The 72,089-nt window shown below is 36.8% G+C and overlaps 4 protein-coding genes across 4 annotated transcripts; all 4 read left to right on the top strand.

Moving 5' to 3' along the window:
- The first annotated feature begins 4,398 nt into the window (after positions 1-4,398).
- Positions 4,399-7,492, top strand: LOC108711093 (interleukin-8). Its single transcript, XM_041591027.1, has 4 exons — positions 4,399-4,524; positions 4,735-4,861; positions 5,270-5,358; positions 6,046-7,492. Exons 1-4 carry the CDS (start codon positions 4,461-4,463, stop codon positions 6,060-6,062), a joined length of 297 nt encoding a protein of 98 aa, XP_041446961.1. The 5' UTR covers positions 4,399-4,460; the 3' UTR covers positions 6,063-7,492.
- Positions 7,493-34,551: 27,059 nt separating this feature from the next.
- XB5945946.L (provisional ortholog of C-X-C motif chemokine ligand 8 L homeolog) lies at positions 34,552-39,592 on the top strand (the record flags this gene model as incomplete). The annotated part of the gene is given in 4 exon segments (NM_001097754.1): positions 34,552-34,665; positions 35,536-35,671; positions 36,951-37,034; positions 38,185-39,592. Coding segments are annotated over 4 exon segments (324 nt in total). The 3' UTR covers positions 38,225-39,592.
- Positions 39,593-44,702: 5,110 nt separating this feature from the next.
- LOC108711090 (alveolar macrophage chemotactic factor) lies at positions 44,703-48,052 on the top strand. Its single transcript, XM_018252450.2, has 4 exons — positions 44,703-45,542; positions 45,828-45,960; positions 46,586-46,669; positions 47,304-48,052. Exons 1-4 carry the CDS (start codon positions 45,476-45,478, stop codon positions 47,335-47,337), a joined length of 318 nt encoding a protein of 105 aa, XP_018107939.1. The 5' UTR covers positions 44,703-45,475; the 3' UTR covers positions 47,338-48,052.
- Positions 48,053-65,484: 17,432 nt separating this feature from the next.
- On the top strand, positions 65,485-68,680 carry cxcl8.L (chemokine (C-X-C motif) ligand 8 L homeolog). The gene is made up of 4 exons (NM_001097106.1): positions 65,485-65,568; positions 65,866-65,998; positions 66,247-66,330; positions 68,008-68,680. The coding sequence occupies exons 1-4, from the start codon at positions 65,502-65,504 to the stop codon at positions 68,033-68,035; spliced, it is 312 nt and encodes a 103-aa protein (NP_001090575.1). The 5' UTR covers positions 65,485-65,501; the 3' UTR covers positions 68,036-68,680.
- The last annotated feature ends 3,409 nt before the right edge of the window (positions 68,681-72,089 follow it).

Genomic DNA, 72,089 nt, shown 5'->3' with positions numbered 1-72,089 from the left:
TTACGTAATCCGTATCCACCGCTGTAGTAGTGTATACGTTGACCTTGTAGGCATTATTTGCACACTGTTTTCTTCAACCCGCCATCTAGCTGTGTGAGCTTGTTCACATTCTGTCTAAATATCCATAATATTACCGTCTCCAGAAAAAACACCGGAGTGACTTTTTTCAAGCAGCCATAATATATTTTACGTAATCCGTATCCACCGCTGTAGTAGTGTATACGTTGACCTTGTAGGCATTGTTTGCCCAGTTTTTTTGGCCGCAGCCACTGAAGCACAGAGGCCAGAAAAAATATGCCATATAAATGCTGAAAATAGTAATTTTTTGCCATACGTTGACTCAACGTATATGGCAAAAAATGACTATTTTCAGCATTTATATGGCATATTTTTTCTGGCAACTGTGCTTCAGTGGCTGCGACCAAAAAAACTGGGCAAACAATGCCTACAAGGTCAACGTATGGCAAAAAATGCATATTTTCAGCATTTATATGGCATATTTTTTCTGGCAACTGTGCTTCAGTGGCTGCAACCAAAAAAACTGGGCAAACAATGTCTACAAGGTCAACGTATGGCGAAAAATGACTATTTTCAGCATTTATATGGCATATTTTTAATGGCAACTGTGCTTCAGTGGCTGCGTCCAAAAAAACTGGGCAAACAATGCCTACAAGGTCAACGTATGGCAGTTGTTTAAAGAGAACAGTAGATTACTAGCCAGCAAAGCTACCTAAGCTAAAATGTCCCTCAAATCCCTGCAGACTTCTGTCCCTCCAATACAGAGCAGTATCAAGCAGATTACTAGCCAGCAAACTTACTATCATCTGTCCCTGAAATCACTAACAGCTCTCCCCCTACACTATCTCTTCCAAGCACACACAGGCAGATTTTTCAGATACATTTTTGCCCTTGATCCCCCTCTGGCATGCCACTGTCCAGGTCGTTGCACCCTTTAAACAACTTTAAAATCATTTTTCTGGCCAGAAATGTCTTTCTAGTGATGAGACAAACGGACCTGCTTCCTCTCTACTTCACTGCTGAATGCCAACTGACTCTCCCTTTGGCGCTCAAACCTTACTCCTCCCACATCTACCCCCCTTTGCTCATGGCCTTGGCAACTCACTGACCTATCCCCGCTCAGTGTACTGGCCTGCTCATGCCGCCCTTCCCCTTAAGCTCTGCTTGTCTCCAGGGCACCCTTTAAATTAACTTTTAGTATGATGTAGAGAGAGACAATTTGCAATTGGTTTTAATTTTTTTATTTGTAGTTTTTGAGTTACATAGTTACATTTAAGTTGGTTTGAAAAAAAGACCATTAAGTCCAACCCCTCCAAATGAAGGTGAACCACTGTGAAGAACCACCTACAATGTCTAGTCTAAAGGGATGGCCTCTGGTCCGATAATACATTTTATGGAAAAATAGATCTCCCGGTAGCGGTCTATAATGCACTCTATTGTACTTATAAAGTGTAATCATGTCCCGTCTCAAGCGTCTTTTCTCCAGTGAAAACAATGCGAACTGTGACAATCTGCTTTCATAGTTTAAATCTTCCATCCCCTTAACCAGTTTAGTTGCACATCTCTGCACTTGATCCAGCATATTTATATCCTGAAGCCCAAAACGTCACTGCATACTCCAGGTGTGGCCTTAGTAGGCAACTTTTTATCTACAAAAACCCTAGATCCTTCTCAATTAAGGAAACCCCCAATACATTTTAGAGTATAACTTGCATTTATATTATTTCTGTCAAAGTGCATAACCTTGAACCTCATTTTGCAGTTTGCTGCCCAGTTTTCTGATCTAGTGGCAACATCCTGCATGGAACTTATAGTTCTGCACAATTTAGTATCAAAAGCAAAAATACAAATTGTACTTTCAATGACCACCTCCAGGTCCTCCACTAACAACACTGGTTCAATTAGAAAATGTTCCATTTACCACTATTCTTTGTAATTTTTACTTCAGGCTAGTTCTCTATCCAAGTACAAATACTATGGTCCAGGCCAAAATTCCTTAATTTAACCAGTAACCTTTTGTGTGGTACTATATTAAATGCTTTAGCAAAGTCCAAGTAGATCACATCCACTGCCATTGCAAAGTCAAGGTTCCTGCTCACCTACTCATAAAAAGCAATTAAATTTGTTTTTAATTTGTATCAATTATGCATAAAACCATGATGGCACAAACTCATAGTATTTGATTTGCAATAAAGTCAACTATCTTGTCCCTTAATACCCCTTCGAAAAGCTTTTCTACCACTGACACCAGACTCACTGGCTTATAGTTTTGAAGTTGAGAACGGGATCCCTTTTTGAATAGCTGCACCACATTAGCAATTTTCCAGTCTCTCTGCACCATACCAGAGCTCAATGAATTCTGAAAAATTAAGTACAGAGATTGGTCAATCACAGAGCTAAGCTCATTAAGTACCCTGGATGAACACCATCTGGTCCTGGACATTCATTAATCTCTGCTTTATTTCTGTTCTCATCAATCAACTGACCCCCTCTGACAGCAATGGTCCCATCCCATCCTGCTTCTTTTACTATTTACATATCTAGAAAAAAATTTGGGTTCATTTTTTTCCTGCAATACCTTTTCCCATATCGATTTTAGCTTGTATGAAAAATGTTTCAGCTGTCCCTGCTAACTTGAACGCCTTAAAAGCACGTCTTTTCTTACCAACCTCGATAACAATAATTCTGTCAAAGGTTTTGCTTTGTAACGCGACGTTCCTTGCTTTCAAGGGGAATATACTGACATGTATATTTATAAAAGTGATAACGACACGTTCCTATAAAAATAGGAATGTGTCGGTATCAGTGAATAGAAGCTGCACGGGAAATATAAGTAGGGATGCACCGAATCCAGGGTTCGGGATTCACCCAGGATTCGGCTGAATCGTATATGCCCGGCCGAACTGAATCCTATTTTGCATATGCAATTTAGGGGTGGGGAGGGAAATCGCGTGACTTTTTGTCACAAAAAAGAAAGTAAAAATGTTTCCCCTTCGCACCCCTAATTATGTTTTCCCCTTCGCACCCCATATGTAAATTGAGATTTAGGTTCGGTTCGGTATTTGGCCAAATCTTTCGCGAAGGATTCGGGGGTTCGTCAAATCCAAAATAGTGGATTTGGTGCATCCCTAAATATAAGAAGCTAAAAGCTCCCTGTGATCCTTAGTAAAGGCTACCCTCCGACACCATTAAATCAATCATCTTCCTGAGTTGTTTCAGTCATACTGGACTGGGGGTGGGGCGATCCCTCCATAGGCTGGAGTCCTGTTTTCATTTTTAATTAGCCTATGGAGGGATCGGGCCTCCTCCTGAAACAACTCAGGAAGATGATTTAATGGTGTTGGAGGGTCGCCATTACTAAGGTTTGCTGGGCTGGGGGCGGCTTTGGGGGGCTTTTAGCTGCTTATATTTCACGTGCAGCTTTTTTCACTGATACCAACACATTCCTATTTTTATAGGAACGTGTCAGTATCGCATTATCTAAAGACATCCCATTTTTCTTCTGTGTTTAACCCTGTGAAAAGCATTTCCCAGTAGATACGCCCTTATAATGACAAAGTTTGCACGTCTAAAGTTTAGTGTTTTTATTTACTCCCTTATAGAATTGCTTCTGCAACAGAATCTCAAAGGAGACCATGTTATGATCACTATTCCCTAAATGATCACCCACACAAATGCTAGAGATGAGTTCAATATTATTAGGTATTACCAGCTTCAAAAGAGAGTCATTCCTAGTAGGTTCTTGAATTAACTGAAATAAAAAGGTGTTATTAAGCAAATTTACAAACCATTATTTAGCATTGTAGTCAGCAGCTCTGCAGTTTGCAGTTTTAGAAATCCGATTGCTATGGTCCAAATAACCCTAGTAACCATGCATTGATTTGAATAAGAGACTGGAAAATGATTAGGAGAGGGTCTGAATATAAATGAGTTACAAAAAGTAGCAATAACAATACATTTGTAAAGAGCATATGTTTTTTCAGATGAACCCCATTTGAAAGCTGAAAAATGTCAGAAGAAAAAGGCAAATAATTAAAATACTAGAAAAAAAGAAAACAACGAACGGCAATTGAAAAGTTGCTTAGAATAAGCCATTCTATAGCATACTAATGGTTAACTTAAATATGAACCAACCATTAAAGGTTAGTTGAAGACCTATAATAATTGTGACATATACTGCTAATATAATGACATATGGCTGACCCCAAAATACAGTAGCCCTCTGCATATAATATGAAGCAAACTGAGTTGATGTTGCAAGATTAATTTCACAAGAAACTGTTACTAAATTTCTAAGGAACATTAAAACTGCATGACCAGATTTGTATATAAATATACTCCCTTTTATAACTGAATATCAGAAGTCACTACAGTGGGGCAGCAAAGCACTGAGGGTGGCTGTATGCTGAATATTTGCTGAAGGAAGGTTTTCATATTTTAAAATGGGTTCTAAAATCATTGCTGCTAGTGTTGCTTTGTGCCTGCTTTACGCTGCTCTTACTCAAGGTAGGTTATGTTAAATTGTAGTTGATCTTAAGTAATCCTCCAGAATAATACATTTAGGTTTAATTTTTGTACCTTTGGAGCAGCTCTGCAGTATTTTGCTTTTACTAAATATTAGGAGCGGTTTAGACAGACTGATTTCTGTATCTGAAGATGAATAATTACAAACCCTTGTGGTTCATGGATTTTCACATGAAATGATTTTTGTTCTAGCTATGACACTGTCAGGAACAGGGCTGAAGCCAAACTGTCGGTGTCTGGAGACTTTCTCTAAATTCATCCATCCTCAATTCCGCTTAAATGAGGAGCTCAACAATGAATGTGATAATATAGAAGTTATGTAAGTATTGCACTTTAACTATGCATGCCAATTACAAAGAATAATAAAACATATTGAGGGGAACTCATCCCCACTGAGAATACCCAGAATGGATTTATGATGCACACAATATGAAATGCTGCATGTACCGCTATTAATCAGAACTGATATAACATCTTTTTATCTGGCTGTTTGATAAAAACAGCCAGATAAAAGCGCATCCTGTATCCTACAGGTATCATAATAGCAATAGTGTTATACTAGCAAGATAGGATCAATCTCTAGTACAGTATGTATTTATTGTTAATGATTGTTGCAATTATACCCATTTCTGCTCCATGGTGTTTCCTTTTATTTATACAGTGAATTTATTACAGGTTAATGGTGGTCATGTTATTGGATTTAAAACCCTTTTTCTTTTATCTTTAGAATCACTGTTACAACAGGAATAAGTGTGTGTGTGGATCCCTCAGCACCATGGGTTCAAGGGATTATCAAGAAAAATTCTCTACAAGCAGGTTTGTCATATATAAGACTAATGCAAATAACAGAAAACATTATCATATATTTCTTGTACCTGTTGTTCATCAGAGCAAGACAGAAAAATAGAGAAAATAAAAAATTTAAATCATCATTGTTTTTCTACAAAACAATTAAAAAATGAGGGCAGCAACATGCAGACACCTATCCATATTTTGCGAGATGGTGCTCACTGTATGGCACTTCTATATGTCAATAAGCAGTGGTAGTGGGCAATTGTGAACCAACTGAAAAGCACCCACACTACACTACACTACTACAATTCCATCCATCAATATGTGATGGACATGTAACAGAAAATCGAATTTAAACTTACGGCAAGGATATAAATTATTGGCTCACAGTTATGACATGACCATGGTCTATGAACCAAAATAGATGGTGCCCCCTTTACATGATTTTAAAATGTTCTGGAAGCCCAACCCCTAGTGATGATCCAGCTTGGTAACCTTAAACCCTGACATGGCCACCTATCCCCATAGTAATTGGCACCTTCTTTATCTATTTTAGAAATAATCATTTATTTGAAACCAACAATGCCTTTGGGTTACTAACCAAAGTTGCTCAGGTTTTGAGCTTCAAGATTCTAAACTATATACATAATGAACTTTTTCTTTAAAATAACTAGTGAAATTTAGCTGTGAATGTTTTTTTTTCTATTGTAGGCAACAGAGATAAGTAAGACAAAGAAGAAGAGCAAGTCTTCGAAAGAAGAAGATACAAATGCTGAGAATATTTGCTATTTACACAAGAATACAAGTACAAGAAAACATGCCACTGTTTTTTCTTTTCTTACCTCTGCCTATTTAACTTTCTTATCCTACTTTTACTTTATTTGATCATTATCTCTCGATGCTGTAGCAAAGATAACAACAAGAAATGTCAATTCAGTTGTAACAATATTTTTTTACTGCAAATACATTTTGTTCAACCACTTGTAAATTAATTAACTATTCAATAAAATTACAGCTGCAATATATACTTTTGTGTTCTAATTGTAGTTTTAATGGCACTACAAGATTTGCCTTAATGCAGAGTTGGTTGATGGTCATTGTCCCGGGTGGGAGGAGCATTTTCATTTTACCTGACCACAACTCTAGTTAATTGAAGGGATGTGGGGATCACAGGTAGGGCTCATTTTTAAATGACCCCAACACTATCTAGGTAAAGGGTATTAGGGCATAGCAAGGTCTTGATGTTATCTATACTGCACATATTTTCATAACACATTTATACCATATAAATAGACAGACCAATAGATAGATAGATAGATAGATAGATAGATAGATAGATAGATAGTGTCAGACTGGGGGGTCCGGGCACACCAGGACACGTGATGTTTTGAGCATCATTGTACTTAGACATAAAAAAGTGGCAAGCAGTGATTCCACTTTATTTTTTTGGCGAGGAATATTTACAATTTATGCCCTGTCCATGTTTATACATCGCTTTTTTCCAGCTATTGCAGGTTTTTTGCCAAAGTTGCTTAGTGTATCAAAAATTGGAAAATGAACATGTTTTCTTATGTGCACATAGATATTGTTCATGCTGAGAGTAAGTATCATGGCCCAGTGCAATTAACATTTATTTTGTGGATCAAACATTTTCTAATTATAGTCATAAAAATGGAATTCATTTGTTTGAATCTGGATTAGAGATGCCGTGTAAACCAAACCAGATGTTTTCAGGGGGAGAGCGCATCCAAAGTTGTGTCTTTCATTAAAATGTTTTTGCCCTGTGACAAAATTGTGGGCTCAAGTCAGAGTGAACCTAGTAATTTGCTATACTCCAAACAATTTGCAAATGTGGCACGACCTTGAGAGAAATAAAAACATTTTAACTTTCTATAATGAATGAAAATTCCAGGCATTAATAATATGTTCTTCACAGAACTTCATCTACATAAATAAACTGTTGACCTCGACAAAGTAACTATTTATTGTGTAAACTCTTTTTAGCTGAAAATGCAAAGAACTTACTCTCTGCCAGACATATATATGTAAGCAAAAACATGTAATACATTCAAATTAGGTTTGGGTCAGATCACTTTGACTACTTTTAACACTGTGGCTAGAAAAGTTCCTAAAACAGATTCTCAACCAATGGGCCAGGCCCAAAAAATAGGTCTTTGTACTTTTAAGGGTGGGCCTAGGAGTTAGCATTTAATATACTAAAATATTAGATCTGAAGCAATATCTGAAATATATTTTGTTTTTTATGAACCCAGCCATATACTGGTGGTCATTCTATCTTATTTCAGCAGTCTGGATCAGCAAAACTAGTACTGATAGTCATCTATAGCAAAAAGACATAGTCCACAAATAGAGTACTATATTAGGAATCAGTGTCGGACTGGCCCGGCAGGATACCGGGAAAAAACCCGGTGGGCACCGACCCTTAATGGGCCAGTCCCCTCTCCTGACGACAGTCCCCTCTCCTGATTGACAAAAAATATCGCCACATGCGCATGTGCGCGGCACCAGTTCATTCAGGCACCTTCATGCATGCGTGCTCGGCGCATCATAGGAGAAGGGCGGGGGGTCGGAAGGGGCCCTGGACATTAGTCCTGGTGGGTCCGGGGCCCCCCAGTCTGACCATGTTAGGAATTATAATGCAAGTCTCCATCTTTAAATAAGTATTCTCCACTTTTCTATATTCCTTCTAAGAATTCTGGTCCCCTGTCATTAATGGGGGGTGTAATTTGGAGGGTCCCAGTCTCCTGCAACGTGAACCAGGCCTGCATTTTTATAATATTATAATGTATAACTGTATTATAATATGTTTTATATATTTTTATCCTAATAAATTTGATGTTATTAATTCTTCTTTTGTTTATCAGGGTTTCTGTACTTCTCTATATCTATAAAAAGCAGTGTTTGAAAGCCAGTGATAAATTCTTCACAACAATTTATTGTGGTTTGTTGAACCAAGAGACACTTTTAAATGTTGAGTTTACACAAAGATTATAGGGTCGCTTGTTCAAACTAGTTGTAGTTACACTGACTCAAGAATAGATAATATGCAAATGGTTACAAAATGGTAAAATGATTTATACTACACATAGTAGGGTCAACAGAAATGATACCAAAGGTTCATTTGTATATAAATTGTTAGATCTAGTTTCAGTGATCGTTTTGTATGCTATGTTATATTAAAGAATATGGAAAAATTATATTGTTCAGTGAAGGCCAACTACTGACTACTGATGGTTGATATCCTATATTACTATATCATATATCACTTTATCACGATATATATATATATATATATATATATATATATATATATATATATATATATATATATATATATATATATATATATATATATATATAGTAATATAGAGGGGGAATCGCAGCCAGTACGCAGTACACCGTCTTAGAGAAAAGTCAATTTATTTAGAAACTGAACTAAACAGTAGCTTTTCCTCAGCAGAAAGTAAATGAAAATATAACACACAGCTTACTTCAGCTAGTGAAAGTCCTTTGGTTTTCTCCAAAGTCCAAAGCAGGCCTGGTCAGTCCACTTGAGGCCAAACAACAAAACCCCCACTGTCCAATATTAGCCGGCTTTCTTTCACAGTCCTTTGTACACAAGGGCTTTTGTTTTAGCCCTTTTTAACACAATGTAGAAATATTTGTATATTATTTACAGAAGTGCAATAGCGTGTGACTACCCAGGCTCTAGCTGTAATCTGCAACTTGTGAGCTCTGTCCTCACCACCTGCCATACATCTGTGATTTTCATATGTAGCAGTAAAGCAGTTTCAGTAAGGAAGATCTTTTGGTAATCCCAATTTGATATCAGTAATATAAAGAACTCTAATTAGCCCATGTCTTTGTATCTCTCCAATAACACTACATAAAATCACATAGGTATAACATCAATCTCTTAGAAAAGGGAATGTATAAAAATGTACAATAAATAACATGACATGACGTGCCAGCAGCCTGATGGTACATGATACTACAAAGGTCCTTAAGTTTATGTTTTTTAAGACCTAGCCGAAATTATGATTACTACAGAGTGCCGTAACATCTAGAGAACTATCAACTGGTGTAAAACAATTCAAAGTTCCTCCTCTTCAGTAGCCCTTCCTCTCTCAGTTCCCTTTTACTCTAGGGTATTATATAGATAGCATTCTAGGCTCCAGCCAGAGTGTTCATTTCCATAGTCACGCTATACAAACAAGCCACAATATCAGTGGGATAAGTAGACTCAGCTGGGCTACCCTGTAAATTTTCAGGACCTTATTATGCTGCCAACTCACCTGTGTGTGCATGGAGGGAGAGAGTGGCCAAATGGAACAGCCTTAGGCAGGAAGAAGGCTGCAGAAAGGCTGTGGGTAAAGAGCCCCTTACCAAGATTTGTAGCTGTATTTAACCTTTTATTTACCCTATCAAGGGATCACAGTTGTGTAATAAAGTGTGCCTCTCTGTAAGTCTTTAATAATATGCATGAAAATAACAAAAATTAATTTTTAAATGACCCCAACACTATCTAGGTAAAGGGTATTATGAGCATAGCAAGGTCTTGTGTTATATATACTGCACATACATTCATAACACCTTTATAACAGATAGATAGATGATAGATAGATAGACAGACAGACAGATAGATGTAGATGGATAGACGATAGATAGATAGACAGACAGACATAGTTTAGTAGGTGCACCTTCTTGATAAATGAGTCACTATTATTAATCAGGACCCAATTAACCTGCCTGTATATTTATGAACAGCAACCAATCCAGACATAAGCAGAACACACAAATATCTCACAAATGCCAGGATCAAACTCAGGACCACAGTGCTACAAGGAAAAAGTGATACCCACTGAGCTACTGTACCACCCGTTACCTTTTTAAAAGGCTGTATTAGTGCTATAAAATGTGTGGTTCTGGTTGCAGAATTGGTCACAGGGGCACAAATTAGTAATTTACAGCTATCTTTCTATGATTCCGTGAGTGAGAGTTAAAACTCCTATGTCATGTGTTTGTAGCATGAGGCTATTTTTTTTTCCCCCACTGCTAATATGTATAAATTTACTTTTTGGAAGTCTTTTAGTGACACCTAGTGGATGAAAACTGTCGTGTCTTTGCAAACTATTATAATCTGTAGGTATTAAATACAAATCTGTGGTTGAATTTCCATTTTGCATATTGATCTGTACATCATGGAAATGAAAACGTATGGGTTAGAAATATACTAGAAAATCATCAAACAGTTGTGGCCACCCTGTCCAAACCATGAACATTTCATCCACATTTTTTCCAATATTCTAATATGTTGACGTGTTAATATGTTGTTGGATAAATTCATGTTTAAAGCTGTGTATGAATATGTTTCCATAAACAACTGCCACATAAGCACTCATATGTGTGTCTTAAGCATGAGAGTAAAACTCAGATACAAATCTAAAATGCATTTCAAAGTTAAACTCTATACCAAGCTATGGGGCATTCCCTCATTAGGGGCGCTTGCAGCCAAGAGGAGGGGGCTACAAAAACTACACATTTAGTATACTGATAAGAGAGAAATGTGCCCGTTGCAGCAGTGCCATAGCTTCTAATAATTCATTCACATCAAGGCAGCTGACCCTCTCTATTCCTAAAAATTAGGAATAGACAGGGCACAAATACACACAAAATATATATGCTTGCATACACACAAATACAGTACATTGTTTTTTTGCTTATGTTAACAATATCGTGGTCTAGTGGGACTTGATTAAATGCAAAGTGTCTTAACCAAACAATTGCTGTAAACAATTACATATGATAGGGGGTAACCAATTTTCTGTAAAGGAGTCTCTTAAACACTCAATCCCTTTATCAGATGGGATTGATTTATAGAAGTCTTTCACTTCAATAGAACAGAGAATAAAGTCATTACCCATATGAATAGCATAAATGGTTTGTAAAAAAAAATGTATTTTTAAGAATGTGCCTATTGTAGGTAAAATCTGTTTTAACTATGGATTAATATACTGTAAATGGCAAGAGGCTGCAATGACTCTCACTGAAACACAATCAGTCTAGCAGAGGGATTCACCAGGGTTTTATGCATGTTAAGAAGAAGATACAACTAGGGATGTCGCGGACTGTTCGCCCGCGAACTAATTCGTGCGAACATCGGCTGTTCGCGTCCGCCGAATGTTCGTGAACGTCGCGCAACGTTCGCCAATTTGGGTTCGCCTTAGCTGGCGCTTATTTTTGACCTCTCACCCCAGACCAGCAGATACATGGCAGCCAATCAGGAAGCTCTCCCTCCTGGACCACCCCCACACCCCCTGGACCACTCCCCTTCCATATATAAACTGAAGCCCTGCAGCGTTTTTCATTCTGCCTGTGTGTGCTTGGAAGAGCTAGTGTAGGGAGAGAGCTGTTTAGTGATTTGAGGGACAGTTGATAGTAACTTTGCTGGCTAGTAATCTACTTGATACTGCTCTGTATTGTAGGGACAGAACTCTGCAGGGATTTGAGGGACATTTTAGGTTAGGTAGCTTTGCTGGCTAGTAATCTACCTTCTACTGCAGTGCTCTGTATGTAGCTGCTGTGGGCAGCTGTCCTGCTGATGATCTCTCATCTGCTGACTGCTGCCTGTAACCCAATAGTCCTTGTAAGGACTGCTTTTATTTTCTTTTTTGTTTTTTTTACTTTGCTACTGTAAGAGCCCAGTGCTATTAGTCTAGCTGTGTTGGGGAGTGGGACTGGTGTGCTGCTCCTCCTAGTAGTTCACCACCACCAGCACCAACCAGAGTCAAAATTGTTACAAAGTATCTTATTTGCACCTGTTAGCTGTTCTGAGCTCTCTGCCAAAAGCTAATTAAGTTAGAAACTGTTTTTTTTCTGGCTGTTCAGTGCAGAGAAAAGAGGGACTTTCCAGTACAAAAGAGGGACAGGGGGTTGAGTGGTCAAAAGAGGGACAGTTGGGAGGTATGCAAGTGCCACCTAGCTGTGTGAGCTTTTTCACATTCTATCTAAATAACAATAATAATTCCGTGTCCGTAAACATCACCTGAGTGATGTTTTTACAGCAGCAATAATATATTCCGTATCCACTACTGTATACGTTGCCCTTGCAGGCATTGTTTGCCCAGTCTTTAACCAAGTGCCACCTAGCTGTGTGAGCTTTTTCACATTCCGTGTCCAGAAACATCACCTGAGTGACGTAGTGTGATTTCTGCCCTTTACAGCACAAAACGCAGCGCTGTGTCAACAATGTATTTTTCAGATACATTTTTGCCCTTGATCCCCCTCTGGCATGCCACTGTCCAGGTCGTTGCACCCTTTAAACAACTTTAAAATCATTTTTATGGCCAGAAATGTCTTTTCTAGCTTTTAAAATTCGCCTTCCCATTGAAGTCTATGGGGTTCGCGACGTTCGCGAACCGTTCGCATTTTTGACGCAAGTTCGCGAATATGTTCGCGAACATTTTTTCCGCCGTTCGCTACATCCCTAGATACAACAACTCTTTTTAATGAGTTCTTGTAAAACAGGCATACTGTAATAACACTTGTCAGATAGACTTTCAGTAGGATCAGTAGGATACATTTTTTTATTATAGCTGTACTTGTGCTTCTTTTTTTTTTTATAAAATTACTTATTTTTCAAGTCACAATGGTCCCACCTTTATCAGATTTTCAAATAATGACTTTACTGTATTCTTCCAAGTGGCATATTGCCTCTCTTTTCATTACAGGGTGATAGCTGTGATGGGCAGAGCCCTGTCATCCTTGCCTTTTCTGCTGTGACCACATTTAATCTTATACATTCCTCCTGCATTTATTCTAATATTAGTTAAGAACTGACTTTTCAGCCCATAAGTAAGGCAAGATTACACAAAGGAAGGTTGGTTCTTACTCATGGTATGGTTGTGATCACACAGTATTATGAGGGGTAGTATGTATTCATGCTAGTAAAAATATTACCCCAGAAAGGGTCCTGCGAGGCCCGAAACGTTGCCACATGTCTGCTCATATTTGAGCCAATAAAGTACACTTTTGAATATTATACAAATTGCAGTGTGCTCCAGTATATTGGATTTCAGTAAAAATATTACTATGACATTGAAGAATGTTCCTGCAGGTGTAGCATGTTTTATGCTAGGAAGTTAGGAAGTGTACTAGATGGCTCAGCCTACTTAGAGCCCTTCTCCCTTTGAAACAACTCACCTATATTGCAAGTGGGTTCCCCTATAAAATACAAGATATGGAGAGAATGGGCTGAGCCTATATACTAACACTATATGGGTATCCCTCTGAGACTATAGCCCCTCCCTCCACTGAGAACCCTAAAGCCCCCCTTTTTCTCTAGCAGATGACTGAACATCATCTCGAGTAGGTTGTCACTGACTGATCAATATAGGCGAACTGGGTATACAGTATTTAAGACTCAGAAACAAAATACATTTGTAGACCCAATGTTGTATTGTTAATTGTTGTCTCAATGTTACAAATGCTTCAATAAAAACCTTTAAAAAAATGCAGCCCTCCTAAAACATTAATGCACTGGTTGATCCTTTTACTTTATTGTTTGTGAACAAGTTGACATTAGTCTCATGTCTAAGGCTTTAGACCAGCACCACTGCAATATGTTAATTATTGTATGACTATATGTCTTCAAAACCAAACTTTCATATATTAATAATAAAACTAAAATAAAATGAATATTTCCTCTTTTCTATTTATGTAGAAAAACAGTTCCTTTCTTCTTATTAGTGATATTTTTTCTCTAGTAAACAAAAACAAAATGTCATCTTCTCTGGAAATTCCAATCTGCTTTCTAGGATCATAGTTCAGCAAGTTCAAGCTATTGTCATTGGAATAAATGATTAGCAATTCTAAACATTTTGTCACCTGCTAAACCAGAGACAGTGACAAAATTCCTGAAATCCCCAAGTGCCACTGCATAAAGGTTGCTTCTCTTAAGTCTAAGGGGTCCGTTTACTAAAGTGCGTTAAAAATATTCGCACAATATATAGACAGAATTTTCGCCAAATATGTTATCGGCAGTTTACTAACATGCGGTAAATATAAATTTGCGAATATTCTTGCGCTAGAATAATTGTTCGCCAGTTATCGCATTCGCTGAAAATAACGATACGTACACATTAACGCATGGTTTACTAAACAGCGAAATGTGCTAAAGACAAAATTAACGCCAGAATATTCGCAAACTTTTACCGCCACCTATGTAGTGGCGTAAAAGTATTTTTTTCGCCAGAAAATTCTCAAGGGGCAGGAAATATCCCATAATACTGTTTTTTTTTTACCCATCATTCTTTGCTGACAGGAGAGAGATCTGTAGCTATTGCTGACAGGATGTTTTGGCTTCTGCTTCTATCTGTTGCAACAGCAGCAGTTTCAGCTCAGAGGTGTATTATTGACAGCGGCATCACAGTCCAAGGATTCGTCAGCCTCTACACTTTTTTGGTTTCATTGTGATTGGCTACATTAAACTGTGCATTTCTATGAAGCAAAGAGATTGACTGGTATCATTTCTTGTTCCTATGATTCTATTGGCAGAAGGGTTTATATGATGCAGACATGTTTGATTGGTGTTACTCTGGTGATGTTGTTGGATGGTATAATCATCAGTCAATAAAGTTTATGAGTTTTGAAGATGCATTTCTGGCCATAAATGTCACAGTAAAAATTGCCATAATAACCGCCATAAAACAAGACTATTTTATAGCATAAATATTCGCAAAAACTTAATTTTTCGCCAGAAAATTCGCAACTCGCTAAAATTACCGCTAACGTAAGCTGGTTCCTTAACGTAGTTACCGCAAGTGATCGCAATGACTTCTGAGCGCATCGCTGTTTAGTAAACTTAGTCGCTGCGAATATTCTGTCGTAAAAATATTCTCGGCGATAACATGCGGAAACTTAAAGTCAGATTTACCGCACTTTAGTAAACGGACCCCTTAGCCTTAGTGCCAAGCAGGGATTTTATTACCTATTAAACTGTCATAATATGTTATTATAAGATTTTATACTCTACTGTTCAAGTATACAATGCCTTTTGAATATTTGATCCCTTTACTGAGTTTATCGCCATTTGAATTATTATATATTCAATTGTTCTACAATTACTGCTTCAACTATACTGGGGTTTTCACTGATTCTTGATAGAGCTGGGTCTGCCTTTTTTCATCATGCAGCAATATTTATATTATTAATAAAGGGACCTTTACATCTGATGATCTACAGGCATGCACATATATTTCTTTTCAGTTATTACGAGGATGGAAGGAGAGACCCTTAGCTAAAGCTGCACAGCAAGCATCCAAATGAGGGCTTCTCCAATCAAAACATGTTTTTGATAATGTAATTGCTATTAAAAGCAGTATTAGCCTGAATGTTTACATTCTCTGCACTTGTCCAGTTTTGAATCAGACAGTCTAGTTTTTACAGGGGTTGTCCAGTTCAAAACTACCTTCCCAGGTTTCAGAATCTCAAAACCAGAAAGGTCTTTTCCCTGATTGACACAAAATTTGGCCAACCGAGCATCATAATCCGGCCCATTGATTTCACAGACCCCTTAATGTTATTGTTCAATCCCCAATCTAACAATCTCCGCCCCCTGTCTGGGCCATTAGCAACTGAATGGGTGTAACCATATCTGAACTACTAGCTCTAACTCCTGAAACAATATTGCAAGACAGGAGACCAGACATGGATTACAATTACAAATAACATTCAAACTATAGGAAAGTTGTAATGAATGGATAATGGAATGTTGCTTAGAATTATAGTATTAGAAAAAAAACTATTTTTAAAGTGGACCTGTCACCCAGACATAAAAAACTGTAAAATAAATGTCCTTTTCAAATTAAACATGAAACCCAAATTATTATTTTTTTGTTTAAGCAATCATAGCTGTAATAAACTCATTTAAAAATCTGAGCTGTCAATCAAATATTGCCTGCCCCTCCTCTATGCCTTAGGCATAGAGGGCAGGCAATTACTTTCACTTTCCATTCAGCACTTACTAGATGTCATTGCACTCCCCACATTCCCCCTGTTCTCTTCACCATTTAATTGTGTAGCCAGGGCATGGGAATGGACACCATAATGGGGGACAGAGTAATTTGCAAAACTGGTGGAAAATTTGTGAAACAGAGAAATTTAGCAAAAAGTGGTTGAAGTATTGGGCTTCTTTTCTGTGCAAAATATCAATATGTTTTTTTTCTCTGTTTTTTCATGCAAAATACAGTACCTTGGGGTAATTTTTTCAGTTTTTTGTGGCAAAAATGTTCATGGCAAAATTGTGCTGCGGTTTAACAAAAATATTCACTAAAATGTGAACCTCCGAAAAATTTGCTCATCACTATTATCGAAAAATTGATTCAAACACATTATTAAGCATATTTTTCATGTTCCTTCCCACTACAGCCACCTCTTTTACAATTACCAACATTATATGAACATTATATGAATGCCATCCTTAAAAATTCTAGTGAGATTTGCATATCAAATTTTCCTTTAAAGAACAAGAAAAGATAAACTGATTGTTGGGGTGCCAATATATTTGACATCCCTAGTAAATTCAATATTGGATTATAGTCTACTTCCCATGGGGAAGTCTAAAGGACAGATTTATCAAAACGTTAAATTAGAACTCACCACAGGAAAACTCACCCACTTTCTATTTATTCCCATAGGATTTTCAGAAATGGTGTATTTATGAAATGGGTGAATTATTCTGTGGTGGTCTTTAATTTAATGGTCTAAAGTTTTGATGCATGGGAAAAAGAAAGATAGTGGCACATTATTAACAAGTTCCTTGGGGCAGTTTAATTTTTTGGAGCACAGAACTCGGGGGGAAAAAAACAGACTTTGTGCTATGGCATATGTAGCATTTTGATAACTGCTATTTTTTGTACCTTTTCACTTGAAAGGTAAATCCTATACATACATTGTATGGACAGTTAATGATTTGTGTATCAGTCTACATTTTCAAATGGTAATTGCTTGTACAATACAAAGGGATTTCACATTTGACTGAACTAATATATATAAACTGAGAGTAACAGAGTTTTGACAGCTTCCCCAAAAAGTATCTGAACTCTACATGCACCTTAGCTATAAGGGAACTCAGCAGAAAAATATCTAGCGATTCCTTTAGCTGGAATCAAAATGTATTAAGCAACATTTCTAATCAAGTCAAACGTATTTCAGATATTTCAGTCCTGTGACATAGCATTCTTTTTGAAATGTAAAAATTAATCCTGAGACATTACCGGGCAGCATTTAACTTGGTAAGTTCAAACGCTAATACTGCTTATAGTGATCACTTCCTTTAAATTTTTACCAAGTTAAAATGTGAATAATATCAATTGATGTGGGGCAATATTTTATTGTTTGCACAGCCTGGAATTTTTCTTAAAGGTACAAAAAGCAATAATACAATAAGCATCCAGTCCAATGTTTTCTTATGATAAGCAGACAAGTTAAAATTAACCGCCAACTCACAGGTGACTTGCAAAAAAGTTTCATAATAAACTCTAATATCTATTTTTTAAACCCAAAAGATATACTCCATATATAGGGTGCTCCTGCCTATGGTTAGGGTTGCCAACTTACTGGTCTGAGTCCTGGCTGGTAAAAATTATAATTCAAGTCAATGCCCTGCATGAAATGAAGGTGCTATATAAATAATAATAATAATGGTGCTATATAAATTATAATAAAATATTATTAATACAGGAAAATACATAAAGGTACAAGGGAGTAGAGCTCTTTGGAATATGGATGGTTCAATGTGAAACTGGTGAATGGGATTATTCCTATGAGAGTTAGATTTGGAATGGAATGTTATGTATGTTGTGTGTTGTGTGAAAACCCTACCTAAAGTTACTGTATTCACTGGTTACAGTGAATGCTCGGGACCTGGGGTTTGCTTCATAACTTAAGTCTACTAGAAAACCATTTAAACATTAAATAAACCCAATTGTAGCCTACAAGAAGCAAGTGCTGTCCTGTGATGCTCACTTGCTCATGTCTGGCAAACCTAAGTTTCTATTTTCTTAGGAGATACTATGACATGGCTGCCTGATGTTGTTTTGACTGTGGTTTAGGGAATACCAAATATAATACTGATTGTAAATATTGTATTAATGTTATTGTTATAGCTTTTATTAATACATGGATTCCCTATCCGGTGCAGAAAGAATAATCTTCTCCACCCAAGAATAATACCCTTCTGTAAATTTTCCATCTGTTTGTTTAAGTTTGGCCTCAAAGTTCATTTCTCTACTAGGCAGGGAAACAACTAAAGGCTACTACTAGGCTTTATAGCAAAATAAAATGTTGCCGCCACAATTAATACTAGAGGTTATTTAAAATCCCACAGGCATAAAATACAAACCCAACTAAGGACAGTTTACAAAACAACACTATCCATTGATGTAAATTTGCAAGGGTTCACCTGGGTCCTGTATATTTTATGGCCTTGCAGCAGCTGCATTGCTATTTCTTTTATTCTTTTGTTGCTAGGAAATCCTTGTCATCTTCATTGTTGTCATCCTTTAATCTGCTAGCAATGTTATGATCCATGCTCTTGAACTGTCTTGGCACGTTCATCATTTGCGTCAGGTCTGGTTTTGGAATTATTTAATGGGATACTGTCATGGGAAAACATATTATAGTATAATAGTACTGCTCCAGCAGACTTCTGCACTGAAATCCAATTCTCAAAAGAGCAAACAAGATTTATTTTATATTCAAATCTGCCATGGGGCTAGACATATTGTCAGTTTCCCAGCTGCCTCAGTCATGTGACTTGTGCCTGCACTTTAGGCTGGAACTACTTTCTGGCTGGCTGTTATTTCTCCTACTTAATGTAACGTAAATGCAACTTGGCTTTTACTATTGAGTACTGTTCTTAGACCTACCAGGGAGCTGCTATCTCGTTATCACTTGCAGTCCAGCGGTAAAGAGTAACTAAAGTTTATCAGAGCACAAGTCACGTGACTGGGGGCAGCTGGGAAACTGACAATATGTTTAGCCCCATGTCAGATTTCAAAATTAAATATAAAAAAATCTGTTTGTTCTTTTGAAAAATGGATTTCAGTGCAGAATTCTGCTGGAGCAGCACTATTAACTGATGTGTTTTGAAAAAAACATTTTTTCCCATGACGGTATCACTTTAACATACTAGTAAACATGTTACATTCAGGCCCAAAAAGGAAGAAAACAAAACATCAAGGAATATAGTTGTTGGTGTCATAATAATAGAATGGAGAATGTAGTAGAATGCTAGAATTCAGAAGTTTTGAAATGTCAATTAATTAAATGTCTTTTGATATTCTGAGTTTTTTTCTGAGTTACCCACCATTTAAAGTTCTGGTATCAGCAAACTATACTGTTGTTGAAAAAAGCTCCTATAACACATACTACAAAGAAAGCTTTGTATTATTTAGACTGGAAGTTGTCAGTCATCATAACTTGCAACATGGAGATTCTAAATACGTATGCAATTATGTGTCAGATCATCAACATGCCATGTATCCTCAAACCATATTTGACAAGTGATAAGCTAAATGAAATAGCATACATCCTGTTTTTTTTAATTCCTCAACCACAAGGAAATGTGTTAATCAGTGGAAACAGTGTGGCAATGGCACAAGTCCTAAAACTAAAGAAGAATCTGCATGTGCACAATAGGAGTCCTTTAGGTATGTTTAGGTAGGTATGTAACATAGGGGTAGGTATGCTTAGGTAGGTATGTAACATATGGGTAGGTGGCATTTAGGTTAATCATATAATATTCTTCATAAGAATACAAACCAAACACAAATGTTATCCTATGGCCTGGGATGTGGTCCCTTTTCTACTATTGAACTGTGCACAGTGCTTGACATCTGTGCTATCTGAATTCTACCCAATGACTGACAGACTAATAACAGATATGTAGAGGTATCATATGCCATTTTGTGACACAGGGAGCTTTACACATTTCCAGACTCCCTTAACCCTGGCTCTTCATCCATATCACAGAAAACCTTATCAGGGGAATGTAATAAAAGTCGCAAAGTGCAAAATAATTCGCACCAATAAGACTAAAAATCCACAACTCGCAATGTAATATTGTTCCTTAAACTGTTATTGCATTGCGAATTTTAATTGCGCATTGCGAATTTTAATTGCGCACTCATAAGAAGTGCTTGAAGGTGTCGTAATCTTTTGGAGCAAACATAACGACATTTTCAGTAAGAAATTTTATTACATTGACTGCACATTGGCGCAAACTATAAAATTCGCAAACGGTCTTTCACTGTCGGAAGTGGTCGCTAAACAGTTTCCGGGCTCGCAAAAGCTATATTAAATTCGCACAAAGCAAAATTTGTTCGCGCAAAGGCATAACTTTTCGCATTGCGAATAGTTTTTCCGTTAGCGATTTTTATTACATTCCCCCGTATGTAGTGTAAGAGGAACAAACAGCCTTTTCCTTATAACCCCCAAATACCAGTGTTCACACTACAGTTTTCTTGATCTTAACCTCTCTATCTCTTATCCTATAGTTTGTGTAAGGTGGATTGTCATTTGGCCCCTTCAAACTACTGTTTTGTAATAATATTATTATTTGTCCAAGGTGCTGATGATCATGTTGAGCAGGTCCAGGACTAAAAGCCCCAGTTTCTGACAGGGGGTGGGTAAAACTTCAAGAAGGGAGACTCTCCATTGATAACGTAATAGTGCTTACATCACCCATGTGGTGGCTGATTATAAAGTAGAAGAGGGCTTCATTGGGTGCATGAGGTTGCATCCATACAAATGTCATGGCAGGTGGTATAGGTGGTATTAGTGGTTTCAGGTGTTTCTGAAACTGGCAGGAGTGACATTAGTCAAAGTAGAAATTAACAAAAGACTGCTTTCCTACCCACTAGTGCAATATGTCTATTCCCAAAATGAAGGGCAGAAAAGTGGAGCTGGCCTTGTGTTCCTTAACAAGATTTTCTAACCTAGACAAGTATCTTAACACTACCTAGTAATAATAATAATATAATAAGGAAAAATAAAAGACTAAACTTTGCCTTTAAACATACATGCTGAACTAGAAAAGTAACTTTCTATGGAAATTATTATCATTAGCATATCGTTTTCCTGTTAGGAAATACCTGCATTAGAGAATCATATTTACTGTAAATCATACCTTACTGGAAAGCAGTGACATATTTCCAAAACTTGTGACAGCTTGCTCTTGCAGAATTTAGGTGAAATGTGTAAAATCAGGACTACATTCAAACTAGCAGAGATCATTTTCTGTGTTTCTCATGTGAATTATCAACTATGATTTATTATTTTAGAATATATTGAAGACCATAGAGGAAGCAGAACATTCAAATACTGGAAGGGGGACCACTGAGACACTCAGGGGCCTATTTACTAGTATTCAAATTTCTAATTTTGTCACTTATCAAATGTTTCCTCTAAAAATTTGTGTTTTTTTTATTTCTCTAAAACTCTAATGTATAAAAAAACCACAAAAAACTCTAAAACTGTACAAAACTTCAGCAAGTAAAAGTAGATTGTTCAGCGCTTTTATTCACTCTTGTTTTTTATATTTACGCTCTTTTGCAGCCTATCACTCTGAAATAAGGAAAAGACACCAGCGTTTTTTGGGACTTAGAAAATTTTTCAACTAAATTTTGAGGAAGTCCTATCTATTGCACTTCGCCTGGTCTGAGGTGGCGCAGGCAAGTCTGGTGCAAGAGGTAACCTTCAGTAAAATCTGCATCTTAGTGAATTTTATTTCTCTAAAACTCTAATGTATAAAAAAACCACAAAAAACTCTAAAACTGTACAAAACTTCAGCAAGTAAAAGTAGATTGTTCAGCGCTTTTATTCACTCTTGTTTTTTATATTTACGCTCTTTTGCAGCCTATCACTCTGAAATAAGGAAAAGACACCAGCGTTTTTTGGGACTTAGAAAATTTTTCAACTAAATTTTGAGGAAGTCCTATCTATTGCACTTCGCCTGGTCTGAGGTGGCGCAGGCAAGTCTGGTGCAAGAGGTAACCTTCAGTAAAATCTGCATCTTAGTGAATTTTTATGTAGTTACGTCCATTCGACAGAGCGCAAATTCGCCTGGTGTTATGGAGCGAAGTACCACTAGAGTCTATCTCCTTCGCTATTACGTCAGCGACCGGTATAAAAATGACGTCACACTGGCAAATTTTCGCCAACGTTCACTTCGCCCTTTAGTAATTTGCCCCTAGGGGTTTTGTCTCTTTGGGGCTACAGTAGCACTGAAGACTACTATTTCTGCCAAAGGCAGGTGCTTATCTGGCAGCTGTTATATGTTGACAATGAATTTATATCATGTGCCATATCTCAAAGGAAACCCATTTATCAAGGTGCGGATAAATGTTATGAAAAGTAAACTCAGTGGTGTACTTTTTAAGAAGATGAGGCCAGTAAAAAAAAATTTTACTTATACCTTTTATAACTTGCTTAGGCTGTATTGCATGCCATATCTGAACCTGGTTCAGTGGTTTAATTATATATTTTGTTACTGGTAGGGTTAAGCCTTCAGCAGCTTGGGTAAGACTTGTGGTATCTTGAATAAGTAGAGGAGTTTTGGAAGTAGATACATCTTACTTGCATGGTGACCTTCCACAACAGTGAGGTAGACTACATAAAGTGGTTCCCACTTAAAAAAATATAATGAAGGATACTAATGTGATTTACTTGATCATATCCCTGGCATTCTATACAAGTAACAATAACATGATATGAAGTGAGCCAGACCTTAAAGCTCTGGTGACTGTACCACCAAAAATGCAACTTCATCCACAGGACATCAGGCTATGGTGATGGCAGGGGTATAATTAGTAGTTAAGTCATATCAGTATCCCTTTAATGCAACACCCTATCAAGTTTTCAGAATGAGGAAGGATGAGATTCACTGATCCTAGAAATGTGATGCTAGAACTGTGCCGTTTGTATGGTTTTAAAGATTCATCCCCATTTCCTTGTTCTGTTATTACATTACATGTTCTGTTATTACATCCGAAAAGAGGAATAAATAAATGTGAATTAGCTAGGGTTGCAACCTGGCTGATAAAAATGTTGCTTGATGACAAAGTTATTAATTGGAAAACAACATAAAAATATAGGAAGGCTGGTATTTTTTTCTAAAATACATGGCAACCGTAGTATTAGCTTACAAGCCTGTATAAACATGCAGTTAGTTTAACTTATTTTGTAGCTTTACTGCATACAAATACACCTACAGAATGCATTTAAAGTAAAACAAAAGCATCTTACTCCCAGGACTCCTCGTTACTAGCATATTAACAGGAAATACATTTCTCAAAATGATGACCTGCCACAGGGCAGCAGAGGATTGTGTTTCCAGTTTCCATAATACAGATAATAGATGAGGCAACAATTGCCTGTTCAAAACAAATGAGTGATAAAAAGAACCTTGCCCTGTTTTATTTTTCCTTTAAAGTTAACAAATCCCTATAAAAATTGTGTCACTAAGGGGGTTATTTACTAAAACTAAAATTTATCTCATCTTTTTATTAAACCAAGTTCAACCAAATCCCCTTCCACGATTTTATTTTATATATCAATAAAATAACTCGAAAAAGTCAGGAAAAGACTCGATAGAATCAAGTGAAAACTGGAATCAAATTATGTGAAAACCGATGGGACAAAATCCAGCGCAGATCACAATATATTCAAATTGTAAAAGGGACATCTGCCATTGACTTCTTCATGACCTCGGCAGGTTTGAGATGCCAGATTTTCAGATTCGGACTTTTAGCTGCTTTGGGGTATAGTATACTAATTCTTGAAAAATCCTAGCTTTTTTTTCCTCTAGAAATTCGAGTTCTTGCCCAAAAAAACTCCGAACAGAAAAAATAGAGGTTTAGTAAATAACCCCCAAATATAGCCCAATCTGTATCTCTGCTATACTATTTGGCCTATTGCACTAATGTTTTCAGCCATCTTCTGTAGCATGATCAGCTTTATAAATTCACGGAAAAGACTACTGATTTTTTTTTTTATAAATCTAGTGCAAAGTGATTGCTAAATTTTGATAACATTTTCTATAGTATCGAGTAGAATAGTTAAATAAATACAAAAATATTGGCTTAGTGACGTTTTTTTGGCTTAGTGACATTAAATTTGTTATATTTCTGTCAGAAAAAGCAACCCAGAGAGACCGTTGAGAATAGATTGTAAGCTCTATTGAGTAGGGGCCTCTTTATCGTTCCATTAATGTATCTGTTATTGGTCTTAAAGGAAAACTATACCCCCAAAATGAACACTTAAGCAACAGGTAGTTCATATCATATTAAGTGGCATATTAAAGAATCTCACCAAACTGGAATATATATTTAAGTAAATATTGCCCTTTTACATCTCTTGCCTTGAGCCACCATTTTGTGATGGTCTCTGTGCTGTCTCAGAGATCACCTGACCAGAAATACTTCAACTCTAACTGTAACAGGAAGAAGTGTGGAAGCAAAAGACACAACTCTGTCTGTTAATTGGCTCATGTGACCTAACATATATAGTTTGTTGGTATGTTTGAGAGTACAGTGAATCCTACGATCTCAGGGGGCGGCCCTTATTTTTTAAAACGGCAATTTTCTATTTATGATTACCCAATGGCACATACTACTAAAAAAGTATATTATTATGAAAATGGTTTATTTACATGAAGCAGGGTTTTACATATGAGCTGTTTTATGCAATATCTTTTTATAGAGACCTACATTGTTTGGGGGGTATAGTTTTCCTTTAATCTGTATGATATGTGCATATAACCATCTACTTTACAGTGTTGTCCCGTTATAAAGGCCAATAACAACCACAGGTGCAGTTTGCAAAGTGCAATATCAGAAGAAAATTGCCATTTTTTTAAAAACAATAATGCTAATTTTTTCCATAATTACGACTGCCCGAGGATTTGCGGTACTTTAAAATAACATTTGGTGCATGCCTGCTACTCATATTTATGCAATCCTGTATGGAAACTCACCTCAACGTTCAGGTGATTCAACAGAAAAGGTGGCACAGATGCCATGCTGCTTGGGACAAAAATAAGGAGCATGTTTGGACACAAGTACCTTTAACGAATTATGTCAATATGTGCAAAATTTGCCTCCTAGCCTTACCACCATATTTGCGGCTGTAAATGATGAAAATGATCCCTTATAAATACATGTATATATTAATAATAATAATAATAATAATAAGGTTACAAATAATAATAATAATACTATACTTTGCACTTTTCTGTCTATGTCATGCTGCTATGCCCTTTGGTATGACAGGTTGGCATGCAAGGTATTGTAGATAATCAAATTCCATTTTTTTATGAGTTATACTTAAACTTTTTTTAAAGATTCTCTGTCTATGGATATGACTCATATCCATAGACAGAGAATCTTAAAAAAAGTTTAAGTATAACTATGAGCAACAAGTAGCATTTAGAGTCTCAATAACTATTGTACTGGAAATCCTTCACTCTATATGTGTACCTTCTAGTTCTTCCAAACCCTGCACCCTGTGTTTTGCCACATGTTCTGTAAGCAACTCACCTCTGTGCACAAATCTGTATTGACAATATACTGTTGGGGATGCATAACAGAAAGAGAAACTCATGTCACAAAGGGTGCTTCAGCCTTAGTAAGTGATATGTGTTTCCGCAAAAGTATTATTATCATGTTGATCCCTATTTATTTTGGTATTTATAACTATACTCTTCTTATTCCACTATTTTTTGTGTGTCAGAAACCAGAGTTCTTACGAATATTATATTTTCTTCCTTTTATGTCTTCGATTTGACAGTTTTACATCCATTTCACTGAAATCAAATGATTACATACTGGACCATACTGAATGCTGGGATGTTAAGCCTATTCTCCAGATGAATGACCATAACCTAATTTTATGTCTGAATTAAACAAATTCAACTATATGTGAAATTAACAGTACATGCATTGCTACTTTGTGTGCAGATAGAATGACAGTGGGTTGAGATTGCTTGTCAATCATCTAGATCAGTGCTGTCTGTTTCCATAAATCATAAGTTAAGCCTTGATGCTGAATCCAAACTTTGACAATACTACTTAATTAATATATGCAATATGTTGGGGTATATCAACATTCCACAAACCAATATGTCCGTATAGCTCATTTATTACTGCCAGAGGTACAATCACTGGAGTGTGAAGGGTTGCAGAATTTTGTCTCTTAGGGCCTATACACAATGCACATGTGCCTATACCCTTGGTCAGTCCAAGCTGCACTGTGCACTATGCACCACAGCTCATACAGCCATGTAGCTAATGTGATTTACTTGATCATATCCCTGGCATTCTATACAAGTAAGCAATAACATGATATGAAGTGAGCCAGACCTTAAAGCTCTGGAGACTGTACCACCAAAAATGCAACTTCACCCACAGGACATCAGGCTATGGTGATGGCAGGGGTATAATTAGTAGTTGTCATATCAGTATCACTTTAATGCAACACCCTATCAAGTTTTCAGAATGAGGAAGGATGAGATTCACTGATCCTAGAAATGTGATGCTAGAACTGTGCTGTTTGTTTGGTTTTAAAAATTCATCCCCATTTCCTGCTTGTTCTGTTATTACATTACATGTTCTGTTATTACATCCGAAAAGAGGAATAAATAAATGTGAATTAGCTAGGGTTGCAACCTGGCTGATAAAAATGTTGCTTGATGACAAAGTTATTAATTGGAAAACAACATAAAAATATAGGAAGGCTGGTATTTTTTTCTAAAATCCATGGCAACTGTAGTATTAGCTTACAAGCTTGTATAAACATGCAGTTAGTTTAACTTATTTTGTAGCTTTACTGCATACAAATACACCTACAGAATGCATTTAAATTAAAACAAAAGCATCTTACTCCCAGGACTCCTCGTTACTAGCATATTAAAAGGAAATACATTTCCCACAATGATGACCTGCCACAGGGCAGCAGAGGATTGTGTTTCCAGTTCCATAATACAGATAATAGATGAGGCAACAATTGCCTGTTCAAAACAAATGAGTGATAAAAAGAACCTTGCCCTGTTTTATTTCTCCTTTAAAGTTAACAAATCAATATAAAAATTGTGTCACTAAGGGGGTTATTTACTAAAACGAAAATTTATCTCATCTTTTTATGAAACCAAGCTCAACCAAACTCCCTTCTACGATTTTATTTTATATATCAATAAAATAACTCGAAAAAGTCAGGAAAAGACTCGATAGAATCAAGTGAAAACTGGAATCAAATTATGTGAAAACCGATGGGACAAAATCCAGCGCAGATCACAATACACTATATTCAAATTGTAAAAGGGACATCTGCCATTGACTTCTTCATGACCTCGGCAGGTTTGAGATGCCAGTTTTTCAGATTCGGACTTTTAGCAGCTTTGGGGTATAGTATACTAATTCTTGAAAAATCCTAGCTTTTTCTTCCTCTAGAAATTCGAGTTCTTGCCCAAAAAAATTTCAAACAGAAAAAATCGAAGTATAGTAAATAACCCCCCCAAATATAGCCCAATCTGTGTCTCTGCTATACTATTTGGCCTATTGCACTAATGTTTTCAGTCATCTTCTGTAGCATGATCAGCTTTATAAATTCACGGAAAAGATTACTGATTTTTTTAATAAATCTAGTGCAAAGTGATTGCTACATTTTGATAACATTTTCTATAGTATCGAGTAGAATAGTTAAATAAATACAAAAATATGAAGTTGAGTTTTATTTGGCTTAGTGACATTAAATTTGTTATATTTCTGTCAGAAAAAGCAACCCAGAGAGACTGTTGAGAATAGATTGTAAGCTCTATTGAGTAGGGGCCTCTTTATCGTTCCATTAATGTATCTGTTATTGGTCTTAATCTGTATGTTATGTGCATATAACCATTTACTTTACAGTGTTGTCCCGTTATAACGGCCAATAACAACCACAGGTGCAGTTTGCAAAGTGCAATATCAGACGAAAATTGCCATTTTTTTAAAAACCATAATGCTAATTTTTTCCATAATTACGACTGCCCGAGGATTTGCGGTACTTTAAAATAACATTTGGTGCATGCCTGCTACTCATATTTATGCAATCTTGTGTGGAAACTCACCTCAACGTTCAGGTGATTCAACAGAAAAGGTGGCACAGATGCCATGCTGCTTGGGACAAAAATAAGGAGCATGTTTGGACACAAGTACCTTTAACGAATTGTGTCAATATGTGCAAAATTTGCCTCCTAGCCTCACCACCATATTTGCGGCTGTAAATGATGAAAATGATCCCTTATAAATACATGTATATATTAATAATAATAATAATGTTACAAATAATAATAATACAATACTTTGCACCTTTCTGTCTATGTCATGCTCCTATGGCCTTTGGTATGACAGGTTGGCATGCAAGGTATTGTAAATAATCAAATTCCATTTTTTTTATGAGTTATACTTAAACTTTTTTTAAGATTCTCTGTCTATGGATATGACTCATATCCATAGACAGAGAATCTTAAAAAAAAGTTTAAGTATAACTCTGAGCAACAAGTAGCATTTAGAGTCTCAATAACTATTGTACTGGAAATCCTTCACTCTATATGTGTACCTTCTAGTTCTTCCAAACTCTGCACCCTGTGTTTTGGCACATGTTCTGTAAGCAACTCACCTCTGTGCACAAATCTGTATTGACAATATACTGTTGGGGATGCATAACAGAAAGAGAAACTCATGTCACAAAGGGTGCTTCAGCCTTAGTTAGTGATATGTGTTTCGGCAAAAGTTTTATTATCATGTTGATCCCTATTTATTTTGGTATTTATAACTATACTCTTCCTATTCCACTATTTTTTGTGTGTCAGAAACCAGAGTTCTTACGAATATTATATTTTCTTCCTTTTATGTCTTCGATTTGACAGTTTTACATCCATTTCACTGAAATCAAATGATTACATACTGGACCATACTGAATGCTGGGATGTTAAGCCTACTCTCCAGATGCATGACCATAACCTTATTTTATGTCTGAAGTAAACAAATTAAACTATATGTGAAATTAACAGTACATGCATTGCTACTTTGTGTGTAGATAGAATGACAGTGGGTTGAGATTGCTTGTCAATCATCTAGATCAGTGCTGTCTGTTTCCATAAATCATAAGTTAAGCCTTGATGCTGAATCCAAACTTTGACAATACTACTTAATTAATATATGCAATATGTTGGGGTATATCAACATTCCACAAACCAATATGTCCGTATAGCTCATTTATTACTGCCAGAGGTACAATCACTGGAGTGTGAAGGGTTGCAGAATTTTGTCTCTTAGGGCCTATACACAATGCACATGTGCCTATACCCTTGGTCAGTCCAAGCTGCACTGTGCACTATGCACCACAGCTCATACAGCCATGTAGCTAATGCCTGTTATAAGATGATGTCATTAAATTCTGTTCCATCCCAGATGCTAGAAATCTTGTTTTGAATACCTGAGATGTACCCTGCCTTAATTCTTTAATTGCCAATGACATAGTTAATATGTCGCCACAGGGAAAGTAACATCCTGCTAACACAGTAGTACCTGCGCATTTGGGTTTAATGTTTCTTTGTTGAGTTTTTTGCTCACTATTTCAGAGCGTTCTAATGTTCAAATTTTGCTCTTTCTACAACCTACTTACATATTATTCTAAACCCAAAGAAAGATGTTTTTAAATAACTCTGCTTTGGAGGCACCACCATAATTTTTCTGAAAGTTTCTTGTACCCAGTATGTTAGATTGTTTTTTGGTGTTGTCATTAACCTCACCCAGTCATCCTAGTAATAAAGTAAGTTGTTCTGTAATGCCTTCAAGTCCAGACTGGGATTTCAAATACACACTTGGAGGCCCAAATATCTAATCATGACCTATGAATAGTGACTGTTTATGGCATCTTACAGCAGTCCAATTGGCATTTGCTGGAATCTACAAATTGCCAGCTTGGGCCTGTGCCACTACTTGGGACTCATTACTAATCTTGGAGAACTTATTTGTTTGCAAACCAGTAGGCCAAGTGTAGAAAATATCATCACTAGTGCAGTGGGGTAGGATTTCATCCTACTAGTCAGAATGGTGAAACACTGGCATGTGGTATGTAAGAAATACATTTATTTAACAATGTTTTGAAATTATTCTGTTGCATTTGCACTAATAAATGCCTGAAAAAATCAAACTACCACCTCTTGCTTTGTATTACAGATGAGGCAGCAGGGTAATACTGCTCAAAATGTTCGTATTCCACTGCTGCACTCTCAGGGTTCGGGCTATGTGTAGGGGGTAACAAAGTACTGGGAGGTGTTATACTACACACAGTTCTGATGGGTGCCATAGTGTCATTTTACGCTGGTAGTCATGGGACTATTTAATGCTAGGGATTGTTGAGTTCATAGTGCCATTTTACATGGGCATGTTATGTCACAGTTCTGTTCAATGCATTTTATTTATTTTTATTCATTATACTGTCGAGTGCTGAGAGTGTTGTTTTATGGTAGAAGTTGCTATGGTCAAAGTATATAAGTTTAGGATGAAAGGCATCATACTGCTGTTGAGAAGGTGCTCATTGTTATCTCTTCATTGAACAGAATGTGTTTGACTGCTCATTTCATTCAAAATGTGCCACAGTTACAATCACATCCAGGAGTCTATCCTCTATATGTAATAAAAAGCACTTTGGTCTGCTGCAACAACCCATGGTAATAAATAACAGATTTTCTTTTCAACAGGTTACCAGTAAATTCTACCTAATAGTTAGTTGCTATAGTTGATTAGAGCTGTAGCAAACTTTGCACCTCTTATTACATAACCTATTTGTCCTACATGCAGTGTGATATTGCTAGCAGACTCATGCCAATCCCATAGAAAGTGTTTTATTGCCCTCATTGGCATATACTGTATGGCACAAGCAGTATGATATTGCCTTCAGCAGCATGTCTGCTCAACTATACCTCTTAGCCTTAAGTTATTTTCCAATATAGTCAGTAAGAACAATGGTATAAACTGTATGAGCAGTACAGTAAGGCAATATTTAGGGAATATACTTAGGGGCATATTTATCAAGGATCGAATTTCGAAGTATAAAAACCTCGAAATTTGACCATCAAATTGAGTACTTCGATAGTCAAAGTATTTTTTCCAGTGAAAACAACCATATTCGATCGAAGTACGATCAAAGTAAAATCGTCCGATCAAACGGTTTAACCCTTCAAATCGAACGAAGATTTTTTTAAAAAAAACTTTGACTTCTCAAAACTTGCACAAAAGCCTCAGATAGGTTCTAGGAGGTCCCCCATAGGCTAAACAGCAATTCGGCAGGTCTTAGGTGGCGAAGTGTCGAAGTCAAAGTTTTTTAAAGAGACAGTACTTCGAGTGGTTGAATTTTCGAGGGGTTTTCAATTCGAATCGAAGTCGAATTTGGCCTATTCGATGGTCGAAATACCCAAAAATTACTTCGAAGTTTTTTAATTCGAAAATTTACTTCGACCTTTGATAAATCTGCCCCTTAATCTCCAGACACTATATCAGTGCTGAACAACTGGCAGCCGACAACCCCCCTTATGTGGCCCCCACATGAAAGTCTGTCTGCTGTGACTGCTTACATATGTACAATTTAAAAGGTATCAGTACTGAGATAAACTGGCCCCTGCATTGTTTACACCACAAATTCAGACAATATGCCCCTGCATTATTCACAACTTTAATACCCCCTCCATTGTTCACACCTGTGACACCTCTGTTGTTCCCAACCCTAAAGCCCAGTACTGTTCACACCTCAGACCCAGACTGAAACTGCCCACATTGTTCACCTGTTCACACCTCCTACAAACTGCTGGAGGGGCACCAGCATTGTGTCACTGTATGTAGCACAGTATGAACTGTCCTCTTAGAGTAGTCCTGATAGATTTCCCTGCCTCCTGCTGTATTCTGCCTGCCCTATGTTCCTTGTATGTGCCATACTCTGCCTGCCCTATGCTCTATGTGTGTGTCATGCTCTGTCTGTGGGAGATGAATCTGGTTTGGATTTGTTAGCATTTGGAAATACTTGTTAGGGGGTCCCCAAGGTGTTTAGTCATGTGCTAGGAGGAGCTGTGCTATCCACAGGGGAGGGGGAGGCATATGGATTTAAGGGTATGTCTTAATATGACTTAATAAACTTTTTTCACATATGAGTGATATCCCTGCAGTGAACACCAACCATTTGATTTTTTATGCTACAACCATTAATGTGGATATGGTCTTAAAAGTTCTCCTAGTAACATGGATGTGGTTTAAAGTGGATGTGTCAACATTGGCTTCCTTTATTGACCCTCCACACTGTAGGCCAGAAAAATACCAGCCTTCGATACCATAGAAGTTGTACTGCACGCACATGTGGGACCACAGACTAATTAATTGCCACAGTAAAGAAGTAATTAAACATAAATGTCTTAAAAACTACTGTTTAATTTTGAAAAAGCAAATGTATCTCTCTTTCACTGAGTTGAAGTGGGGTGATATCCTTGTGTGGAAATATTTATTAACTGACTGTGGAGCATTTTGCAAGCAGAGAAAGTTGTAAAAACCTGATTCACACCTCAACAATCTTCATGACTTGGGATGACGGGTACAGTCTTCAGCTGCTACTTACTAAGTGAGAAATGCAAAATGTGTCTCACATTAACAGAATTCTTAATCGATTTTAAATGAATACCAGTGATAGAAATGTAAGAATTGCAAACAAGGCTTCAAAGTAGATACAAAGCCAAATTTAATGTACAATCTGTGACAAACTGTTTTTAGATATTCTGCTTTTTACTATTTTGTCTTTGGAAAAATAACACATAAGAATGACATGGCTTATTTCGGTGTATAAATATAATTCCCTTTTCTAGAGAAAAACATAGATCAATATTAAACCACCATTCAGCAGCCTGGGTTGGACACCAGCCAGAACATCTCACACCCCTAAAGCCCCGTACTGTTCACTCTCAGACCCAAACTGAAAGTGACCAAATTGTTCACCTGTTCACACCTCTCACAAACTACTGAATGGGCACCAGCATTGTGTCACTGTATATAGCACAGTATGAACTGTTCATCTTAGAGTGGTCCTGATAGCTCTCACTGCCTCCTGCTGTATTCTGCCTGCTCTATACTCTCTGTGTGTGCCATACTCTGCTTGCCCTATGCTCCCGGTGTGTGCCATACTCTGCCTGCCCTTTGCTCCCTGTGTGTGCCATACTCTGCCTGCCCTTTGCTCCTTGTGTGCCATACTTTGTCTGCCCTATGCTCCCTGTGTGTGCCATACTCTACCTGCTTGAGCTGAATCTGGTGGGGTTTGTTAGCATTTGGAAATATGTTAGGGGGTCCCCAAGGTGTTTCAGTTTGTGCTGGGGATTGCTGTGCAATCCAGAGGGGGAGGAGGCATATGGATTTAAGGGTATGTCTTAATATGGCTTAATAAAATTGTTTCTCATATGAGTGATGAGCACCAACCATTTGGTCTTCCATTTGGCTTCCATTATTGACATTCCACCACGTACACCAGAAAAATTTCAGTCCCCTGTACTATAGAAGTTGTACTGCACTGCACAAAGTGATAGTATAAATGCTGAACACACGAGGGACCACAGACTAATTAATACAAGTCAGTTGTAATTAAACATACATGTCTTAAAAACTCCTGTTTAATTTTGAAAAGGCAAACGTATCTCTTTCACTGAGTTGAAGTGGGGTGATCTCCTTGTGTGGAAATATTTATTAACTGACTGTGGAGCATTTTGCAAGCAGAGAAAGTTGTAAAAACCTGATTCACATCTCAACAATCTTCATGACTTGGGATGACAGGTACAGTCCTCAGCTGCTACTTACTAAGTGAGAAATGCAAAATGTGTCTCACATATACAGAATTATTAATTGATTTTAAATGAATACCAGTGATAGAAATGTAAGAATTGCAAACAAGTCTTCAGAGTAGATACAAAGCCAAATTTAATGTTGGGCATATCAAATTGTTACAACAAGATATTCTGCATTTTACTATTTTGTCTTTGGAAAAACATTACATCAGAATGACATGGCTTATTTTGGTGTATAAATATAATTACTGTTTCTAGAGAAAAACATAGCACAGTTCAGCAGTCTGGGTTGGACACCTGCCAGAACTTCTCAGAAAAATTGTAAACAGCCAAAATGAGTGCTAAAATATTTGCTGCCACTTTTGCTTTTTGCCTGCTTTATACAGCATTTTCTGAAGGTAAAGTATGACAGTTGTGTCCAATAATAGCTTATAGAATACTATGTTTAGGTTTGTAGGCTGCAGGTTATTTTTATTTGATTGGTTGAAACATTCATTATAGTTTAAATAGCTATAAAATCTATTATCCAAAAGGCCTGGAACCTAGGGGTTTTTCAGTTTTTTTGGATCACCATATCTGAGGGTTACTAAAAAATATTTAAACATTAAATAAATTCACCAGGATTTTTTTGCTACTAGTATGTATTTATCGGCTCAATTAGGATCAAATACAAGATACAGGAATGTGTATGGAACTCGTACACAAAGATTTGCAGTAACATGTATGGAATCCACACACACACAGATTTCTTTAATGTAAATACCAGCTCAAAAAGATGAGATTTTAATATATATCTATATCTTTATATATATATATATATATATATATATATATATATATATATATATATATATATATATATATATATATAAATGCAACATATAAAATTGCAATGGTGCTATCCAAACTCCCACCACCACCTCAAATCTACTAGCACACTCAGATCTTTTTCTTATTACTCTGGTGATTCATTTTACCCTCTATTTATATACACAAACTCACTCCTAAACTGCATCTAAAATATGCCCAATCCTTTCACACTATAGGGTGCATTTATGAACAGAATTGCTCAAGAGCAGCAGCCAGGACTTTGTTTTAATTTTCTAATTTGTAAAGCTAATTGCTGATGAATTGCTATTGGCAACGCATACTTGTGCAATGAAGAACCTTTGAATTCAGTGTATACTTACACCCAATGCTCATGACGTTGGGGGCTACCACTTTTGCAATAGCAGCTAGAAGTATTTATTTATCTTTGTACATTTCAGGTGTGTATAAAATAAAAAAATCGTCAGCCCTACGGTGTCAGTGCTTAACGACCCACTCTGCTTTCATCCCACCTCGACTGTACAAAAGTGTGGAACTTATACCCAGTGGACCCCACTGCAAAAATCTAGAAGTCATGTAAGTATGTCAGTATGTAACATTCCTTACAAACCTGTAAAAAAAAGTTTTTTAACATGAACAGGATGGAAGAAGTGTTTTTTTCTTTTTTTATGTCTTATTTAAATGTGTAGCATTTAAAGGGATTCTGTTCATGTACATTTGTATGCGTTTACTGAATTACCTGTATAACTGAAAGTTATTTAGCATACCTGATACTAGTTAACAAAAAAACACACCCTTCAAAAGGCAGTTGGATATCAATACTTTAAGGTAAAGTAACAGGTGAAAGAACTATTCAGGCATCAAACAAGCAAAAAAATGGGGGGGGGGAATTCACAAAAGTGGAGACAGAGGTTTGTGAATTTGGTGGGACATTGTTATCTCCACTTTTATTTCTTTGATTTCTCTCCACTCAAATTATGACTTTTGTGGTAAGACCCATCATTTCATGACAGTCTGGGCCACTTCTTAACAGTTATCCTGTCTGTTATCTCCTGCTTATGGACCTATTCAAAACATGTGAAACAGATTTGTTTTTCTGTTAAAAATAACTGAATTCTCTGTTAAAAATTACTGAATTATTTGCCTTTCTCCTCTGCTTCTTCCCAGCTCTCAAACGGGGGCTCTGACCCAATCAGCCAAAAAACTATTTCTCAGAGAGTCTACAATTGTATTGTTATTGTTACTTTTTATTACTTATCTTTTTTATTAAGTCCCTATTTTACCAACCAATTTAATCTAGTAACCAGACAGTGACTTGAATGAGAGAATGGTAGATAAATAACAAAGGGGTTTAACAGGGGAGCTGCTAAACAAAAAAAAGCTAAATAATTTAAAAACTATAGACAATATGTAAAACATATTGTAACAATTGTAAATTGCCTCTGCCTACATACTAAAAGACTGGCACATAGTTGATTCAGCTAGTGGGCTAAAAAAGGAGGAATCATTATTCATACAGTAAATGTACTGTTACTGTATGGATAAATACTTGCTTTGTGTGCTAACCATACAAGCTGATTTGTTGTTAGTACACTTTCTTTAAGATGCAGTTTGACTTTTCTTCTAGTCAGTGTCAAAAATATACATACATATATGGAGAACACATAGCTGGTTATAGGGTATGAATTTGAGGCCATTTACCCAAGGTTCCAAGCTAATAATCCATGGCACAATAACAATAATCAATTTACATTTACTTTAAATTCATGTTTTCCCCAATATATGTTTTTACGTTAATGTATGGTCAAATATATACATTGGTTTATAATTAAACTTAATTAAACTTTAATTTCAGAATCACAATTAAATCTGGGGAACGTGTGTGTGTGGATCCATCTCAGCGCTGGGTAGAAAGGATTATCAAAAGCATATTAGAAAGGTATAAATAATATCTATATTAAAGCAGCATGCTAGTTACAAAAAAAAGTCCTTCTTATGAAAATTAAATTAAGCCTATACATAGCCTTTAAACACCATATAAGACATCAGATGTTGGACTGGTATTCTTTACATATTGGGTTACGCCCAAGTTGGCAGCCAGCATTATAATTCTTTGCATTTTGCACACTGCTTTCCTGGAGTCTTAAATTACTTCAGGTCTCTGGGCTCTGTTTAGCTGGTGCGATGTGCTAAGCATAGCCATTTACCCGGGCAGAAGTGCTCCATGCATGAGCACGAATGGGAAAGCTCTTGCTCTTCCCCTATAATCGCTATTACATTTAGACAATCACAATCATGCATTCAACAAATTAAAAGATTATTTTGAAAGATACTGATGTGAAATAAAATTCATACACATAAACGGTGCCCCACAGAAATGAGATTTGAAGTTAAAAAAAGGAACAGAACTGATTTTTTGCAATTAAAAGGTATAATGGTGCATTAAAATTATGGTCTTATGTAAACCAGATGTCCAAGCAAATTTGCTCCAGTGCAGTAACCTACACTGCAAAGTTTTTTTATGTACATCAATACCACCCCACTGATTACAATTGCTAAGCTTAGACCCCTGACTGGTAATCCTTTTTGAAACAGTGTACCAGCCTGGGCAATACTTCTTTGAGTATCATGCCATCATTGCACGCCATGGTCCTTTGATATGGTCTTAGACTGTGCAAATATGCGGTATAGTAAAAATCCAAGATTTTACTGCATGTGCTTAGTCTTGACAACCATGAGGGACCATCGGAACCAATTAGAAGGAGACAGCACTGGAACTATACCCTGGGCCGCAAGACTTAATTTAAGGTATTATCACTGTCTAACATATTGTCACCCTCAGTAATTTATACTTTCTTGACTTTTATAATTCTTCATACAGCTGTCTTAAAAAAGCTGACTGGACTACTACCCAATTATAAATGTGTCCAGTAAATTACCCTGCCTTTGAAATACAAAAATGTCCATTTGTTTATTTCATTTTTTCAGGACTTTTCATATTAGAAAATCTAGCTGAAGGCATAATTGTTCTCTGTAACACAATTTCTAAGCTGTATCCTTTAACTCCACAATTCATTTTTTTTTTGTAGCAACAAAAATGAAGAGCCAGTGACACAAACAGATCGCTAAGACAAGCAAAAATGCACTTAAATTCATGGAAAAGTTGGCATGCTTATCTTTGCTTCCTCTCAGGATTTATAATAAATGCTACATATCATTGTTATACATTTTATAAACATCTCTGGCTAAAAGCAACCCTCAGCATAGTTTTATATCTGACCACCATTATTCACTAATATTCAGTAATAAACTCTATTGTGCATTGTTTAACCTCCCAGAGATGATTTCCTGAATGTTTTTGGCCATGCTTCCAAATTCTCCAACCATTCATCATTACATCCTGGTCATGCCACCAGCTCTGCCCCAGCTTAGTATTTAAATCAGTGAACCATACAAAGCATTCATCAGGAGGGACGAAAGCTCAGAATTTTACATGATTTTCCGAAATTAGAAAATTAGAGGTGGGATATAAAGCCAAATGAGAATACTAAAGTTAAACCAGATACAATCTCTTTTCATACGGATGAGATAACAATTACAGTTTAGTGTAGTAGTACTTTAGCCCAAAGATAAGACCATCTACAACCCCATGAATTCTCAGTTATGCTAGGGTGCTTGGCTTGTATAAGTATTATAGGGGCATATTTATCAATGACTAAATAAATACACCCTTTCATGAATACACCTATATTTTATATATACAAGTAAGAGATTCCTGTGAGATATACCTGGGACGAGCTCTATTTCACTTTTGTAGACTGCATATATATATGCTTACAAATACAACTAGAACTATGTTATAGAAAGGTTAATGAATATGACAAAATTCCAAACTTGGATAATTATCATAAGAATAATATATTTTTGAATTCATTCAGGTAAAATATAAACTGATATTCACTTACTGATTGATCTATGGCACTGAATTCCCAGTTTTTCTTTCAGAGAGAGATTTCACAGCTCTCACTTTTATAGAATTTGTTATTTTCACCCCCACTTGCCCAGGAAAATCATATATAAGTGACTAGAGAGCAGTGAGCTTTGTTTTCACTTTTAGATATTTATGCCCTATAGTACTGAATCGTCTGAATGGATCCCCTCGTCTATATTGCTGAAATACCTATAGGAACCATATATATAGAATAGTTGACCATGCACAATCTTTTATTTATGTAATACGATTTTTCACAATCTGGGACATGTATACTAAATATATCTACATTTCTACATAGTGCATGTTTTTTTTACAAATGCAAAGCATAGCGAAGCAGCATTGAAGCAAGCATTACTAGGAAAGAGAGAGCATTTCAATATTAATATTTGTGTGTGTTTTGGTGGTTTGAATAAAGGTCTACATTTTCCTAATTTGAATTTATGTAAATATGCTTCTGCTTCATGATATCTTATTTTGTTATGAAATAAAGGTATTCAGCAAAATATACAACCTTTGTTCTTCCTTCTATTAAATCAACACTTTGCTAAGATAAAACTAATGTTTACATCCTTTATCTACCATTTATATGAATTGTTGTGCCTGTCATGTCAAATTACATTTGACTTAATAAAGTCTTAAATAAGTAAACCACTACATAATATCCAAATATGAAATATTTACAGCTAGAGGCTGTGATCTCAATGCTGCCTTTTCCTGAAAGGGAATTTAAGTTTAGTGTCTTCATAAATAGTGACTTCCCGAGAAAGGATATGCTGAAACAAATTATTTATATGGTCCACTTTGTGGGGTTCGTTTATTAACATATATTCCTAAATTGTAAAAGTGTGGTTTCCAGTAGCAGCCAATGAATTATTATATTGTGTTGGTTGCTGCAAATCATTAAATGCATACAAATAACTACCTAGCCGCAAATGTAAAAGCTATTTTACTACATTAGCCTCTATGTCTACTAAGAGGGTATGGGAACTTAGGTTGAAAAAAGACACATGCCCTTTGAGTTTTCTCACTTGATACAAATCCATCCAAACCTCTCTTGAAGCTACCTTATGTATCTGCCAATACAATTGATTCAGGGAGGGAATTCCACAACTCATTCTTCTAATCAGAATGGATGCCCTTATGTCTGCTGGAAGGACCTAATGGTGAATAAGGCATTAGAGATTTTATTATATGGTCCCCTTATATATTTATATGTAGTTTTCATATCTCCCCTTAACACATGATCTGAGCTGTATTGGACATTTTATTAGGATGCAATTAGATTAAGAAACAATGGGCCACATTTAATTCAGTGAAAAAAAGTTTTTTCATGGTTAATCACATGAAAAGTCATGGATGAGATTCCATTCGAGGAGAAAAAACTTTTCTCCAAATTCAGTCCCCGTTTTTTCCCATAGACTTCAATACAGTTTTTACACGATAAACCGTGAGGTAAGTTTTTCTAAATTGAATTGCATCTCAAATTGAATCCTGTCCATGACTAGCGAAGTGATAAACCCTTTTAAATTGAATCTGGCCCAATGTGTGATCTGAGTACAGTAGCATTGCTGAAAAGTGTTGATTCTCTGTCTTATCTGACACAAATAAATGGTGCAATACCCCAAAAAAATAATCTTGCATACATGCATATTGGCTTTTCAGGCATCAGCTAGAAGCTTATCATGTTTCAAACTAATGAAATAAATAGCTGTAAATTTATAATAGTGAGATCAAAAAAGCTCACCAAAGTTCGACAGCAGGTCATTTCACTGCTCTACCTTCACTCTTGATTTTTGGAAGTATGTTTATCAAAATGCCTGTTTTATCAACATGTCTATTATTATGCAAGTGAATTTAGAAATTTCCCTCACCTCACCATGCAGTAAAAACCTAGCCTTGTACTGAAATTATGTATGGGTGTTTATCAGTCATTCTGACCTATGGTTTTTCTCATATAACTTTAGAATAGAAGATTAGCACTGTAAAAAGATTCCTGAAAATATATTGAAGCTAGGTGGCAGAAATTACCTCACCATATAATCACCAGCACATTGCATTGGTGTAGAATGTAGTGCGGAAATAGATTGCTACATATGTTTGTGGGTTTTAAACATGTTTTTTAAGTTTCATTAATTCTTGAATTGCATTGCACATTTTTTTTTTGTTAATTACTTCAATGAGTTTTAATACACTCTGCCATGTGTGATTTGACAGTATGCCTTTATTTGAAAAGGGTAATCCTTATTAAACCTTATTACTAAACCTTAGTACACACAGAGAAATGAGAACTGTATCCCAAGAAATAAAGGCCAACTAAAATAGTTCACAACTCTCAAAGTGACTTGATCTGTCTACACCAAGCATTAGCGAATACGTAAACATTCTACACAGTCTCAATAGTTTAAACAGGCAATCGCTGTTCAATATAGAACCAGATTACTCATTCCCAAAGTCTCCTCAAGAATTCCATCCCCAATTGAAAGGACTGTGGCAAATGATACTATAGGTATGCTCCTCCTGCTCCTGACACTATTTGACCCACCATCTACAACTACACCAACTTACCTGATACTGCATCTCCCTTTTGAAAGCTTTTTTTCTCCACCAATCGGTCTAATTCTAAAGTATTGACAGCAATGCACACTTGCATATGGTCCTGTTATTAGAGCTGCTACTCTTTTGTGTTGGCTGTGCTTACAGTTACACATGCGCAATATTATTTAACTGTGTACAAGTTCTGTACTTAAAATTAGCACATTAAATGCTTCAGTGATAAATAGCCAGATCTAACATTCAAGATACAGTATGTAGGATTTACAAAAGTTTGTTGAATGATAAAATGATAACACATTATTTGCTGCTCAAATAAATTAATCAGGAAGCAACTAGATTTACTTCCCCATTCTGATTATACTAGGAACCAATAGGACTCCAACCAAAGATTTTGTAATTGTGCACCGACTGAATATACTTTGTTCCATCTGTATTCTCGCTTGTTTACAAAGAACTAGAGAATTGACAGAATAACCAGGGATACTATTTAAAATTGTACTTATCAATTTATATTTAAATGTTATAACAGTATTTTACTAGACTTTTATGTTTTATGAAATACTGTGACATTTGTCAATGGCTTTGGCCCCTTTGGTCAAATGATCATTGCATGCATTTCAAGTCTTGTTATGGTTATACATCATATAGTTTAAAACGATCAAATAGGAAGTCCAGACAGGAAACTACATTTTATAAATCATTATCTGCAAAACAGTAATGGTAAATGGGCAGTTCCAATTGCTTATTTATGTGTTCTTAATTTATAAGCATTCCTATTCTACATATCTGTAGTCTGCCGCTGATGATATTATGTGGTTGTCTGGGTCACTAACCCCAGCAACCATAATCAGATTATCATTGTGGTTTTAAGCCCTCTACTATTCATCTTCTGTTTTGTTGTTAAAACTGATGCCTGGTTGCTAGAGTAATTCATAGCTTAAATTCCATGCCTGACAGCTGGAGAACAAACAATTTAAATCATTCACAAAGAATAGAAGTTTCATTTAATTTAATTTAAAGTGACCTTCCATTTTTAATACAGAAATAGGTACTATTTAATAGCAGTTTTTAATGTAAATGTAGTTTTCCCCTAAAACAGACAGTGAAATATGTATATATGCATTCTAAGCATACTGTAGTTGACGAAACCTGTGAACAAGCATTAGGCTGAACTCCACAGTAGTTTTTCTGATCATCGAGCAGCGACGAAACACAGACGGCAGGACGGATTTAGTAGCAGGCTTCAAAATATAATTGGATTCAACGAAAAGTCGCAGGTAAGAACTACACGGTTAGACTGTCGGATAAAGACGCTGCTTTCTGCGTTCACATCCGACGCCGTGTTGTGTCAGATGTAATGTCGTTTTTATCTTTTCGTTAAGTCCAATTATATTTTGATGCCTGAGATTGTATCCGACTTGTCGCCTGCATTAATCTGGAAAAAATATGTCTGTGGAGTTCAGCCCTTAGCTTTATTGTTTAAATAAAATATGGACAACAGTAAAAATGGAAATGTTGTGAACTTTTATTGTACACAAAAGTGATGTGAAATTCAACTACAACAACCTGACTATTCAGTGATCCTGCGTATTTATCATATTTTGCTTCTAGCATTTTGTAATATGGGTGAGTAGAGACACAACAACCTCAGTCTGATGCCTTCCTTTTTTTTTTAACCACAAATATTTGCGTCCTCTTCACAGCTGAGCTATGCAATTAGGGAAAATCTGATTTGTGTAATAATCATTTTAATATGGGCATGTTTAGTCTAGTGGTCATATAACCCCTTCACCAAGCCTGTAAGTTTACTCATGTATTGGTTATATACATAGTTGATCTAGCATGGGCCTGTTTCATGCTCATAAGTACTGATGCCTTGCTGTTGATTATGTGGTAGGGGTGAGCATGTTGGGAATTACCCAACCCAAACCTGCCCCTTCCTAGTGCAGCCCAAAATTTTGAATGCCTGAACCAATAGTCACACTTTGAAATCAATAGTTTTTAGGGGAATAACGAGGCAAAATGATAAAATGAAGAACTAAAAAAAATGTAAAAATTATGTGTGTGTGTAGGGGACCCATTAATTAAACCTCATGTGTTTCTGGTTTTTAGAGATTTAGACCCTAGCAATCAGATTGCTGAATAAAAAGCGAAATAACTCAAAAACCATAAATAATGAAAACCAATAGCAAATTGTTTCAGAATATCACTACATACTAAAGAATAATTTAAAGGTGAACAACCCCTTTTATGATCATTGGTTTATAAGTGCTTGAGTTCCTGCTGCTTCTTAGCGGTAATGCAGTAAGTTAATAATTTCATAAACATGCTTTGAAACACACAGTAACCATTCTTACCACAAGAATTCATTGGGCCATGCTTGATCATTAATGCTATGTGTATTTTCATATTAGCAAATGCAGAAAATTGGTGTGGTGTGTTGGCTGTGATTCTTTACGAGACATGCCATACAGTGGGAGTTAGGGAATGCAGTTACAGCCAGACTGTCACGGTTGGCACCCTAAATTCAGAACCGATGCTAAGCACCCTGTTCTCGGCTCTTGCTTCGCCTTTAACAGCCGCCTTTCACCTCGGGAGGAGCCCTCGGCTGATTGGATGCCGCCAGGTCTTATTAAGAGAGGTGCAAAACGAGGGGTTCTGAACAAGCAAAGGGGCACAACTGTAGTAAAGAGTCTTTTGGGCAGATGGTCACAGTACAAAGCGCAAACAGAATCATAGTCAGATCAGGCCGGGTCAGGGCAGGTACAAAAATGGAGTCAGTAAAAGTTAATTTAAAGGTGAACAACCTATTTAACTGATAAAAGGTTGGAAAACACTAAAATAAACTGATTACAGGTATGATATACATTATCGAGAAACCCATTATTCAGAAAGCTCTGTAATACTAAAACAGTACCATGTATGTGAGATATAAGTACAGCTAAGATATAATAAATCCTTATTGGAAAGAAAACAAGCCTATTGGGTTTATTTATTTTTTAAATGATGTTTAAGTAGGCTTAAGGTATAAAGATCTAAATAACAGAAAGACCCGTTATCCCGAAAACCCTAGGTCCTGAGCATTCTGGAGAACTTATCCCATACCTGTATATGTCTACCGTATACTGTATAGATACACATAGATAGGCAAATATTTCTGTAATCCAGGACAGCAACCTACTCTACCCAGACTAATCCTCTCACAAACAAATGGAGAATGGCTTTTCCCTCCAATTTGCTAAAATAATATCATATGTGAAAAAAATTTGTATTTCAAGTCCTATGAAGGTAAAAAAAAGTCTATGAATACAGAAATTTTCATTTATCCATGCTGATCTAAAGTTCACCCAATCCTGTGGAAAAAAATGGAACCTGTGCTGAAATAACGGTAATATGGCCCGTTATTATTAAGAGTTATAAAGTATTAAGTGTGCCCTACGTTTGTTCTAATAAAATGTTTTATTGTTAATCTGCAAATGACTATACTTTGGCATTGGTCAAAAACAAACCAGAAATGTATAATCTTGTAGTCTGGTACTTGAAAGCCAGCTTTGCTTATGACCTACGACAAGTGAGCAATTAGAAGTATTATTCTTTCTAGAGAAATATGCATATTATAATAACGGTAAGTCTATCCTGCCCACGTCAAGAATATGACTCACAAATATTTTTTGAACTCCAGTGGGTCTTACAGAATGTGGAAATTCTTGTTGCGCAACTCAAGCAGGAGAGTGATATAAAAAGGAATGGGTGCTTAAACTGCCAGCAGAGTTCCCCAGTCAGCTGAATACAGCACGTGAGAGAAACACAGCAGATTCCGCACTACCATTACCATGGAAACCAAGAGAACTGTTCTGGCAGTCCTGACTCTTTGCCTGTTGTGGTTAACAGTAACTGAAAGTAAGTTTAATACTTTTTGATCTCAGCTTTCCATAGAAAAAATGAAATATAATTATTTTGCTATTCTTGTTTTGTCGTTTATTTTCATGCATGTAATTCTTTCATGTAGCCAAACTAAAACATTTGCACACTTTATGTTAACCGACATACCATGTTTCCACCTGCAAAATGCATGGGTCCTAATCCCTGAAAATCTAAGGCATATGTTGGTGGATAGCTGATTTTTGTATATTTTTGTACAGCATGTTAGATCTCTTCTCTAAAAATTATGTGATTTACTTATAGGCATGTCACTAACAAGAATTCAAGAACTCAGGTGTCTGTGCATAAAGACAGAAAGCAAGCCCATCCATCCCAAGCACATAAAGAATATTGAGGTGATCCCTAATGGGCCACACTGCAAAAACGTGGAAGTCATGTGAGTATATTTTACCATTAAATATACAATAAATAAAGCAGTTAGCGGCCAGTTACAAGGGGCAGCAAAAAGCCACCTCTTTTAACTTTAAGAGCTAAATTTCCAAGTTTTAACCAGGAAATTTGTCTCCGCTAGTGCAGAGAGCGATATTGCGATCATTGCAGTAGCGATGCTGCCCCCTTTGACCCACTCCAATGCTAATTGCAGGGGGGGGGCAGGATCTGGGCTGCTGATAATACTTATATTACAGTTTTCCTGTTAAAATACATGCCCTTTATGTTATATATTCTCTTCAAATTATTGCATCATTGCTAGGGTAATTTTGACCGTAGCAACCAGAAACAAATTGCAAACTGGACAGCTGCTGAATAAAAAGCTAAAGAACTCAAAAAGGACAAATAATAAAAAATGTAAACCAGCTGCAAATTATCTCAGATTTCTAAGTTATTTTGAAGGTGAACAACCCTCTTAATTCATGAGAATAAGCACACTGCATGTTTATTTGCCTAGCTGCAAGGTGAAAAATACTATATTTGTACTGGACAATATCCAGCAATAAATATTATTACAATTTGGAAGGAACTGGTATTAAAGAAAAAAAAATCAAATGTTTTTCCTCCCACAGTATAACTCTGACAAATGGGGAAGAAGTCTGCTTGGAACCATCAGCTCCATGGGTTAAGAAGATCATTGACAAAATCCTAGCTAGGTAAGAAGCATCATTGTCACCATATTACACAAAGTAGCACCCTATATTATGTGTAGTCACTCACACATACAGACAGAGAGGCAACATTGGTGTCAAGTATAATGTAGTGCTAAAAGGAAAATTGTGGTTGATAGGGCCATTTACAATAGGAACCTGACCATCATCTAATGTAAGTGTTTAATGGAATGTTCTAATATACTACTTTATACAGATACATTCTTAATTAATTCATTGATTTTACTAATTTATCATGTATTAAGGAGCTATTATTAATTCACTTTTAATATGAGGTGTTATGGGTGTCTAAAGCTATTAGGTCACAGTTAAGTTGGTTACCCAGTTGTTGAAGAATTTAATGGGAATAGTGCCAGTTCTCATATTTCTTTCCTATCAATTTAACAGTCATATTTCATCCCTAGTACCTATTATGAGAGAAGAATAGTCAGTAAACTGGAAAAAAATAAAAATGTTTAGTAGCAAGTGATTGAGATAAATTGTAAATTCCCTTTTTTTATATTTTGTTGCATTTTTATATTTCCTATTTTGTGTTTAATATGTTATTTGTGCAATATAAAAAAAAAATATACAGTAAATAAAATATACTAAAATATAATATGATTCTCTGTTTTTACAGCTCTAAGACTCCAGAACCTACTCCTGCTGTTTAATCAGATGATCACACTGGAATTTATTTAAGGCAGAACCCGGGAAATAGAACCGTTCCTTCTATCATATAATGTGAACAGCCCATAAACAATTATTACTATTATTAACATGTATTTATATAGTGCCAACATATTTTGCAGTGCTGTATCAGTGGTATCTTATATTTAATGAAAACATGCTTGACATATATATTTCACTCCCAAAACACCATTTAAAATCTACTGTGTAATAACATTAACAAAAACCGGGTTGTCACAACATGGTACACAGGAAATGCTTGCTATTTATATTTTTTTTAGAATAGATATTTATGTAGGGAATCAGATAAAAGGTAAATATTAATTATACAGATTGATATGTGGCTAAAGAACATTGAGGAAAATTACATTATTTTAGAGAATTTAGAGAAAGTTAGAGTATTCTCTAGAGCATTTTTCATAAAGTATTTGACTTGACTTCTGCTCTTTAAAGTTTATGTTAAAAGAGAAGAAAATGCAACTTTCAGGCCTTGTAAGCAGAAATGCTTTGAAACTGTTCCGTATTAACTTTAGTTTTATGGCATATTTTTTAAATTGTGTGTTCTAAAGAAATATATTTTCTGATATACTTTGAAATGAATCCTGAGAACATAATTTATTTAGCATATTTATGTATTTATTTTTAATATTTTTAATTGTATGTTTCACAATATGTGTTTTTTCAATTGTATAACCTCTGTCCTTTTTCTAATAAATGCATTTTATTATAAACTATTAAAAAGGTATAAAGATTTTGTTACATAGCAATTGGTTAAATGAAGAATAAGGGGAAATACATTGTAAATAAAATTCTTTATTTATTTTTTTTCAAAACTAATACCCAACCAACATTTCTGCAGTCACAAACCACACAAGATGATCATGATCATACATTTATGGGTAAAAAAAATCCTGATTGCAAAAAATGTATGAGCTCCTTTGTATTCTGTAGAAGAGCAGATCAAACTTCCATGTTGCCACACTTCAAACCTACCCCTTTAAATCACCCCCCCCAAAAAAAAAATGTATGCGCATTTAAATATAATGCACTGTAAACCCTTTTAAATTCACACATGTACATAGCAAACAGAAGCTAAGCTCTGCAGAATATCATTATTATTATATTATTATCATCACTTTTATTTATATTATACCAACATATTCCACAACACTAAGCATAAGGGTAGAATCACATGGGCGATTTTTGGTACGCATCTATCCACTCCGATGCAAGGAAGCGCAGGTGTCGGAACATAGCAGTAGTTCTACTACATGTAGTTCTACCCTAAGGGTTCATATTAATTAACAAGCAAATTGATACATCAGGTTAGGAGGACCCTGCCCAGAAGGGTTTAAAATCTATAGGTTAGGGATGCTGTGGATAAAGTATACGTTGGAGAAATAGTGTGTGTTATGACTATTAGTGAGGAGGTAATGAGTCAGCATGAATGAATGAGCTGTGCAGAAGTTGATGTGCCATGGTATAACCCATATGTGTAATATCCTGCCTGGAATTGAAACAGGGACCTGATGTTTCAGGGCTGTCTGCGTTACCACTGCTCTATGTGAGCAGACTGCTAAGGCCCCAGTTCACTCCTATTGCTATACTGGTAATTGCAAATCAAATAAACATGGCTTGGTTCAGCTGTTATCAAAAGAACCCCATGTGATAAATGTAAGCCATTAGGCTGCCTATAAAATGCTCTGCACTGAATCATTGCGCAATATAGGTCTATCTTCATAGTTCCTGGGTTACATATTGTCTGATCGTTGTTCTAGAACCTTGCCTATTGTTTGACTACTCTTTCAATTCTGATTATGTACCGTTTTCCTTGGTTTGACCCTGGCCTGTGACCTCGACTACGGTTCTGCTCCTGAATTGGTCAGTTTGGTATTGACCCGGCCTGTCCCTTGACAACACTTCTTGATCCCCGTCCTATCTGTACTACGTGCGGTTCCCTTTCCGGCCCAGAACTCTCTCCCTGGTCCTCTCACGATAAGACCTGGCGGCACCCGAGTAGCTGAGGGCTCCTCCCAAAGTGAAAGGTGGTTGTTAGAGGCAGAAGACTGAGCCGAGATCGGGACCTTGGGGATTGTTCTGGTTTTGGGATACCTATCATACCTACCAATAAGTTAGGTTATAGGTAAACATGTAAGCTTCGCAGAAGGGGTGACTTTAAAAGGAATATTTAAAACTTTGCAGGGTAGGGGCATGTTTCATGTTGTGCAGTAATGAATTTCACAGATAATACTATAGTGATGTTCTGTAGGCATGCATGTGAGGAGGTTACTAGGACAGAAGGAAAGTTTTAGGTAATTAAAAGAACAAAGTGGTCAACTTGGAATGTATCTGGAGATGAGGCTTGAATATTTAAGGTGAAGCATGTTGAGGAGTTAATATTAATTGTGAAAATATATTGGTAGACAGTACAGGGATTTGCAGACAGGTGCAGCAGGTAGTGTGGTGGTATTACGAGTGAGGTTGTTCAGTCTTGCATCTGTATTCTGGATGGATTGTAAACAGTATAAGCACACTTAAGATGCACTCGGCAAGATTTTGCATGGGATTGTACTTGAGGAATGAAGGAGAGTGCAGAATTAAATATAACTCCAATACAGCCAACCTGTGAATTAGAATGAATGATGACGTTGTTTAAATTAGCAGACAATGTCAGGGTGGGGCATGTCGGTGGGTGGGAACACAATTCTATTTTCTTCAAGGTGAGTTTAAAAAAAATGAGAGGTCGTCTTAGAGGATATAGCAGAGAGGCTGTTGAACATTTTAGTTATGTCAGATGATAGATTGAGTATCACAAGAGATAGATTTCAGTATCATAAGAGTAAAGGTGGTACTAGAAGCTGATTGAGTTTATAAGTGATAGGGATTTCTCTCTAGACTCTAAAAGAGTTAACTAAATGTGAACTGATTACTGATTCAACATGTTCATTGCATATCTAATTTCTCCACAAGACTATAATATTAAACCTTATATATATAGGTATTATGGGTCCTTTAAACTTACCAGCCTGTGAGGGTTCTCCATCACCATATGATGCTTGGGAATGTGCAATTTCGATTATTTTTTACTGAATTCAGAAACATCTAATCTTTGTCACCTCAACTATCTTTCTATGTTGTAGATTCTACAAGGTACTGTACTGTGGATTGAATTACATTGCTAAATGTTGAAACCCCATTAGTTCCCACTAATTAGAGTTTTTTCTTGTCCAAACAATAAATATCCTAATTATTCATTTTATTATTATTACATTTTAAAATTGAAGGCACTCACTATGATAAGGAAGACATTTTTTTAAATGTTTTTTGCTGCACCCATTGTCTTTACCCTAATGGGCTGGACAATTTTTATAATTGAAGCCACAAATGAGTAGGGATGGGAGAATATTTTTGGCGAAAGGAAACGGGTCAAATTCGCCCATCCCTACAAACGAGTCTATAGATTATGTACTTTTTTTAAATTTATTACGTGTATGTTTATTAATTTGTGTAATTTCTTTTAGTTTTTTTGCATTTTTTATTTGAATTAAAGGGTGTTGATGACCCATAAGTGTTTCACTCCACAACGGTTGAAAATTCTCCAAGATGTGGAAGAGTTTTTATTTCTGTTTGCTTGAATGCATATTCCAATGTAGGTTGCCAGATGTTTCTGGATACATAGCCCAATGTAGTATGCCTGATGTGGGTATTAGCCATACTCCAATGTAATATCTGATGTTGCTGGGTACCATAATCCAAAATATTATCAAAGGTTAAAGCATTTTTGGATCTGTAGTCCACCGTTTGTCGTGCTCCCCAGCTCTACCAGCCCATTTATTGCAAGAAAATCCTCCAGTGAGAATCCTGCCTGCTCTGTGTACATACATGACTCTGTTCTTTGTTGATGGGAATGTAAACAGTGCTTGAAGCATTAACAGCACTTACTGTCACCTTTCTAATGCTGGATGTTGAAGATGTGACAGTAATCTCATGATGTTTGATAATAGAAAGGGAAGTGCAGCAGCACTGGTAGGTATGTTTTACCCGGGAGAGGTAGAGTGCACAAATGAGTTTTAGGAAAGTTAAAAAAGTGATACCTCCCAAACACTCCTTATCTTTGATTAATTTTTTATTGTACAGCTGTATTACTACAAAAGTGTTATAATGTACAATACCAAAAACAAAAAAGAAACATAGTATCAGTCATATACTTAACAGACTAACCAAATCTGTCCCATTTTTAAAATAAATAATCTATTTTACAAGATTATTGACAACAATTTTGGTGGAATTCCCATATGGGAAATTTAATGTTTCACGTGTCAGCTTGTGCTTTAACTATTTATGTTCGTTTACTGGCTAATAAAACTTCTCTATTCATACTAGAAATTACTTTCTCATGTCTAAAAGCAATTGAAACTTGCAAGTTGAGGTAGCTCACTTATGAGCACAAGTGATGTCTTACTACATTATATAACTATAAATAATAAGAAAAACCAGCCATTAAAATATACATAGCTACTAAATTGTACTTAAAGGGGTGGTTCACCTTTAAATTAACTTTTATTATGTTATAGATCAACCAAAAGTAACTTTTCAATTAGTTTTCATTATTTATTTTATACAGTTTTATAGTTATTTGTCTTTTTCTTCTGATTCTTTGCAGCTTTCAAATGGGTGTCAATGTCCCCTTCTAAAAAAAACAAATACTCTGTAAGGCTACACATGTATTGTTATTGTTACTTTTTATTACTGATCCTTCTATTTCAGGCACTCTCCTATTCATATTCCAGTCTCTTATTCAAATCAGTGCATGGTTGCTAGAGTAATTTGGGTCAAAATGAAAATTGAAGAGCTGCTGAATAAAACGCCAAATAACTCAAAAACCTCAAATTATCTCAGAATATCACTCTCTACATCATATTAAAAGTTATCTCAAAGGTGAACAACCCCTTCAACCATAAACTTTGCTTTCATTTTCTAACTTTTAATAGACTTTTCAAAGCTAACTGCTAACTGCTAAAGCCAGTCCCAAAGGTGAAAAAAAAAAATAATTGTATGGGCAATTTCCTTGACACATACTGAAGTTTTGTCAGTCTGTACAGCTTTATTATCCAGTGGAAAACTGGAAATATAACATTTATTGTATGTTATAGTTGAAGTGTGTTATGTATATACTGTATGTCAAACCCAACATCATTTTCAGCAAATCTGTGCATTATGAAAGGGGAATTTTTGTTTGCTAATTTTAAGCAAATTGTTTTCACTTACAGCTGTTATTACATTCATTTATAGGTATCCACTGTCTGCTATCTGCATGCCAGTCTTGATTCAAAATTTAATATTTCAATCGACACAGAGCATAAAGACCTTTAAGGTGTATGTATAGCTATGTAAATGTAGCTGCTCCTCTTCAGAGGAAAGTACTGTCTGTTATGGTTTCATGTGTTTAAAAAATCTAATCAGCTTTCCTCTAGTCTAGCCAATTCTAATATTCACACAATACCTTGCATACCTTTGTGACTCTCTTCAGATCTTGTCAGGGCACATACAAGGCACTGTAGGAATTTCACTCTTGACACTTGATAAGAGTTGACTAGATGAGAACCGACTACTAATACAATATGTTCATTGAATACCTAGTTCAGGCAAACAGTGGAGGGAATAGTAATAGATTTACAAATAACATTTCAAAATGCATACTGGAAAGTTATTTAGTTATTAAAATTGTTTCTTTATCTGATTGGCCATCCTTCCTACTGTGATTCCCTGAGAAGCATCCTTTAGACTCCATTAGATGAAGGCACTTTGTGATTGTGTTCATGGTTTTCCAGTCTTTCCCCAAGGAGGCTTTTCAGGTGAGTCTGATTACTGGCACAATTTCCAATGTAATGCAATAGAAGATAGAGAGAGAAAAGGGTTATAGTAAAAATATCACAAACCACATTATAATCTACACCATAATTGAATTAAATTAAATTAGACCTTCCCCTTTAAGGGAATTCTCTCTGTTAAACATTCATTTTAATGGTGGTTCTGTTGTATTGTGCTTTGTAATATTTAGGTTAATCTAATTATATATTCTTCTTAAAGGTGTACATGACAACATTTTAAAATAGAGATTTAGGGTGTTGAAATCATGCCCAATCACAGTAAAGTTTGGTCCATAATCTGCTCAATACTTACCCAATATTAGGTATGTCCCACCTGTTTTGGGCTGACTTACCCCCTTTAAATTTAGGGATTTTGCCAAGTATGGAAAAGGTAAGCAGCACTGTAGGCAATTTCTTTTCTGATATGTAACTTTCTCCTAGCCTATATACTCAAAGAGCGAATACAGTTTCATAAACACTGCAGCAATACTGTTTTTTTTTTGCTTGTTTAAATATTGTAATCTACACTACAGAGATTTATAGTCAGTCTATAACATCAATTGGCCCTGAGGTATGCGCACAATAGGAACAAACTAGTTTAACCAGTTTTATTAAAATAGGTAGTCATCTGCAGTCCCCTTGGGAAAGAGAATCTTTAACCACAAGCAGGACTCATAACTGTGTTGAAATGTACTCTAGAGGAGATTTCCTGTGATATCACACATACTCAGTTATGTTGGTTAGTCAATTTTGCTCTTACTCAGACTGCTATCATAATAAGTGCTCTAACGTGGACACAGTGGACTTAGAGAATAATACATGGAGTTTCAGCATACAGAGTAATGTTATAGACACAGTGGCTGAGTGGTTAGTATTGCTTCCATGCAGTTCTAGGATTGGTTGTTACAGACAGTATTTGCATAAAATTTTAATGCGGTACCACTGTTTGCATACCATTTCTAAAACACAGTAGTGTACTGAGATGCTGGTTAAATTGTGCCTAGAATGTACAACTTTTATAGGAAAATTAGATTGCCAGCTCAGTTGGATTAGAGAATGTTATAACTAGATATATAAATAAGGGATATTAACAATAATCTTTTATGTTAAAGGGATACTGTCATGGGAAAAAAATTTTTTTTCAAAATGGATCAGTTAATAGTGCTGTTCCAGCAGAATTCTGCACTGAAATCCATTTCTCAAAAGAGCAAACAGATTTTTTTATATTCAATTTTGAAATCTGACATGGGGCTAGACATTTTGTCAATTACCCAGCTGCCCCTGGTCATGTGACTTGTGCCTGCACTTCAGGAGAGAAATACTTTCTGGCAGGCTGCTGTTTTTCCTTCTCAATGTAACTGAATGTGTCTCAGTGGGACATGGGTTTTTACTATTGAGTGTTGTTCTTAGATCTACGAGGCAGCTGACTTGGGGCAGCTGGGAATTGACAAAATGTCTAGCCCCATGTCAAATTTCAAAATTGAATATAAAAAAATCTGTTTGCTCTTTTGAGAAATGGATTTCAGAGCAGAATTCTGCTGGAGCAGCACTATTAACTGATTCATTTTGAAAAAAAATTTTTTTCCCATGACAGTATCCCTTTAATCATCCTGTGTCCAACATATGAACTGTTATAAAGCCAAAGATAACAGTCCAAGTTAAGATCTTCAGAAAACTTGTTTTCCCAATAGCCCACTCATATGCCTTCCTACCACTTCTATTAAAGGGGTGGTTCACCTTTAAGTTAACTTTATTATGTTGTAGAATGGCTAATTCTAAGCAACTTTTCAACTGACCCCCATCTAAAAAAAAACAAATGCTCTCTAAGGCTACAAATGTATTGTTATTGTGGCTTTTTATTACTCATCTTTCTATTCAGGCCCTCTCCTATTCATATTCCAGTCTCTTATTCAAATCAATGCATGGTTGCTAGGGTAATCGAACCCTAGCAACCAAATGGCTGGAGAGCTGCTGAATAAAAAGCCGAATAACTGAAAAACCACAAATTATAAAAAAATGAAAACCAATTGCAAATTGTCTCAGAATGTCACTCGCGGCATCATAGTAAAAGTTAATTCAAAGGTGAACAAACTGTGCAAAAAAAAAAAAAACCCTATCCTACTGTATCACCAAACTACCTATGTTAAAAACCATATTTTCGCCTTGGCTCTCCTGTGCTTCTGTACCCCTACAAAACTTCTAAATTGCTTCTCCACCAGTAAATTTACATTTTTAACCTCTGAATTCTTATAATGTGTGTAAAATGGAAAACCGACCCTGGTTAGGGTGGGAAGGACTAAAAGGAGTTAAAAAGCCCTTCACAAGCAATTATATGCAAAGTGAAGCCTTCTGAAATCAGAAAGTATTTACTTGTCTCATGCATTACACACAGCACTGGCTAGATACCAAAAAAGAGAGTTTTAATTCTTCCATAAAGCATCAATGCCTGTCTGTCTCTTTGTGTTATTCTATGCAGGGAGGGGGCTGAGTCCCACCCCTGTGAGCTGACAGGAAGGAAGGCCTGTGGAGAAAGTGCTGGGAGAGAGAAGCAGCAGAGTGAGAGAAAGGTGCTGGAAGTTCCCAGATATTACTGTATATGTAAAGTCAGTAGGGAACCCCAGTGGCAGAAAAGTGTGCTCTGTTTATGGTGCAGAAGGAAAGTGAGTTCTTATCAGGGCACAGAAGAACAAAGTGTGCTCGTCTTGGCACGGACAGCCAAAGTGAGTTCTTTTCAGGACTATGAAGAAACTGCCACATAAGTGGGAACTCCCCAGCAGCTCATAAATAAAACCATCTGAAATATTATGTAAAGTTGCTCCTGGCTGGCAGGCTATATTTATGAATGTACTGTAGCCCATATATATGCGCTACCTTTTTAAAAAAAAATTGTGTATACTTTATGTAGAAAATCCTGTCAGTAACGCACAGCACTACAAATGGATCACAGTAGCCATCTTTGTTAGTTGCGTGCTTCCGCCTTTTACACAGATTTCAATTGTGCGCATGCTCCAAATTCCTTCCCCCTGACTCCAAGCGCTCGTCCTTATTGGCATATGATTATCTATTTAAAGAAAGCACAGAAGTCCGTTCTTGTGCTTGCAGCATTCTCCTACAACAAAAAGCAATCACATAAGTTCATTGGCCCCTCGCAGTGTTCAAAACAGTATGTACCTCGCAGCGCTCCTGATCTTACACAGCTCCTCCTGCTCCCTCCCCTCTCTGGTAGCCTGCAGCCTTAAGCGTTGTCATAGAAATCAAATTCGATTGGCTGGTGGGCAGGCTAGACAGGATCAAGCAGGAGAAAATGCAAATTGACCTGAGGGACATGACTGACATGAAGGAAGGGCTTGTTATAATTAGAAGAATGTGCAGAAGCTTCAGGGTAAGGTCACACTGGGCATTTTGGGGAGATTTGGTTACCTGGCGACTAATCGCTTTGTCTTTGCAGTGACCAATCTCCCCAAATGCCTTCCCTCACTCTGCGCTGGCTAAAATGAAAAATCGCCGGCACTAATCACACGCAGCGATTCGTTTTCTGAAGTCGCCCAAAGTTTCCCCATGAGTGTGAATGTGTGAAACACGATCCTTCTGTGCCCGAGGCAGCAGGGAGGAAAGCCAAAGAATTTTAGTGACGTCACCCTACCAGAAGAATCTGCTTCTGCAGGCAGTGCATTTGCACATGAAAGAAAGGAGACTGCCTGGATTTTCTGGGTGCAGTAACTTATAACAGAGAAAGCCTTTCATTAAAGACAGCATGTTTATTAACCTTGTTGTCCTACAAGTCTGTGGGGATAGTAGCTCCATTTAATGAATATAAACATTATGATAAACGTTGTAAAACAGCAATCTGGAAGGCAAAGATGGGAAAAAAAAGTTTTTTAAGTATATTAATTGTAAAAAGATGCGGGTTAAGAGTGTTGCTCCTTAAATAACGTTACCAGTATGGTTGATACAGATACAGAAAAGGCAAATGTGCTAAATCAGTTAATTTCTTCAGTGTACACAACAGAGGAATCAGAGTTCTCAGACCTACCTCATAGCTGCACTGTTGGCTCAGCTCAATCTAATCAGTCGCTGACTCAGTATATGGTTCAATAATTAATTAAGATAATGTGGCATTAAGGAGAAATCTCTATAACTGGTCTGAAACACACGTTAGTTCCCCAAGGTCCATTTGAGGATAACAAAACAGTAAACATTTTATTAAAGGTGTATTTGGAGACCAAGTTACTCCAAGTAACTTGGTCTCCAAATACACCTTTAATTACATTTTTTCAGTATATGGTTCATAAAGCTTTGCTAAAAATGAATGTAAACAATGAGCCAGGGCCAGATGGAATACACCCTCGGTTCTAAGAGAGCTTAGTTCAGCTTTAGGCAAGACTCTATTTCTGATATTCACTTTCATCTGGTATGCTATGGATTGGAGGGAAACTGATGTCATTCCAATATTTAAATAGGGATTACTACCTCAGCCTGGCAATTATAGGCCAGTTAATTTGACATCCATGGTGGGCAAATTATTTGAAGGCTTGTTAAGGGATCACATTCAAAATGTTGTCCTATTGAATGGCATTATGAGCAACAATCAGCATGGCTTCATGAAGAATCTTTCATGTCAGACTGCTTTTTATGATGAGGTAAGTACAGGGGCGATCCTGGCTCCTCCGCCGCCTGAGGCAGCAACAATTGCTAGTGGGGCGCTGCTGCCTGAGGCGACAGCCGCAACTCGCATCATTGGCGAAGCACCCCTGGGTAAGTAAGATGCTGGACAGCGGGCGAGCAGTAGATGTGATCTATATGGATTTTGCCAAAGCATTTGATGCAGTGCCCCATAAACGACTGCTTTCTAAACTAATGTCTGTTGGGCTGAATTAAGTCATTTGCACGTGAATAGGAAACTGGCTACAGGATCGGATACAGAGGGTGGTTGTTAAATGTTCTTAGTGGGATTCCTCAAGGCTCTGTATCAGGCCCACTTTTATTTAACTTGTTCATTAATGACTTCAGAGGGTATTGTAAGTAATTTATCAGTATTTGCAGATGACACAAAACGATGCAGCCAATTAATGTGGCATCCTTGCAGCAGGATCTTGACAAACTGGCAATCTGGGCAGCTAAGTGACAGATGCACTAAGCAAATTCATAATGGAAAATGACCTTGGAGCCCTTGTAAATAATAAAATTGACTGTAGCAAGCAATGCCAGTCAACAGCTTCAAGGGCAAATAAGGGGTAATATGATAACTATGTATAACTATATAAGGAAATCATACAATAATCTCTCTAATGCTTTATCCACCAGTAGGTCCTTCCGATTAAAAGAAAGGAGGTTCCGGCTTAATATTCGGAATGGGTTTTTACAGCGCATGCTGTAAAGATGGTAGAATATTCTCCCTGAGTCATACTGGCTGATACAATAGATAGTTTTAAGAAGGGGTTGGATCACTTTTTAGCAAACGAGGGAATACAGGGTTATAAAAGATAGCTTATGGTACAAATTAATCGAGGGACTTCTCCGGCTGTCATCTTGGAGTCATCTTGGGTGGGACCCATACTATCAGAGGGGGGTCAGCTGGTTGATGAAAACAAAATAAAAGCACAGATTCTGAACCCATATTTTTCATCTGTCTACACAAATGAGGAACCAGTAAGTGAAGGTTTCCTTCTTAACAGTCCCAATTCTAGTAATACAACTAATGATGCATGGTTCACACATGAAGAAATTCAAAAGAGACTAGAACATGTTAAGATTAACAAAGGTCCAGGGCCAGATGGTATTCATCCCAGGGTAATTAGCGAGCTTAGCTCTGTGATTGCCAAACCTCTTTACTTAATTTTTCAGGATTCATTGAGATCTGGCATAGTGCCGAGAGACTGGCGAATTGCTAATGTGGTGCCTCTATTCAAAAAAGGATCCCATTCTCAGCCTCAAAACTATAGGCCAGTTAGTCTGACGTCAGTGGTAGGAAAGCTTTTCGAAGGGTTAATAAAGGATAAGATACTGGACTTCATAGCAAATCATAATACTATGAGTTTGTGCCAGCATGGTTTTATGCGTAATAGATCTTGCCAGACTAACTTAATTTCTTTTTATGAGAATGTAAGTAGAGACCTCGATTCTGGGATGGCAGTGGATGTAATTTACTTAGACTTTGCTAAAGCATTTGATACAGTGCCACACAAAAGGTTACTGGTTAAATTGGCCTGGAACATAGTATTTGTACCTGGATAGAGAACTGGCTAAAAGATAGACTACAAAGAGTGGTGGTAAATGTAACATTTTCTAATTGGACCAGTGTTGTTTGTGGAGTACCGCAGGGCTCTGTACTAGGTCCCTTGCTTTTCAACTTGTTTATTAATGACCTGGAGGTGGGCATTGAAAGTACTGTTTCTATTTTTGCAGATGATACTAAATTGTGCAGAACTATAGGTTCCATGCAGGATGCTGCCACTTTGCAGAGTGATTTGTCTAAACTGGAAAACTGGGCAGCAAACTGGAAAATGAGGTTCAATGTTGATAAATGCAAGGTTATGCACTTTGGCAAAAATAATATAAATGCAAGTTATACACTAAATGGCAGTGTGTTGGGAGTTTCCTTAAATGAGAAGGATCTAGGGGTCTTTCTAGATAACACGTTGTCTAATTCTGGGCAGTGTCATTCTGTGGCTACTAAAGCAAATAAAGTTCTGTCTTGCATAAAAAAGGGCATTAACTCAAGGGATGAAAACATAATTATGCCTCTTTATAGGTCCCTGGTAAGGCCTCATCTGGAGTATGCAGTTCAGTTTTGGACTCCAGTCCTTAAGAGGGATATAAATGAGCTGGAGAGAGTGCAGAGACGTGCAACTAAATTGGTTAGAGGGACGGAAGACTTAAATTATGAGGGTAGACTGTCAAGGTTGGGGTTGCTTTCTCTGGAAAAAAGGCGCTTGCGAGGGGACATGATTACACTTTACAAGTACATTAGAGGACATTTTAGACAAATGGCAGGGGACCTTTTTACCCATAAAGTGGATCACCGTACCAGAGGCCACCTCTTTAGACTAGAAGAAAAGAACTTTCATTTGAAGCAATGTAGGGGGTTCTTCACAGTCAGGACAGTGAGGTTATGGAATGCACTGCAGGGTGATGTTGTGATGGCTGATTCAGTTAATGCCTTTAAGAATGGCTTGGATGATTTCTTGGACAGATATAATATCAAAGGCTATTGTGATACTAAGCTCTATAGTTAGTATAGTTATGGGTATATAGAATTTAATTAAAAGTAGGGAGGGGTGTATGTATGGATGCTGGGTTTTCATTTGGAGGGGTTCAACTTGATGGACTTTGTCTTTTTTCAACCCAGTTTAACTATGTAACTATGTAACCCCTCTGAGGCAAATTGGAGAGGCTTCATGATTTTTTTTTGCCTTCCTCTGGATTAACTAGCAGTTAGGCAGGTTATTTATAGACTTAAAAAAGAAAAGATTTGATGGACGGGTGTCTTTTATCAACCTACATAGTACAGTATGTTACTATGTGTGCATAAACTTTAAAATCTATTCAGGAAACAAAGAATTGTGGGTGCTATACCACTGGGGTCAAAGCTAAATGTGCGGATCTTTCCCCGATATGCCATTAACAAACATGGCTATATCGGGTGTAATCTGATTGTTCGGCCGTATGGCCGAACGATCCGATTACGATGTGCCCTGGGTTCCGGCGGGATCGGTCGGGTCAAAATCAAACCTGACCGATCGACCAAACGACGATCTCCGCCGGACGAAAGATTCGTACAATAGGATCTGTGTGTCTATGGCATAGTCACATTAACTCCCAGGCCACATCATGTATATTTCCCCCCTCCGCTCCAGTGATTCAATGGCAGTGTGCAAAGAACAATTTCTGGCACGTCACCATGTTTTTTCCCACAATTTTTTGTGTTGCAGCATTGAGGTGGTGGTGCGCCTGACACATTTGTGGGTGATGCATTAAGACATGCTCCGTTGCGGAATGGCAATGAAGTGCAAGATGCAGGTCTATAATAAGTTCCAGTTTTGAACTGCTACAAACCTGGGGAAAATGACCAAGCACACCAATCATAGTTGATTGACTGAACTGTAAGCCCCTGCAGACAGGGTCCTCATTGCCTCATTGTAATTGATCATGTATCAATTATAATGTAACCTTACGTACAGTCCTGTGGAATATGCTGGTGGTTCCTAAATGTAATAATAATGAGCCCTAATATGTTAGAAAAAAGGGGTCATATCATGGTATAACCCCTACCTTACCTGCTTAGTACTGGAATGATCTTATTATGGTGATTTACTTGAGGTATCCCAGATTCCTGGTTTAAATTTTATAAATAGTACTTAAGACATTACTATTATGAACCTATAGCCCAGATCAGAGAAGGAATTTATTTGAAGCAGGTCCGAGAATAAAATGCCACTTTTTTATATAAATAAATAATGATGATATAATGTAGGAAAAATCCCCATCATTCTCTCTATATAATCTGGATATTATTGCAGACTGATTCTCCTGATGCTCACGGGACACTCAAGCCATACTGTCATAGCAGGAAGGATTCAATAATAGATCATTATTTAAGAAAAATAGAAATGTTTAAGCAGTACATTTACTTCTCCATTCTGATTGCACAATGAATTTGCATATTTCCACATTTCAGGGTAATAAGTATTATACATAGCTAAAGCGGGTTTTCCAACTAAACTTCAAGAAGCACTAGTGTTCAGTGAAGAACTATATTAAGGGGGTTTTCACCTTTGAGTTAACCTTTATTATAGACAGTGATGTTTTGAGACAATTTGCAGTTGTTTTTCATTTTTTATTGTTTGTGGGTTTTGAGTTAACTTTTTATTTAGCAGCTCTCCTGCAGCAATCTGGTTGCTAGGGTCTAAATTACACTAGCAACCATGCATTGGTTTAAATAAGAGACTAAAATATGTAGCCTTCCAGAGAATTTGTTCTCAGATGGGGTCAGTGACCCCCATTTGAAAGCTGGAAAGAGTCAGGATAAAAAGGCAAATCTTTAAAAAAATAAAAAAATAAAGACCAATTGAAAAGTTGCTTAGAATTGGCCATTCTATAGCATACTAATTGTTAATTTGAACAACCCCTTAAACTGTGCTGTTAAATTTTGCCTTATTAACTATTTTTGCTAGGATTTTTTATACCTTTAGATATCGTTGGAGTCTTTAAAGACTTTTTAAAGCATGTCCCTTAAATAACTGTTCAAAGAACTAGTCTAGACTAGACACACTGTTTACTGAAAACTTACCGTTCTTTTTCTCATTGCATTTGAGTGAGAGCTTGTTTTTATTTGGTATGTGAAGGGGGGAGGCTGTATTATAGAAACCAGAATCTATCCTTGTTTGCAAAATACAAATATCTTGAACCTTGTGTGTCTTTAGATATATATATATATTGGTTGTGCATGTAGGAATTATAGGAGAAATAGGAGAAATTAAAAAAAACATCATTACTGGTTAAAAAAGAAATTTGAACAAAAATTTAGTTTTTCTCCTCTTTTTACATTGACATTGTTGTTTGTCAAAACTCAAAGCAGAGATGGCTGCCATACGATTATCTTGCCTAGGGCTCCATGTGGTATTCATCTGGCAGGGTTCACTACTCCTGCTCATAGTGATTGACTACCGAATCACAACACAGCAAATCTCTGTAATTCCCCTATTTTTGCATACAGAACACCAGAAGGCAGTACAACCAATTCAGACTAACAGGCATATAGCCAGCAGGAAACATAAATATCATATGGAGGTCGGAATTCACACTGGGAAATTCCACTGTCTTGTGCTGGGCTCTTTGCCACATGTTAAGTGATTTCCTGTGGGAAAACAAGACAATTGCACACGTGATAGCCAATTCTTAGCATCTTTTCAGCCGGTCTTCATTTTTTAATATCTTCTTTTTTTTTTGCTTTTCAATTCTACTTGTTTCCAGAACTCAATTTGAATTGTTACCTGTCTGTGAGGGTCCCTGGCAAACAAAAGAAATATTTCTCACTTAGGCTGCAGTTTTATTACAAGTATGGGATCATTACCTGGAAACCCGTTATCCAGAAAGCTCAGAGTTAAGGGAAGGCAGCCTCTCATACACTCAATTTTAATCATATAATTCAACATAATAAAACAGCGGAGTTCCACGCATCCATCTTCCGGGTCCTCTGTAAGCTGACTGGGAGATCGTCAATCTCCGTCAATTTTGGCACATGCGCAGTTGTTGAAAACCAGCAAATCGATCCAACTGCGCATGTGCCAACATACCAATTTCCCAGTCAGCTTACCGAGGACCCAGAAGATGGATGCGTGGAACTCCGCTGGCAAAATCTGCACCGAGGGGTAAGTAAAAAGTATGGGACATTTCCCCTGGGGAGGGGGCAGTTAGCCTGGAGGGAGCAGGGAGGGAGGTCTACCTGGGGTGGCTGGTATGGGTTTTTTCCCACAGGGTTGAATTCTCCTTTAAAGCAAGTTTGCAAATATTGCTATAGGATTCTGGAGGTTGTTGCTGGCCATTGTCCAATTATCACAGGCAAGTCAGGCCTTGCTACTGCCAGAAGGCAACACAGCAGTTTAAAGGTGCAGATGTTTGCAGATGCTCTACTTAATGTAAGATATTTATTGTTTTTACAAGGCTAGTTATTAGTATTATGAGGGCTATAAAAATATTTTCACTTTTTAAGTAAATTATACAGCGTAAATGATTAAGCTGATATAAATGAAAGGGAAACAGAAATAGAACTCAGGCAGTGTATTTTGTAAAGAGTCTAGCTCCATAGATAAAACATTTTCGCATGTTTTCGTGTGATAAAAATCAACATCTAAAATGTTAGTTTTTCTGTAATGGGCAGAAGCCTTTGCTCAGATTATGTTTATTTTTTAATAAAAGAATAGGAAAGCTTAGTTTTTCTTAAAGCTTTTCAGATCTCATAAGAAATTAAATAATTAATAATGTCCTTAAATATTAACTTATGATTCCCACACTGGCTTATATACTAAATAAAAGGTGTGTGATTTGATAAACATCAAGAATTAGTCATAATTGTACTCCACCTCAGAACTGGCACATTCCATTAAAGTAAACGTGATACATTCAAGCAGCAAATAATTTCTCATGTAAAAAGTGCTGTGTATAAGGGTAGAACTACACGTGCGATTTTCGGTGCGCGATGATCTGTTCTTACGCGACGAAGTGTAGACGTCAGGTCACATGCGCCGAATCTAAGGTAAGTAATACAAATGTTGCACGTACAAGCTGATTGCATCCGACACAACATGACTGTCGGATGAAGACGCAACATGCAGCGTTCGTATCCGACAGTCGTGTCGTGCCGGATGCAATCAGCTTGTATGTGCAACATTTGTATTCCTTTCATTAGATTTGGTGCATCCGTCGTGACGCCTGCACTTCCTCGTGCCGCGTTGGAACGGATGAACGCGCACCAAAAATCGCCCGTGTAGTTCTACCCTAAAGGAACAGTATTCAACCTTGGTTGGGTAAATACTGTATGTGCCTTTTTAAAAGGCTAACACTATCCTTCTATTCCAGAATTATACACTCAGCTACACAGTCGCATAAAAACACAGCTTTATAACAAATGATGATTTTACATTAGTCCAGAGAATGTGCGTGACTTCAACAATGCTAAAATGTAATCCTAACAATTATACTATACAATGGAAAATCCAGCATTTGGGAAATTTCCTAAATGACTTCTTAATGAAAACACAGCAATAGATACCTGAGCACACGTAACCTTGATCACAAGCCTATGTATAGTTTTTAGATTCTACTTAATTCCACTAATCTTATCCAGTGCTGTGAGTGTATTAAGAAGGCTTTTGGGACGTTTCCCAAAATCTGGATTTTCCCATGACTTAAATTAAACAGAACACGTGTAACTGTTCATTGTGTTTTGTAAGTAGAACTATGTTTTAAAGTACACGTTAAGATTGACACTTTAGATTTTATTAACCTTTTGATAAATATTTGCTTTTTAAGAAAACATTTTAATCCCTAGAGAAATGGACATGTAAGAATAAAGGGAAATTTATCCTGTCAGGGTTTTTTTTTGTTAGAGCCTTGTGGGTCTTACAGAAAGTGGAAATTCCTGAATTCCTGTTACGTAATTCAAGCAGGCAAGCAGGAGAGAACTATAAAAAGGGATCTGTGCCTGAGCTATGAGCAGACCTTCCAAGACAGCTGAACACAGCATAACCAGACAGGAACACAGCAAATTCCAATTTACCATGGAAACCAAGAGAAGTGTCCTGGCAATACTGGCTCTCTGCCTGTTATGCGCTGCAGTAACAGAAAGTAAGTCCATACTTTTCCTTCTTATCGCAGCTGTTTAACTTTCCATTCACGCTGAAAGTCTGACATTCAGAATGATTAATTGTGAAATCTCCACTTTCTTTTTCTCAGCCATTCATTAATTTAACTTTATTTAATGAAGCTGACTGAGCTCATTCTTTGCAGAATCAGTGTTACCTGACAAGGGAGCAGATATATTAAATAGTTTAGTTTACAGTATTTATGTGCATTTGTCATCTGTCTGTACAGTACTTTACGTGCATTACGCTCCCATCAAAAACAATGTGATTTTATTCATAGGCATCCCAGTGTCAAGGACCGGAGAACTCAGGTGTTTGTGCATAAAGACAGAAAGCAAGCCTATCCATCCCAAGCACATAAAGAATATCGAGATGATCCCTAAAGGGCCCCACTGCAAAAACGTGGAAGTCATGTGAGTATATTTTCTTTCCTATATGAAGCTTATATATTTATTATATTTATCTGCACAATTAACTATATTATTCTTATAATACCTTGAAACACTGATTAAATTAAAAAAAAAAAATCCACACAACAAAAAGTGCCATCACTGTGTCAGCCAATGTTAGAACAATGCCCATTGATTAACTTTACTCCAGTGTGGCACAAATTGGTATGACAAGAAGACACAAATAATGAAAAGGTTATTTCTGTTCACAGTGCAACTTTGACAAGTGGGGACGATATCTGCTTGGAGCCAACAGCCCCATGGGTTAAGAGGATCATTGAAAAAATTCTAGCTAGGTAAGTACAGTTGGACAAGATATTTATAGTACTTTTTGTCCAAATGCCTGAGCAAAATCAATATGTACCAGACAACTAACAGTTGTTTTCTGGGACAAAGTAAAACATTTGTTCCAAATATAGTGTCATTTGCTTAAGGCGATGATGTCTCAGTGACATCTATTGGTGACCTATAGATGAATTATATTACAGGTATAGGATCCGTTATCTGGAAACCCGTTATCCAGAAAGTTTTGAATTACGGAAAGGCCGTCTCCCAAAGACTCCATTATAATCAAATAATCAAAATGATTTCCTTTTTTTCTATAATAAAACAGTACTTTGTACATGATCCAAACTAAGATATAATTAATCCTTAATGGAAGCAAAACCAGCCTATTGGATTTATTTAATGTTTACATGCTTTTCTAGTAGACAAAAATGTGAAGATCCAAATTATGGAAAGGTCCGTAATCCGTAAATCCCCAGGTCCTGAGCATTCTGGATAATAGGTCCCATACCTGTAGTACTTATATATTAGAAATTATGGATATCAGTATACAGATCTCTAAACAGTAATGCTTGTAGTCATGCAAGGTCTTGTTAGCTGTCAAGGAATGCTAGGAATGTTTATTCAGTGCCATTGATTGCAAGCAATATTCACTGACCATATTATTGGTAGTGTCATGGCATCCTCAGCATATGGCGCTTGAGACTTGACACTTGAAGCTAACTAGGTTGTCATGCACGCAGCTACCCTAGGGCCAATGCACAGCACAGATCGTACTTTTTATTTTTATTTGATTGCTCTATATCCCATTCCTCAAATTGGAAGATGACCAAACAATTAACATTCAAGCATGATATCACAGGCTTTAGAATTTTGGAACTTTTTTGTTTATTTTGTGGCATTTTAAAATTAGCACTTCATCAGTCCACATTCTAGTGGCTAAGGTCACAAACACACACCATCTTTGTTTCCATGCTGGGCAGAAGCAAATAAAAAGGTACTAATTAAAAAACCTAAATAAATCAACCAAAATTGCTTCTGTATAATTTATACATTTTACAAATACAGTTCTTGGTTTATTGTAGTATACAGTATATGCATATATCAAATTAGTACTTCTTTATAAAGTTACTTGATGGCATGCTCTAGCGCACGGGTTTCCATAACTTTTTACATGTGAGCCACATTCAAATGTAAAAAGAGTTGGGGAGCAAAACAAGCATAAAAAAAATCCTTGGTGGTGCCAAATTAGAAATATGATTGGCTATTTGGTAGCAACTACAGTGCTACTTTGCTAATAGAGGTGTAACAAGAAGAATAATCAAAACTAATTCCTGATTGGTTTCTATGCTTAACTGTACTTGTATGGTTTAGGATACTGTACATGTCAAGACTCTTATGGATGCAAGCATTTACAGTTTGGTCTTGATTAAGATGTATACTAAGATGATCTACCTGTAAAGCAAATGTTAAACATATTAATAGTGTAAATTATTAGTCTCAAAAATGAGTCTGTTCATAAAATATTTTTCTTAAACTCTACATTAGTGGAATTGATTAGAAGGGTAGGGAGGTGTACTGGACATGAAAATATGTAGAATAGTACAATTAATTTAAATGTTTGCATTTATCTGTGATTGATACTTTTTTGTTGCATGTTTTTAAAATAAATATTTTTGTTTTCACAGCTCTAAGACACCTGTTTCTGCTCTTTAAGTTGCTGAAAGTTCCATCTACATTGGGATGTCAACATTGAGTGGAACCTGCTTGTGCTTTCTCATATTTGAGAACAACGTATCAACCAGATTACAACTTTCTCAAGCAATCAAAGCTGCTGGGAGAGAAAAGAGGATTACTACTATGTGGTTTGCAGAATATCCTTGCTAAATAATATATTTATGTTTCCAGTCAATAGGGATATTTATATAGGAAATCAGACACAAGATTGAGTATAAGTTACAACATTGAAAAGTATTCTTAGTACCTTTTTTGAAGTTCAGAAATGTGTATCCATGAAAAGCTTGTTCTAAGGAATAATCATAGAATTATGGTTTTGCTGTTTATTATTAACAGTTCAGGGTACATGAAAAGATGAGTGTGTGTGACAATAGTGTGGCCAATAACTGTAAAAGAATCTTAATTCAATGAAATAGCTTTAGTTTCCTGGAAGAAACTTGAAACTGCTTTTATACTGTGTGGTCTGAGCAATATGTATTTTTGTCTGGAATATTTAAAATTGTGAGATTTATTTATTTTCAGTATTTATTTCTAATATGTGTATATTGATATTTGATTATACATTTTATTTTTGTGAAGTAATTTCAATGCATAATTAAATACACTTTGTTTATTCACTTTTAATATTTTGTAAACCTTTTGTGAAGAGAAATTATTTTGGGATATGGGTAATAAGCAGAAACCTAATTTGCTTTGAACCTGGCTGGTGGGTGCAATACTCATAACATTTGGGCCTGATCCAGATCCTGTGCTCTGTACCATTCACCAGAAGCATGTCAATGCCCTGCATACACATTCCACTGCCCCCCCCTCTTTGCCACCTCTTCCATAGCTGACACACCTTGTTCCTGCTTTTTTGCATCTTCTTCCCACTTCATAAATCCATATTCTTTAAAATAATTTTTAATTCCTGGACACCATTATTCCAAGGTAAAAATCCCAAATGTAATTACAAATACAAGTGGATTCTCCAATCATTGACACCTGTCAAAATACCAGGGATGGGACTGGTACAAAGTGTGACTAATGTGGTGTGCCCAGCCGGGTAGCACAAATGTGAATAATTTTGTAGAAAAGTATACAACTTACTTAAATACTTACATAATTTATTTTGAACTTACATATCAAGCAATATCAAGGCAGAGACAGACGCTTGACAGGGCAGGCAGGTGTGTAGGGTTACACTTAGGGCAAACTCCACTGCCCCCCAATGAACTGATTGGCTTATTAGAACATTAATTAATGGGACTATTTATATAAACAAATTATTGTTGTTTAATTGCATTGGCATCTATTTACTGAATGATACAAGCAATTGCCTACGTGAACTTTCCCGCAATGGGATGAGTAGTTATAGGGCCCCAAACTATGATTGTGGTACATCAATATAAAAGCAACTTTTGCATTTTGTTACACACTAGCAGGAGTGTGTTTTCAATTCAGATTGCTGGGAATCCCCAGTTTGAATTTTAATAAATGTGCTCCATTGCTTTTGTAACCCTATTTCGGTTTAAAAAGTTAAATACCATCTAGTAGAGTAGAGCACGGGCTACATTGGACACTTTCAGCAGGATGGGCCTTCACAAGGTGAAATGAGCATGTGAGGGTGTTGCTAAACTACACCTCAATACTGCCAAAGATGTAAAATAAAGAAAAATGGACACCATTTAAATAAAAAGCACCACAGTGTTGCAATACTCTATTGGTGCAACTGTACTGCAGGTATTCATGCAGGCTACTGTGGGGACCTTGGAGCTACTGCCTAGTTCAATATATAGAAGTGCAGGAGCACACGTTGACACACGTACCTTCAAGGTCAGACTGGGCCGGCGGGACACTAGAACAAAACCTGGTGGGCACTGGCTCTTTTTTTCCCCCCTGGCCCAGACCCGCTCCCTGCACTGCCGCTGCTTACATCCCCCAGGCTGTGGCATGCAAAGTGCAGATTGCTGCTGGGATGGGGGGAGAGGGGGCTCTGCAGCTAGGGGGTCAGTGTGATGGTGTGGGGGGGGGCCTGAGGCTGCAGGGCCAGTGGGCCCTGTGTCCCCCAGTCTGACGGTGAGTACCTTTAATATTTTTTTTACATAACTAGCTGGGACCAAATTAACAGCCCTGCAACTGTGCTTGTGGTCATAAATTATTAACATGTAGCACTGAACATATTTCACAGCGCTGAACATATTTCACAGCGCTGTAATGAGGAGATACCTTCAAAATGATACAATGAGCTACTGCAAAATGTTGTCAGCATGACTTTTGCTAATAAATAAGATAACTTACTAACATGTATAAAAGTTTGAGCTGATGGATTCTAAGCTGTGCCAGTGCTGTTAGCCACCAATATTAACCAGCAGACTACTACAAGGTAGGAACATGAAAATAAACAGGGTGACATTTTTGTTTAAGGAGAACAAAAGGCTTTCCATCAAGAAGTTTATATGTACAGTATATACAGGAGAATCCCCATTTTTTGTTTTTCAGGGGACCAGAAAAAAATGGTGTAAAATCCAGGCAAACGTAAAATCGGGGAAATGTTTAATGCATAGTTTATAGGTGGGACCACAAAACAATGAGGGAAAACTTCAGGGGATGCAAAATGGCGGTTCTACTGTATATCAATACATACCTGTATATAGCTTTTGTAATGAGAATCTGAATTCATTGCTAATCAGTCTTGTGTTTGATACCTATATTCTTTACATTTAGTATATTGTGAATCAGTAAGCTCAGGTAACTGACAGCAGCATAGAGAGTGTAACTGTAGAGCAGCAGAAAAGAGGATGGGGAGTTGACCCAGGGCCGCTCCGGCCATGAGGCAAGGTGAGAATCTTGCCTCAGGCGGCACGGAGCGGCCAGTTACCAGGGGCGGCAAAAAGCCGCCTCTGGTAACTTTAAGAGACGAATTTCCGTTTTTTAAAACGGAAATTCGGCTCTTCTAGTGCAGCGAGCGCAATTGCGCTCACTGCACTAGCGATGCGGCCCCTCCTCCACCCGCTCCGACGCTGGTAGTTAGAAGAGCGGAGCAGGAGGAGGGGCAGCATTGGGGCTGCTGCCTCAGGCGGCAGCAGCCCCTGAAACGTGCCTGAGTTGACCTTTACTACTAAAGGGCTATGGTTGCCGTGGGCTGGGTAGCATTTTTACCCCACTTGTTACTTTATTAAGGTTTAAGAGTACTCACATCAAAATTCACTCCTTGCACTTGCCCATATTGGCCAATGTGCTCCATTAGTCTCACTCAGTGTGCTTATTAACTGAGGGGAACTATGGGGTTGCTGGGTTTCCACAGCGTCCTGCATCGGACTGCCCTCCCCCCCACCTCAGCCAAGTGAAAGGGACAAATTTGCTCATCACTACAGTGATAAATAATTAATACAGATAATTACTACATGGCAGCACAAAAACCAGTGCATCTAGCATCAGAATTTAATAATCAGCCCTGTAGCATCAGCTTATATTACAGGACAACCTCATTTTCTGCTTGATAATTTGTGACAACCCCTAATTTAGCTTCTCAACAGCTGTTCAGATCCTACTGAACATGTGAGAGTTGCAGACACTTTCCAAGATGGTGACCACCGCTGACAAGTTTGATGTCATGGATCATTGCTGCTATTGACAAATTGAAACTTTAGGCTGGTACAATACGTTCAGTATATAAAATATGGAATTTTTAACATTGTTAGGGTTTAGTTATACCAATTTATTTCAACCACAGAATTGCAACAAAATGTTGTTGACACAATTCATGAAAAGACAAAAAATGAAGAGGCATGTACACATATACATATACCTTATTGGCAACATGAATAAAAGACCCCATGAATCTGCACCAGCATCATAGTGCTCACCACTATTTTTTAAAATCATTAGGCCCATCAACCCATTGATAATGGGTTGAGTGCAGAGGACTCTTGTATTTGTCTACATGTATTTTGTGGTCACAGCCTCATTGCACCCCCGCCTAATGATTTTAAAAATTAGTGGTGAGCACAACTTTCCCTTGTTTGTTATAGTTTATACAGGAGCAGTGACC

Source organism: Xenopus laevis, chromosome 1L (genome assembly GCF_017654675.1).
Source record: "Xenopus laevis strain J_2021 chromosome 1L, Xenopus_laevis_v10.1, whole genome shotgun sequence".
In the NCBI taxonomy this organism is placed as follows: domain Eukaryota; kingdom Metazoa; phylum Chordata; class Amphibia; order Anura; family Pipidae; genus Xenopus; species Xenopus laevis.
Note: the sequence above shows the minus strand (reverse complement) of the source record. Positions and strands in the feature narration are given on the sequence as shown.

What these genes read in the sequence shown, in the direction of transcription:
- LOC108711093 (XM_041591027.1), top strand. Translation starts at nt 4,461, where the DNA reads ATGGGTTCTAAAATCATTGCTGCTAGTGTTGCTTTGTGCCTGCTTTAC. An exon ending in TTACGCTGCTCTTACTCAAG is followed by an intron (nt 4,525 to 4,734) that starts GTAGGTTATGTT and finishes TTTTTGTTCTAG; the next exon opens with CTATGACACTGTCAGGAACA. An exon ending in TGTGATAATATAGAAGTTAT is followed by an intron (nt 4,862 to 5,269) that starts GTAAGTATTGCA and finishes TTTTATCTTTAG; the next exon opens with AATCACTGTTACAACAGGAA.
- cxcl8.L (NM_001097106.1), top strand. Translation starts at nt 65,502, where the DNA reads ATGGAAACCAAGAGAAGTGTCCTGGCAATACTGGCTCTCTGCCTGTTA. An exon ending in ATGCGCTGCAGTAACAGAAA is followed by an intron (nt 65,569 to 65,865) that starts GTAAGTCCATAC and finishes TTTTATTCATAG; the next exon opens with GCATCCCAGTGTCAAGGACC. An exon ending in TGCAAAAACGTGGAAGTCAT is followed by an intron (nt 65,999 to 66,246) that starts GTGAGTATATTT and finishes TTCTGTTCACAG; the next exon opens with TGCAACTTTGACAAGTGGGG.
- LOC108711090 (XM_018252450.2), top strand. Translation starts at nt 45,476, where the DNA reads ATGGAAACCAAGAGAACTGTTCTGGCAGTCCTGACTCTTTGCCTGTTG. An exon ending in GTGGTTAACAGTAACTGAAA is followed by an intron (nt 45,543 to 45,827) that starts GTAAGTTTAATA and finishes ATTTACTTATAG; the next exon opens with GCATGTCACTAACAAGAATT. An exon ending in TGCAAAAACGTGGAAGTCAT is followed by an intron (nt 45,961 to 46,585) that starts GTGAGTATATTT and finishes TTCCTCCCACAG; the next exon opens with TATAACTCTGACAAATGGGG.